The sequence below is a fragment of the Megalops cyprinoides genome, chromosome 1 (genome assembly GCF_013368585.1).
Source record: "Megalops cyprinoides isolate fMegCyp1 chromosome 1, fMegCyp1.pri, whole genome shotgun sequence".
NCBI classification, from domain to species: Eukaryota; Metazoa; Chordata; class Actinopteri; order Elopiformes; family Megalopidae; genus Megalops; species Megalops cyprinoides.
This window is the reverse complement of record NC_050583.1, coordinates 40,040,976-40,112,498: the sequence shown is the minus strand read 5'-3', so window position 1 is coordinate 40,112,498 and position 71,523 is coordinate 40,040,976. Positions and strand designations below refer to the sequence as shown.

Genomic DNA, 71,523 nt, shown 5'->3' with positions numbered 1-71,523 from the left:
GGAAATAGATGCCTCCTATGTAATGACTTCCATCAAAAATGCTGCAGTTTACTGCGAGTGTTCACAACCGAGTGGTGGATTGTTCCAGCCAGGACGCTCCCTCAGTGTGACGCATGTGGTCCTGTGTGACTGGGACAGGTCCTCAGCATTGTAGGAGGTTATAGGAAGCTTCACCTCTGTGACCAGGAGCCTGAAGATGCTGAAGTGGCACCACTGTACAAACCTGATTAACTGGAAGTCTGGCTGTGACTGTGGGTGGAGGCATAAGACCTGCATTCTGTACATTTTCTTCCCCTGTGCATGCCTGCTGTTCAAGGTGCATCAGCATTCACAAGTGACCTCTGAAAACAACCTCATTTCAATGGTGAATTCTTCAAGAGGTTTATTTTCTCAACAGCTGCTGGGTGGGCAAATTAATGCACATTCATCAGGATGGTCAACGCTGGCATTTTAACCCAGCTGCTGTGACCCTTGTGTTAATTCCTCATTTTGGTGTTGACTGAGGGGTGGGACATCTGAAATTGTAGCATTTTCTCCCCCTCCCCTTCTAACCTAGGCTCTTTCCTTGTCTAATTGCAGCTGTCTGAGTTCAGGCCATCTTAACAACCATTAACAACCATGTGCATTTGTGAAAATTCATCTCTTGTGAAACATTAGAGAACAGGCTGATCCTCTAAGACTGAAAGGAGCATTCCTGAGGTTTAAGAGTATCTGACTGATCTTTCAGTCCCTTTTTAATTGAAATAAATGCCAAACAACTTTGTCTGTCCCTGACTCCTTGAGCCATCTTTCATCTACTCCTGCATATCTGTCCTGTTTTATTCAGGGGATTTTGAGGAGTGTTATGTAACCTAGAATACCTTCATCTCCGATTTATATCACCTATTGTTTTTCTTTTTTCTCTCTCCTCTCAGTACACCAAACCGCCACGGAATTTCAGTATCGTGGTTTCACGCACATCACTGAATGACGTAATTAGTCTTTCCCATTTTAGCTGGCAAGATACAGCCTGCAGTTGTGTCCCCAGTCAGAAAATGTGTGCTAAAAAAGCTATTCAGCAACTTACTCTCTCTTATTTGATGTTTATCTAGGATTTTTTTTTTTTAATGAATGATAGACTAAGCTTTTAAGTGTCAAGTGTTATTTGATCTTCAAACCACTGCCCATAGAATTAGAAGTCCATGCTGTTGGGGAAGTATCTAATCAAATACTTTTTTCCCCTCCTTTATCATCTTCTTCAAAAAAACAAAGCAACCCACACTTAGTGGCCTCTCTCTCTCTAGAGCAAAGAAAGAGAGGTTTTTTATAAAAGGCAACTCTCTCCAGGCTCAGTCCACAAGGTTGACAGTTCCCAAGACCAGGATGCAAGTTGTTTTCTCAAGAAATCATCTCGCTCCACTCTCAGCCACATCCCCTGATGGGACAAGAAGGCAAACATCAGTCCACAATTGTGCATCATGTTCCCTTCTCCAGCTCTCATTGGAGAAAATTGGATGCATCTCTGGGACAAGACACTCAAATGAGAAAGCAGCCTGAGGACTGCCATCCAGTCAAGAGTTAGATCTGGGATTAGCAGCTGTCAGTCTGAACTGATATCCCTCCCTAGAATCAACTGCATTGAAGGAGTTGGTGCTTTGTACTTATCTGTGATAGGTTATTGTAGGAGCCCTTAATCCTTAACAAGGTAGGCTGAGAGAGGCAGGTAGGCAGACTGTGCCTGTGCCCCCACTCAGATTCCCTGCTTGTCATTTATGGGGTGTGGTTGATCTTGGGGTGCAGAAGTCCTTTATACACACCTCACTTCCTGTTCTTTAAATACAAAATGGTGTACACAAAGGTGAAAATGGGCTGAAATGACACAGAGTCCTTTTCTCTGGTCAGTGAAACTGCCTGATGTTTGTGAACTTTTTTGTTTTCTGACATGCTAGTTAGCTTGCTTATAGCTATGTTACTTGCAATAACTGAACATACATGACCAGTAAGCAGCAACTATGTCTAAATTGTTTGGTATGTTTTAACTTGTTTGTTAAAATTTTTAATATAGTATGTCCCTATAGTAAGAACTATAATAAGAGCTTTAATAAATATTATAAGAGCTGCCCGTATGGAATAAAACAATCTCTAGAATCCATGTTGCAGTCTTGGAAATGCTTCTACAGATTTTTCAAATTAAATTTATTGAAATGGGCTTCCCATTGGTAATGAACCATATATAAATGCTGTGATTGCACAGTGCAATTATTGTTTTCTCTTTTCATTAGCAGCTCCCTCTGCACAGTCATTTGTTTGTATATTTTATAACTGCTCTCAGTTTTCTTCAACATATCCCCTGAGATTTGTAGTAACCCCCCCACAGTCTTGATCTTTATGTTGTTTGTGGTGGTTGTGTGCGTGTGCGTCCGTGTGTGTGTGTGTGTGCGCGGGCGCGGTGGGGGACTTATACCTGTGTATGGCACCACAGATAAGCATCGTGCATAGGAGGGCATGGAGGTGAAAGGGCCTCAGTGGTGCTCGTAGCCTATTTGGGTTAACCACAGTTAAACACTGCACCACTATAAACTTTCCCTTCCCATTCATAATGCCCATGGGAGGGAGAGTGCAGATATCCACACAAATAAGACCCTTATTTTTACAGTTGGGGGTAAAGAAAGGCTGAGGAGGAAAGGAGTTTTGGGGGTGGTGAGTTGGTGGGGTGAAGTTACGTAACCATTGCATCTGCAGCGCAGCCACAATAACAGATTCCTCATACAGATGAAACCCATCTGTGCACACCAAGTCACACACGGTTCTGGGAAGACTCTCTTTCCAGGCATTTGAATCAGTTGAGATTGAGGCCTGATGTGTTCCTGTGGCATTCCATTCAGTTGCACAAGCAAGAAGGGCATTTCAGTCTTCCTCAGAATTTCCAATTGAGTTAGGCAGTGCGGTTCTTCTTGGAAGAACATTCAGTGATTTACTCTTTCATAATTCCAGAGAGGGGAGAAACTTCCTTTGTTTTGCAGAAGACCTGGACTCTGGCTCTGTGTAACAAACATGGCGTGAGGGTCTTCTGGGGTAACATACAGCAAGAGATGCTGTTTGTTTGCATTGTCTGAAAAACTGAAGAAAAAAAAAAACTGAATGCTCACAATAAGCTTAAATTAAGCTAAGATTAAATTGCGTCTTATTCTGTTTAATGTAACTGAAAATGGACTTCAATGCCTATCAGCCTATGAATAATTTTTTGCTGAATCAATGCATGCCCTCTAAATCCGTGAATTGTCTTTATTATTCCAGTTCCATCTTTATTATCTATGGTTCTGTTTGTCCATGTATGTAGTTTGTGTTACTGAAGCTGCTGTCTTTTTTTCCCCTCCTCTGTCTCTGTAGTGCTGCTGGTGGGGAGATCTTCAACCAATGTGTGGCAGACAACGACGAGGCCTTCACAGAGCAGGATGTGATCCGTCTGGCGAGGCAGATCCTGATGGGCGTGGCCTGTCTGCACCGTAAAAATGTGGTCCACTTGGATTTGAAGGTCAGTAGAGAAGTGTGGCACAGAGTAGGGCAATTCTGACAATTGGGTGGGTGGAGCAAAACGGCACAGTTGGATGTTCTTTTATTTTAGTGATGGTAGCAGGCAAACAACTCTACCAGTAGATATGGCCTCTCTGGTCCATATAAATTTCATTGGATTCTTTGTTAGGATTGTAAGAAGCAGCTCTAGAAATGGTCGTTTGCTTTTGCTTGATGCACTGATTGAAAGTTTCAGCAGCTGTTGCAATAACAACATTTACCACTAGAGACACCACGCAGAGGACTAATAGACTATATCGACAATGTCTGTTTAGCCCCCCCCAAAAAAAAACATTAAAAATTTGTACCTCATTAAATGTCAGCTGGCTTGTTTATTAGTTATGGTTCATTAATCACAGCTACAGATTAAACTTAAAATCACTTGACTTTATTTTTTTACAAGCCTTTTGGATGTCTATAGAGCATGTTATATCACACTGAAATCTGGAAAACTTAGAAAAGCAGAGGGTCTGACCTGCTCTCTCTGTTGTTCCATAACAGGGTGATAATGAAAGCCACATTTTTGGAATGCTTCCGGTTTTAGCTTCTGTGTTGTAGAGCGAATGGAAAGTTTTGTTATGTGCTGGGTTTGGACAGGCAAGGAGGCAGAGCGCCGAGGGGTGGGGGCTGCATCAATTTTTTGGAACTGGATGGCAAAAGCTGCTGCCTCATTCATGAAAACATCTCAGTCATGACTTTACTCACTGCCTGGACCACCAGTCAGTATGTCACAGTATTAAGTTGTTAATACCTTCAAGTCTTTTATAGTCCTTCTCTAATTAGATGAGCCAGACCAGTGAGCATGGCTATGAGATTGATGTAACACGGATTACAGCCTCAGTTGGCTGCTGGGTGTGCTAGGCAGCACTTTTAATGCGAAGGTTGACCTTACCATTGAGATGGCTCAAACAAGCTAAGATCAGATTTAATTCTGCAGACTGTTTGTTTTTCATTTTTGTATACTCATACTTGTGTTCAAACTGACTCCTAGAAGGTCTTTATAACCTGCTAAAACCAGAAAGAAAAACAAGCAAAATGTTCAATACAACATAACCAATGCAACAGATTTATTTGATTTATGTATTTTTGTTATTTGTGAAGAGGAGGTTAATTGCAGGTTACAACGCATAAAATAATGTAGCCACTTACACAAAAGTGTGTGTGATGTCTCCCTCTTCACTATGTGACCCACCAGTCCATGGATTCTTGTCAGTTGCTGTTGAAGACCTTGTAATTTGACCTGATGATGTGCAAATATGTACAGAAATGAGCATTATCTATGCTCCCAACAGCCTCAGAACATACTCCTAACCAGCTCTCGACCACTGGGAGACATCCGCATCGTAGATTTTGGCCTGTCCCGATGCATGGACAACATGAAGGAGGTGCGGGAAATAGTGGGCACCCCAGAGTATGTAGGTAAGTAGGCCCCACCCTGAGTTAATGTTATACGTGTGCCATTAACACTCTGCATTCCTCAATGCTCTGTTTGGCATCAGAGATAATGGAACTTGGTCTTCTTTGTACAGCACCAGAGATCCTGAACTTTGAACCAATCAGCACAGCAACAGACATGTGGTGAGTATGAGCCAACATGACCAAGGTCCTTTTCCATGTGACGTGTGGAAATATGGCAACCTTTGTGACTTTAATCTCTGATGGTTGCCATCCTCTGGTTTTGTTAGAATAGTTTAGGAAATTCTGCTTAACCTCACTAAAACTTAATACTTAAAGTCGGTATGTGGATGGTAACAAAGGCTAAAAAACAAAACAACTATATAAAACAACTATCTTGTTACCAAATATCGACTGCAAATTTCTTGACATAATGGCCAGTGAGCTCACTTGTTAGGACCTCTATTTGCTGAGAAGGATGCTAACGGAATTGCGTGAATTGGGAGAGCAAGTATGTGTAGTGAGGTACCCCATGGCTGACCCTCCTCACCCTCCTCATTCTTCTCTCCCATTTAGGAGCATCGGTGTACTGACCTACGTCATGCTGACCGGGGAGTCCCCCTTCCTAGGTGGCGACAAACAGGAGACCTTCCTCAACATCTCACAGGTCAACGTGGACTATTCCCAGGACGTCTTTGAGGGAGTGTCATCCCTGGCCATCGATTTCATTAAGTTACTGCTGGTCAAGAACCCCAGGTGAGCTCAGCAGCCATATAGCACTCAGATCCCTCTTTGCAAGTCTAAGTCAGCTTGTTCTCAAGAGACAAGGCTTTGTACCCTCAGGGTGATCAAGGGTGTGGAGTAGGACAGGCCTCTGACCTCTCTGCAGGGGTTAAAGTGGGTCAGCTGCAAATGAAGTCCTGTTTCATTCTATGAATCAATATTATCCTATCACCTACCTCTTGCTTTATTTTGCAGTCAATAAACTTACATTTAAAACCTTATCCGCAGGAGTGGCCACTCTACACTAGCTATTGTAGACTGTAATGTGCTGAAGACTGCTGTCCTTATTAAAAGAGGTGAAGCTGTTTGCAGGTGTCAGTTACATGGCTTTTGGTGTTATTTGCAATTTAAACGTAGAATTCCTGTTCCCATGATAGAAAAAACACCTTTAGCACAATTTGTTCATCTTTTTTCAAAATGTGTGTAGCACAGAAAGCTAGGCCAGGTCTGCAGCTGTAGCGTTTCAGTATGAGGCTGTTACCAGCACTGTAAACTCAGGTCTCAGGTCGTAAACACCACAGTTTAATCGCTGCAAAGTATTTGTGGTGAATGATTGCTGTGGAAAATTCTTTATTGTGCGAGTCATTTTTGAGGGTAAAAGGCAAAGAAGGGAGAATTATGCATTCTTGTTTTTTGCCTCTTTGAAAACAAGGTGTCAGTAAGTGCAAGGTGTTGAATGTTAAGGTAGTGGTTAAATTCCCTCTCACCTGTCAGGTGGTGGAATGTTACATAAATGTGGAATAAAGTGGGGCAATGATGCATGTCCCGTCTCTGATTACAAGAGGAACTTTGCTCTCTGCTGTACGTGTGAGAGATGACGGAAGGCAGGACAGTGCGTGCATGTCTACGTGCGGTTTCTAACTCTCGTTCTCAGTCTTTGGCCTCCTCTAACAGGACCTGTAGTTATTGTAGTGTTGACTCAGGGAAGTGAGGGAAAAGAATAGCTTACTGCTGCCTACTGCAGGCACTTCTGATATCAAGGGAGCTGGCAGTAAAAATATAACGCAGCAGAAACAAAATTATCTGAAAAATGCTGAGGTAAAGACCTATTGGGTATCCCAAGAATCATGTAGCATGTCATTTAAGGGCATGTCCATGGGTTCTGTGAAGCTATTGATGGATTTTTCCCCTTAAATCATTCACTGTGACATGATAAATATTGCAAGAAGCTTGGCAATAGTGTAGAAAAGATAGAATGGGTAGAATGTCATCACATGATAACAGCAGGTGCAAGAAACCACAGAATATCATGAAATTCAGACTGAATATAGCTCATTGGTGTGGATGGGATGTAAGCATTAAACAAGGACGTCCCAGTCCTTGAATCCAAAAATGAGGAGAACTCTGTCTAGGTGGTTTGGAGAAACTTATAGCAGTTATAACCACTACTAACAAGGATCTTCTCTTCTCTGTGTCTGCAGGAAGAGAGCCACTGCAGAGGAGTGTCTGAAGCACCCCTGGCTGAGTGGGCATGCTCACCCCCACCTCCTATCTAGCCATCTGCCCTCCCTGGATGAGCCAGAGACCGAACAGTCTGAATCGGAACCCGAGCCAGAGAGTCCAGCCTCATCTCCAGAGCTGCTCATCATGGCCTCTTACACCCTCTGTTCCAGCCACAGTGAAATGAAGTTAGGGAGGGGAGCCTTCGCTTTTGACGAGCCCTTCCCCACCCACCCCAAAATTAAACAGGGGCTCATCTGCTGAGCTGTGTTGATGGTTGCCCCATGTACCATGATGACCCAGTTTATACCAAATAAACATGGCTGAAGCCATTTGGCCTGGCCTAGTGCAGTGCAATGGCTCATGCAGCATGTGTGTACATGTCAGCTTGAGCACTGAATGTAAATGAAGACAGCTTTGTCATGCTCTTTGCTGAAAACAGTTGTAAGGCTCAGAGGACTGAAGGCTGCTCTTGATTTTCCTCCACAAGCTTTGAGCACTGTGGTGGAGTTCGTTGCTTTAAAAAAAAGACAATAACAAACTCGAACAAAAGGATGAAGCATTCTGTTTTCCCCCCTGCTGAATGAGAAGAATCTGGTGAGCAGGTTTTCTGTGGTCTGTTCTTTGTTCTATTTGTACTCCTGAGTGTCCCTCACAGCCCCATGCCACCCTGAAGCAGATGTTGGACTGCTTCCTTCAAAAGGAAGGTCTGTTGCCCGAGAGGCATCACATCAAAGCTTAGCTGTGAGCGAGCTTCACTCTGGATTTTTTGTTCATTTTATTGTGTTGCCAAACATGTCAGCAAAGTCTGTTTGAGAGCTTGTTGATGAGGATTTTCAGACATTTCTGTTGTCCTGACAGGTCAGTGGACAGATTTGCCAGGCTGTGTGCTTGAAGGAACTTGCATTGCAAAGACATGTCAGGTGGTAAACTGATGGTCATGGGATCTACCTCACAAAGGCCATTCAGAATGCAGTTTCACAAGTGTAATATGCTCTTTTTTGTTTTATTTATTTGTTGGTATGCTTGTTTGTTTCACCCTTTATCCCCATCGTGTTCTTTCAAGTCCCATCAAGACAACTTCCTTTGAAACCTAGAGCCAGGATTTTAATAAATGTTCTGTGTCTTCTGTAGTTGATAGACAATCCAGCCTCAAAGCACTTTCAGTGGACCAAGCAACAGATCTTTATGTAGGCAGGCATCAGTCACCAAAGACTTTTTAAAAGGGTATAGTTCAAGGATGCACAAATCTGTATACATGTTCATACACATATGCACACAAATGTCACATTTTGCAAATGTTGTTCATTACATTCCACCAAGTGCCAGACAGTACACCCCACACAGTGTTGTACAGTCACAAACATATTCATGAAAATGTTCTTAATATTCACTGTTTAAATATGTGATGTTTTATTTCTCTGCACTTCCAGCTTCAACAGCTCATCAGGCTGTGTAGATAATGATGTCCAGTAAGAAAGCCTTGAATGCAGCAGTATCACAAAGCAGATGAAAAGATCTGTTTGACATTCTTGTGAATTTGTTATAGGTCTTTCAAAAGTACCATGAAATGTGTTTTGAAATACTTTTTGGAGGAAGGTGATGCATTTTCTGAGACTTGTCTGAATTGCTGATAATGTTAACCAAGAGTTATGTATATTTTTGTCTTTATTTTTAGATGAATGCTCTGTAAAAAATATTTTTCTATTGCCATTTCTGATGTTTTGAGGTTCATGTATCTAAATATAAAGGTTGTTATATAAAATTAAAATTATTGTCTGTATTTCCTTGTTTGTGACTTTCATTAATTCCTTACACAATTTTATTATAGTGGAGGGCTTGATTTACCTGGATTTAAAACCCTCACAGCCTGGTCTTTCTTAGTAATAGGCAGCCCTTAGAAAAATGTTTCCATTTTCAACTTCCAACTTCAACTTTTTTTTGCACAGTTGGCTGTGAGGGCAGTTTGACAGCATGATGGGTTCATCCAAATTTATTTACTGTCAGTAAATTATTTACTGCTTCCTTTGGAAGAAATGGGTCCTCTTTGCAAAGATATATCTGTGTCCCAGAAAGACAGCACAGCTGCCCCTCTCCACTCCCTCTCTGATGTGTCTCCCTTTCTTTAGCCGGCTTCCTTGTTTACCCGCAGCAGGTTGAACCATACCCATGGCTTCCAGGGCTCTGAATTCCTGCTTTAATGTGAGTTTCCTCTTTGTGGCTGCTTGGCCTGGGCTTGCTCCAGGCCAGCCAGCAGCCAGAAGAGTCTCTTCATGGGGCCTTATGCCAGAGGCCAAGTGCAGGAGTATCTACTTCCCTCAAGAATATCCTGCTGCTTTATACATGGCATGAAAGAAGGTTGTTTTTTGTTTTGTTTTTTTAAATCCTCTTCTGGACTTGTTTTCTTAGGGGGAGTGTTTATCTGTGGTTGCTATCCACTCCTTCACCACCCCCCACATGCACACATACATGCTCTGCACCCTCAAGCCTAAAGCCCTGTAATGAGTTTGGAGTTCATAACGGCATCCTTCACTGAGTACATGTAAGCTCTGGTTCTGTGCAAACGCTGAGAAAATAAAGCTTTCCAGATACCAAAATAAACTTTGAGACAATGTGAGGCAGATGGAAATGCTTTGCTGGTGGAGTGCTTTTGTTGGATCATTGTTATTGAATCTTGTCTGATTTGGAAAACACTGACCACTATATTAAAGTGGGTACTTTCTGCATTTTACCACAGAGGAAATGATGAAGGTCTCAACAAAATGTGCCCTATGGTTACTGATGATACAGACAAGGTAAGTGACCAGGCTGGCAGACGTCATAAACATACAGCTCCCACTGGAATGATGGAAGCACTCTAGAGGATACCAGCTGGCTTGGTGCATCCACTTGACCATTGTGACCACCTGTGACCACTTGCAAACTGTGTCACCAGTGACATCACACGAGAGGGTCTGCAGTGGGGAAGAGGTCTCATTCGAATAGTTAAAAACTAAAAAGTTATACAGAACAGTTTGGCACAATTTTTTCTAACATCACAATTGAGATGTAACTATCTTTTAGTACCTAGGAGTTGGTTATGAGCAGTGAGGCTCAACAAAGCTGGCAATGTCCTCACCCTTAGATGCATTATGTCGTATGCAGTTTGGGTGAATTAAAGTTAATGATATGGCTGGCCAGTCATTACTGTCCTACTCTGCCATCTAGCAGGACAGCAGGCTATATCAGAGGAGTAGTGATATGATGGCTTTGAAAAGGGAATTAAGCCGGTTGGCTATTTATGGTTATATGTAATATATGACAAATTCAAGGCACATTTCATTAGCCATCAAGCAACATATACAGCTACAGGTCTAGCAAGATGATTTGCTAACTAAAATTTTGTGGTTAGAAGATGTCATGAGTAACACCCTTCTGGCAAACTTTATCGTTATTCCTCATTACTCAAGGAAACATATTTGAGAGACAGGACTCAGATGGAGCATAAAAATGGTAGGCACTTATGTAGCTATCTAACATTTATGCAGCTATAAATGATCTTAAAAGTTAATGGTCAGTTTGTATTATATTGTATCACCAAATCATTTAGCTATTGTGCTATGTCAGTAATTACTTGTGTTGATGGCTGCCTACAGCTAATATTAAAGACAACTGAGAGTACCGCTTGCTAGCATGCTAGGTATGTTGGTGGCTAGTTCACAACTTATTTTAAACAGCTAAATGCCTGCAATAGTGTCACATGTGTGTATCCTTTTATGATGGCAAGGTTTTTGTAACTTGCAACTGGCTACAATGAATGTAAGGAGAGACCAATGATGAGAAGGGTTAATAAGGCTGGAGGATTTTCAATAATGTAATGCAGCAGAAAAATTAAGATGGAGAAGCAGAAGATGGAAGAGTGCAAATGTCTGGCCATTTATTGGGTAGCGATATGAATTTGTACCTAAATTGTGTGTGTTTAAACATGGTTAGATGGGACATGGTTGTAGAGTCAGATCTCAGGGTCATTTTGGATACTTCTGTAGAAAATCCCCAAAATGGCTCAATTGTCAGTGCTATATAGGTATAGGGGTAAGATAAACAAATCTGTTATTTGGTAGATGACGTAATTACCATTCCAAACTAAGAAACTGGTGTAGGTTTTAAAATTAGTTATACGGTAATGTAATTCTCTGAGAATGTACTTCACTTTCCTTCTGCAGGCATATTTCTGCATACTTTATGTATAGGCTTTCTATTTTGCCGATTGAAAGCCCATATGAAAACTGTTAGGGTGTAAAAATAGCTTTTAACATCATCTTGTGACTAAAACTATCAAACAAATCAGCAAATTCAATTTTCTGATCCCTATCCAAAGGCCACATATTTTTTTCACCTCTTGTCAATCCTCTGATTATTTAGTTATGCACTAATTTGCCTTGAGGTTGAAATTCATTACTGAAAGAAAAAACAAGTGAAAATGGTATGCATAAAGTTCACAGCAGGTCAGAATGTTCTCACCCTCCTCCAGTTTCAGTGAAGCCCACTCATACCTTACATAATGTGGAAATGCCTGCAAACTTATGTTCCTAAAATAGGAGGGAGACCATGCTCTCTCTGAGAAAGGGACTTGATGCGAGAGAACAAGATAATAATCATTCCAAGGGCGCCAAGAAACAGAGGATATGTAAGTGGAGTCATTCTGAGAAAGGTAGCAATGCCACCAAGACTGGCTCTCCTCTCAACTTGTATCCTGGTCCTTTCATAACGGGTCCTTTCACACAGACTCAACAAAGTCACCTGTGCCACCCTTCCAGTTTTCCAGTCGACAGCACTGAGAACTCACTCGCTCTCACTACTGTGTTGTTTTCTCTAGCCCAGTGTTTCTCAGTCCTACTCCTGGAGCCCCCCGGTCCTACATATCTTCTATCTATCCTTACTCCAAACACACCTGATTGAAATTAATGATTAAATCAGCTGTGCTCAGCTAGTCAAAAGTGCCACTGATGAGTTCAGTCAGGTAGGTAGAGCAGGGAAAGATGGAAAACGTGCTCTAGCCATTTCAGCCCTTTCATCAGGTGATTTCTCATTATACTCTGCTCCTATGTTTTTTGCATGTCTTTGTAGTTCTGTAGTGACTGTTTATGTTATCGCAAACAAAATAAAATGCATGTCATGCGACACGTGTGTGGTGGTTTACATCAAAGATCCTTGAAACACTCTTCTGAATGTGGATAAAGCAATACGTCTTCTTGCAAAGGACACAAAGACATGTTTTGCTTTTTCGTTGCTCTTCACATTTGTGGCATATCATATGCTCATTGTTCAAATGCTTCATCATGTCATCATCTGTTTAAAAGACAAGACTGTGCATGGTTCTCTCAAGAACGCATAACAGCATGGTTTCAGCACCAAAGAATGCCAGTGCAAAATCCCGTGAGGCAGTGTTCACTCTACACCATCCATTCCTCCTCCCCTTCCTCCGTAGCAGTCCCCAATCCTGGGCTGCCCCTGACAGCTCTCTGCAAAACTTCTGCTGTCTGCAGCCCAAGACAAAACAAATATGCAAGGTCTATAATGTGCCAGCGTGTCTTTCAACGCTTCCAATCAGCTTCCATTGAAAACACAGCACATGCGGGGTATAAACAGTGAGCATAAACTCAACTCACTTGGTCACTGAGTGAAATGCAGTGCAGCCACAACATCAAAAGAGGGTGTGTGTTTTTGGTTTGCATCTGACTAGTGTGCTGTTAGCAGCTGTTACTATTTCTTGAGGTCTTTATTTTCGTTTTCCCAGTGTATTTCCATGCAAAAGTACCTGTCATTCAAATTTTACAGTAGCCACACAGTAAGCAGGCCGTATGATTAGAGTATGCATGCTTGGGTATCTTTAATATTATAAATGCATTCATGTAGTGTAAATGATTTTGTATGTATATTTTTTGATAAAACTACATTATAGAAAAATATAATACAGGAGAACCAGCTATGTGATTCCATCACCAAAAGATTGGACAGCAGAAGTGTTTTTAAATCCCTTTTTGCTTTAAAAACAGCAATATAGAGAACAAACTGACCACACTGTGTGGATCACTGTTTAGGTTCTGTTTTAGAGAAAGTCATTTTGGGTCAAGTTTGTTTCATCTTGCACTTCTCATTCCGTATCTGGTATATATTGATTCATACACATGCATGCAGTTTTACGCTATTGCTTTTGCCTATTCTGGTTTGACTCCCTGTGGCAGAGCAGAGGCCAGACAGGCCATGGGTTGGAGACTACCACAACACCAATGCTAATTTTTCTTTTTTTGTCATTTGTTATCATGGTTATTGTATCCCCTTCAAGAAATGTATCCCGAGGAGGTGGGGCACATCAGGTGTGAACACTACATCAGTTCTGGTTCAGTACCATCAAACACTAAATCATACAGTGAATGTTAGGGCTCCCAGCCACTGGCTAAATTCACTTTTCTGCCAGACGTCAATGCCAGAGCACCAACCCATGGAAAGGAAGGTCAAACAGTCCAGTTGTGGTCTGGATTGAATCAGTTTGGAAAGCAGACATGTTTTAAAATATTATTCTCCCTCTGTATTCATATTTCTCAGATGTACTCTGAGCACAAGAGGCCACCAGGGGGGAGGCAAGTCTGTCCTTGGATGTCTCTCTCATGGCTCGTAAACTACAGCAATGAACAGACAGGCTTTCAGCCAGGACCATGGGTTTGGAGCAGTGAAGGAACAGAACTGAGACGCCAAGTAGCTTGGGTCTGTGTATGCTCGCTGAACTTTCTAATTGACTTGGATCAGTGTAAAAGGCAGAGATTAAAACAAGTTTGTTAATGCAGCTTTCTGATCTATTTCACATGTAGATGCTGCTGTGTGCGGCATCATCCCTAATGCTAATGGTAACTTAACAGTTATGATATTCCAGCTTTGCTTCCTTATGATCCTCATTGCAATTCAATTGAAGCCTATCTTAAGGAAATGTTTTTTGCAAACATTAAAGATCATGTACTAGATACATTGTCATGGACATCATGGAGCTTTATCCTAGCTTTATGTCAGCTTGTGTGCATGACGTGACCCTACAGTGGTGTACAAAAGCGGGTACATCAATTGTGTTAATGCTGGGTCTGCCATGCAGACTCATGCCTAACAGTGTGTTCTCTTGCATAACTGTATAAATGAGAATAGAAGTAATAATAGTAGGAATCATTGATCATTTTTTTCCATTATAATCAGGCCCAGAAACTTCAATCTCTGCCACTGCAAAGACTATTACTATTGACTTCAGACAGTAACTCTTCACCTGGATAGGTATAGTGCAGACAGTGATGATACAGAGGCATTGCAAAAGAGAGTGAAAAAAATGCTGCACACAAGGAGGAACTGTAGATTAAAAATTGTACATAAATTAGGAATCACCATAGTTAGGAACTGTCTTTCTGAAAAAAAGATCAAAGTTTCAATGTTCCAGACTATCATAGCGTTTTGTACCAAGACTATCAAGACTATCATAGCGTTTTGTACCAAGAGTTGTGTCGATCAGCCAAAGTGGCTATGATAATTTCAGGAAGTGTTTGACAGATAGTTGGTTCCCTGATTGTGATGTAAGAAGCACAGACCTTAGAAAGTTTGGATAGTTGCAAGAATTATGCCTGCTAAATTTTGTGCAAATAATTCCAACAGTTTATGGAGAAGAGTTTGTTTTGGGTAATATGCAAATCCATATAGTAGATGAACTTATTTGTATATACAAATGTATGTAATGGGATTGGGCATATGTGTGAAGGTTCAGGGTTACCTGCCTTGCAGTTGACATTTTGGAATGTTTTGTAATAACCAAACACCTTGGCTCAGTCAGCAGGGCAGTAATATCGGGCACAATCTGAGGCCTATGACCAAGAATATTACTAGCCAAGTGCATGTTTCAGGCTGATTCTCATCAGCAAATGGCTACGAAGTGAACAGAGCTGTATTGTGTTTGCTTTGTTATTCAAAAACTACTCTTAACATTGTGAGGCACTTATTTGGAAGTTGCTCTGGGTAAGAGCATCTGCTAAATGACGTAATGTAGGGTAAAGTCTTGTTCCAACCAGTACACAGAATGTATATATTTTTATTGAGAAATCATTGCAGTAATCTCAAAACACACAATTAAACTAGGATGGCACAGCAGTGGATGTCAGTTTTAATCATACATAATGCTGAGCAGGGGTTTACATGATTGTGATTGACTATGATATAAATATAATCCTGTTGATGGTCTGACCTACTCTTATTTGAAGATTACTGGTGTGGGGTCCCTATCATCTGAGAAACAATAACAAGCCATGCCAATACTATAGAATAGCAAGATACTAACCAACTAAACTAACCAAACCTACTTAACCAACTAACTCACTGGCCATAATTTTAGATTTTTATAATGTAACCTTGGTTATAAAGTTTGGAATATTTTATGATCACAAAAACACATATGACAGAAAGTGTTGCTTCTGCATGTAATTGATTTTTAAATCATTATTGTAATATGCAGAACACATGTAAGGAGAAAATCACCCTTGCAAAAAATGAATAATATACATTAAAAGCATATGATCCAAAATCTAGATCATCTACAGACGATGCAGAATCTACATATATCACATATATATATTAAAATATGTATTATTTTCATCTTTTGGCAAGGGCACAGAAGTAAAGAGACTTTTTTTTTTTACATTAAGCAGCAAAAAGCAGTTAATGACACACTTTACTTACTGAAAGAGACTTTTATAGTTTCTCATAAGACCTGTATACTGTTTAGCCTGGACATTTGCTAATAACAGGCATGTAGCTGGTTCTCTTCTACAAACACATTACTATGCACTGTGTAATTTATTGCCCGCCAGTTGAGAACATTCCCTGGTGTAAATGAGATGTCACTCATATATGAATTGATTTCACAGGGAGTGAGGACATAATTCCACATATGGACATCTGTGAGCTCTCCAAGGAAACATTGTGCCTTGTCAAAGCCCCCACCATAAGTATCCTGCTCTTGACCAAGGATTATGCTGGGAGCTCCTGCTATGACACCATCAGCATAGAGCATTATTCTTACACTACGCATTCCATTCACCCACACCTGAGTAATTCCCGTGCGAGAATCCCAGGTCCAGCAGACAGAGTTCCATTTATTTAGATGGTCTGGCAACCCAAAGAAGTCATATCTCATATCATTGATATGCACTCGATACGCACCTACTTCAGATTGGTACAACAGAAAAGCATTCATGTGTGATGGGGTAGCCAGGGAGAACAGAGTGTTTGCTCTTTTGTTATCAGGAAAGGACCTGAGGCAGACAGTCACAGCTGAAAGGGACCCCTCCATATCAGGTTGGAGCTCCACATAAGAATTAGTGGACACCAATGGGAAGGTGAAAACTTTCCCCTTGAGATCTGCTTTGACAAGACAAAAACACAAGCAATTAAAAAAGATTTCAAATTTAAATTTTCTGTTTCTTAAAAATGTAAATACTCGTACCTTCATATTTAGCAGAACAGCCTGTGAACAGCACCAGGAAAAACACCAGCTTCTCCATCACTGTGGGTGCTGTATAACGTCTGTTTGCAGAGGAATACATTCACTTCATGCCTTTTCCTGCTGCCCATTCACTCAGAAAGAGGTATTCTGATCTGGTGGATAAATATAGCTAAAACGGTTCCTCCATAGAATAAATAAAGCCAATGCAACTTTTATTCTTACTTCCACAGTAATATGGCACTTACTGATTCTTACTGTTTTTTCATTTATCTCCAAAAGAAGCAAAGGCTATCCAAGTCTATATCAGCTTTCAAATGGATTAGTCCTGAGAGTTCCTGAAGCGACCCCAAGAATCGTGTTATCCACACACTTGAAAAAATCTTGACTCACAAAGATCACACTTGAAACAGATTAATAATTATACACAAAAGACCAGTCTCTTTGCATTCAGTCCCTCTTTTTCATAAAATAGAAATTTAAACTGGTAATGAACATTGCAAGAAACATAAAGGAACATGAATATTTTACCAGTCATGGAGATTTGAGTTTTTATCAATCCTGAATGCTTTAAACACCTGACATCACATCATTGATAACTAATAATAGAGACTCACCTAACCACACAGGTTTCTTTCCAGGAGTTTTTCTGAAGAAAAAGTTCTTGTCCAATCTTTTTTCCTCAAGTATTCTGCTCTGCTCTCTGTGCAGACGCTTATATACTTTTGGGGTGTTGACAAATTGCAGGCACTGGACCAACTTTAAACTATTTCTTTATGTCACTTTGCCAGGGATTCAAAATTCTGGATGAGCAAACTATAACATGCACCTCAGACTGACTTCCAGCTGTTAGGACACAGTGTTGCTTTAGATTTCCCATATCATTCATTATTAGGTTTCTAAGTCCACAGAGCTGGGACTTACAGCTGGAACAGAGCTGTTTACATGCTGTGATTTCTCTGTTTTTCTCACAGCCATAAATCAAACACTAAAACCACAAATTTTAATTTTTAAAACATTTTTAAGCTTGTCAGTTATATGATGATGCAATGCACAGAATGGGAGAACAAAGGGGCAGCTACTTAACCAACTAACTCACTGGCCATGAGAATTGCTAGAGATCTAAAAAAAAAAAAAAGAGATCTGCCACGAAAAATATTGATATCAAAATGAAGCCAAGTTATGCTACACAATTTAGCCAACATTACCTCACACAAATTGAAAAATAACTATTTTCAAAGCAAACCTATCAACTGTTTCCTAAAGTCTATCACTTAGCCTTTTGTTGCCAGGTACAGGACAGTACAGGTACATTGGAAATTTTTGTGCGTAGCTCACTGAATCAGCTTTTATAAGAAAACAGGCAAAGAAAGGCAATTTAAAAGAGTAGCATAAGAAATAAGTAATAAAAACACCTGTATAAAAAAATACACACTATGAATAATTACACACTGTACACACTATATAAAGATAAACACTATGAATTATTGCGCAGTAAATTATTGCACTATTGAATTGAAACCTTAATGTCCTTAGCAATCATTCTGACAGTGGCTAGAAAAAGGCTGTTGTGGAAGTTTGCCTTGTGAGTGGTGATGCTCTCTGGCCTGTGGTGTCTCAGGTTGTATCCTGAGTTCTTCCACCTGAGCAGAGAGTGAGCTGGGTGGTGTCAATCACTGAAGCACACTACTCTGTGCTTTTCTCCTACAATGCTGTGTGTAGAGTGTGTCCATGGAGGGGAGGTCAGAGCTGATGATTCTCTGCAGTTTTGATGACTCGTTGAAGAGATTTCCTCTCAGCCTGGGTGACGTTTCCAAACGACACAGTGATGCCGCTGGTGACAACGCTCTCAATGAGTCCTCTGTAGGCCTGGATGAGGGGCTGATATCTGAGTCTGGCCTTCTTCAGCAGCCTGATGAAGTACAGCAGTACAGCCGCTGCTGCACTTTCTTCACTGTTATCACAGTGTTTATGGCCCAGCTCAGGTTTTTTAACATGTGAAGGCCTAGAACTTGTGACTGTCAGCCCGCTCCACCTCAGTCCCCTTGATGGTGAGAGGCTGCAGAGGGGGGGGCTCTCCTCCTGAAGTCCAGAGTGAGTTCTTTGGTTTTCTCTATGTTAAGAACAAGGTCATTGTCCTCTCCATAGACAATGATTTTGTTTCCCTGTTCCCTGTATGATGACTCATCCCTACCCTTGATGAGGCCGAAGATGGTCGTGTCATCTGCATATTTAATAATGATGTTGTTGTTCTGGGTGGAAACACAGTCATAAGTGTACAGGGCATAGAGTTTGGGGCTGAGGTAGCAGCGCTGGGGGGTTCCTGTGCTGACTGTGAGCTCAGCAGAGACCTTATTTCCCATCCTCACCACCTGTGGTCTGTCTGTAAGGAAATCCAAAATCCAGTTATAGGTGGGTGTTGGCACTCCAAGGTCTGCCAACTTCACAGTCAGCTTCATTGGTTGGTTGAAAGCAGAGCTGTAATCCAGAAAGAGCATACACGCTTATATTCTGTTAGTGTCCAAGTGTTCCAGTGTAGAGTGAAGCACCAGGGCCACCACGTTGTCCACTGATCTGTTCGGGCAGTAGGCAAACTGTAGGGGGTCCATCGTGTCTGGAACCACAGAGTTAATGGATTGGAGAACCAGCTTCTCCAGGCACTTCATGGCGACCGGTGTAAGTGCCACCAGCCTAAAGTCATTCACCTGGGATATATTTGGTAAAGTACTTTAAAACTGGTAAAGCCATGATTATATATATGTTACATTTATAGTCAGTCTATATATTTATAGTCAACTAGTCAGATAAGACTTTGAGGCTTGCAAGCTGGTCTCAGTTGCTAGACTTACACTTGTCATTTAATTAAGACAAACTTATTGAGCCAGTGGGAAAGGCTTGCCTTTTCATTTATGGTGTATCTAAGTTTGTCAGTGAATCTAAAAATTATTTGTTATTACTTTATAACCATTATCCAGGCATATTTTATATAATTCTTTCCAATACATCTCCAAAGAGAAATGTTGCCAGTGGTGTCTGCTTTAAATATCATTTGTGTCTATCTGACTTAATCACCACAAACACAAAGGCAATAATCAGGCCTGTCATGGAGATCAGTTTTCAACAGTTTTGATCTTGTGGAACAAATACCAAGATCATAAATTTAATCTGCATTCTTTCTCCACTAACTCCTTCAAATTGCTCAGCAGCAGACACACCTTCATTTTATGAAAGGTGTTTGTCCACGCCAAGTGTTCACATTTTGATTGGAATGAAGGATCTGTCCATCCCGTCCATAAAACCCATTTAAACACAATCTTATGATTTGTTCCCTCACAGACACTCTCTCTTTCACTCCATCACCTGATAGTAAACTTCGCTCTAGGTCACTGGAGAACTGTCAAATAACCACAAGAAATTTAATGTAAAGGAACACATTTCGGAGATTTTATGTGTAATTTAAAATGCAATTGATCAATCAACAGTATCAATCAACACAGGGCATTTTCAAGCCACATTAAAATCTTCTATTGGCTCTACCTGTGGCTCAGGTGAGCATAATAATAAAATGAAATAAAGAAAATCCATGAATATGGTATTGATATTTATCACGTGACCCATTGTTTTAACCTAAATGGGATTTTTCCCCATTTGATCTGAGCAAGGTTCTATTGAAACTGCCTGAATCAAATCAGATACACCTTTTAAAAAGTCATCCTCTCCTGTCTCCTGTGCCTGCGTGTTTTACGTTTTGTGATGTTTGACATGCCAGAGTTCCCGCATTTGGATTGCCCAACCTTATTACTGGTGTAAACAAAAATAGTCTCTGTTTTATTCTTTCTCATAATTTCTCTTATGACCTACATTATGCTTTCTGTCAATAGTTAGCTCTAACATTTGAAAAAGGTATCAGTATATTGTTATTGATATAAAATATATGCTGAAGTCTGTAGTTTCATGTTGGAGGATTGGACAGACTCAGTTAGGCAAATGGTCTGGGTCTAAGAGTCTGCAAATTCCTGTCTCATTGAATTGTATTGAATTGTAAAGAAGAAATCTACTGTATACATTAGTATTGCTGTAAACCTGGAGTATCTAAATATATATATATATGATATGTATGTCATGTATATGCTAATTCTTTTTCGAAACATTTGACTTAATAATTAACATCTAAGCTACTCACTGTAGTCCAGTATGAAATAAACAGAATTGGTTTACTATAGAGATGTAGTGTGTATGCTGTTCTTTCTTCTGAACAAAGACTCTAGCTTAATCGGTCCAGTTAGTCAATCAGCTGTAGTTTATAATTTGCAAAAACTGTGAAAAAAGCCTCAACAAATGCCTGTACTTATTCATTCATTGTAATTAGATGTTAATTATTAAGTCAAATGTTTTGAAAAAGAATTAGCATATACATGACATATATATCATATATATATATATATATATATATATTCAGATTTTGACAGAAAGCATAATGTAGGCCATAAGAGAAATTATGAGAAAGAATAAAACAGAGACTATTTTTGTTTACACCAGTAATAATAAGTGAAAGACAACTTGTTCAAGAGTGCAACAGCAGCCCCTGTGACTCTAAGCCCAACACTGAACACTGTACAGTCCAGTGATCACACGGTTCTCAGGTGCAGTGAAGACGAGAGTCTGTTCAGTCTGTTCTGTGGCCATATACTGTACAATTACAGTGGAGGTATCAATGGTACATATGATGTTTTTTTTTGTTTCTGTGTGAAATCTGTTGTTAAATTAAACATTTATTGATTGGTTTTAAACCTAGCCAAATTGTGACCCCACCCACCAACATATCAGTTTGAGGGGACTTTACTTACTCAACCTACTTGAGGGAAAAAAAAAACACATTTATTTAACATAACTGCATGCAGCTTTTCCATTATGACACCTATGTAAAAATATGTACATTTGTGGTTTACCTTGGTGTTGGAGACCAAGAAAGGCCATCTTTGTATTTTTACTGCTTTCATATTTCGATGTGATTTTCTTGATGCTGAAAATAGACACTATTCTTTCAACTTGACAGGGAAAATAAAAAATGAAGTTGTGTAACGTAATAAGGTGTTATAATGGAGACACAGAAAATGATGGTTGGTACTGTATTGCTATTCTCATCCAAGAAGGCAATAAAGAAGATTAGGACAGATTTTGTACCCAGATGGAAATATTTTGATGGAACTGACTGTGGAATCATGGTGGTTATTGACCCTTATTAAAAGAAAATACATGCAGTCATACTTTTGCTGGAGCTGGCACCAACACTGCTAGGGATGCCCTCATCAGACTTCAAGCTAATCACGACAGCAATACTTACATTTCTTATTGTATTAAAATTCATATCTACTGAACTGACAAAACTGAACTACAAATCCTACAGCACCACATTGTGGATTGCAGAAAAAAAGTTTAAAACACAAGTCTAACAGTCACAACACCACTATGACAACAGAGTTGTACATTGCTGTGTTGATCGAAAATGTATGCAAAATATATGAAATAATATGTATGGCCAAATATTGGTTATTTTAGAAAATGTAAAACGTATTTCCACTTTTGGTTATGTAATTTTGTGACTATGATTTTAATTACAAATATAGAAGAACAATCAATAATATGTGCATACAATTAGACACAATAAAATTAAAATACATTTTCTCCTTTATGCAAAATTCTATATATTCCATTCAATTTTTATGTATAATAGAATATTTATTGCTTGACCTTTTGACAAGGGCACAGAAGTAAGGAGACTTTTTTTACATTAAGCAGCAAAAAGCAGTAAAAGATGCAGCTTACTTATTGAAAGAGACTTTTATAGTTTCTCATAAGACTTGTATACTGTTTAGCCTGGACATTTGCTAATAACAGCCATATGGCTGGTTCTCTTCTACAAACACATTACTATGCACTGTGTAATTTAATGCCTGCCAGTTGAGAACATTCCCAGGTGTAAATGAGAAGTCACTCATATATGAATTGATTTCACAGGGAGTGAGGACATAATTCCACATATGGACATCTGTGAGCTCTCCAAGGAAACATTGTGCCTTGTCAAAGCCCCCACCATAAGTATCCTGCTCTTGACCAAGGATTATGCTGGGAGCTCCTGCTATGACACCATTAGCGTAGAGCATTATTCTTACACTACGCATTCCATTCACCCACACCTGAGTAATTCCCGTGCGAGAATCCCAGGTCCAGCAGACAGAGTTCCATTTATTTAGATGGTCTGGCAACCCAAAGAAGTCATAACTGATATCATTGATGTGCACTCGATACACACCTCTTTCAGGTTGGTACAACAGAAAAGCATTCATGTGTGATGGGGTAGCCAGGGAGAACAGAGTGTTTGCTCTTTTGTTATCAGGAAAGGACCTGAGGCAGACAGTCACAGCTGAAAGGGACCCCTCCACATCAGGTTGGAGCTCCACATAAGAATTAGTGGACACCAATGGGAAGGTGAAAACTTTCCCCTTGAGATCTGCTTTGGTGCCAGAAAGACAAAAACACAAGCAATTAAAAAAGATTTCAAATTTAAATTTTCTGTTTCTTAAAAATGTAAATACTCGTACCTTCATATTTAGCAGAACAGCCTGTGAACAGCACCAGCAAAAACACCAGCTTCTCCATCACTGTGGGTGCTGTATAACGTCTGTTTGCAGAGGAATACATTCACTTCATGCCTTTTCCTGCTGCCCATTCACTCAGAAAGAGGTATTCTGATCTGGTGGATAAATATAGTTAAAACGGTTCAGCCATAGAATAAATAAAGCCAATGCAACTTTTATTCTTACTTCCACAGTAATATGGCGCTTACTGTTTTTTTTTTCCATCTATCTACAAAAGAACGATCAGCCCTGAGATTTCCTGCAGCAACCCTATTTGAAAAACTGAAACGGATTAATGTTATATACAAAAAAGACCAGTCTGTTTGCCTTTAGTCAGCCCCTCTTTTTCATAAAACTGAGGAAACATGGGTAGTTTTCTTCTTTATCAATCAATAGTAATGTCACATTTCAAATCTTGGATTCTTTAAGCACCTGCAATCATATTATGACAGCATTGTACACTAAGAATAATTGGAGACTCACCTATCCGCACAAGATCTTTTTATTTCTGGGAGTTAATCTGAAGAAAAGGTACTAGCTCAATCTTCTAATCTTTTCTGAACTCCTCTGTCTCTGCGAGCACTTACATGACATTGAAAGTTTGAGGTATTTATCGACGAAACTGGGGAAATTTCGTAATGTTTGCTCGTAACTGCACCATTGATTCGTTTTCCGGCAAAAAAAATTCCCTTTACCTCGGGCTCACCTTCATCTACATGTTAGATCCCAGTTTAACAGAAAAAGTTACCGCAATTTTGTGATGTAGTTTAAGGCTTTGATTTGCTTACGTCGAACCAAACGTTGTGATAACTTTGTAGCAGGTTTTTTCCTACTGTAACTTTGTATACTGGTTTAAGACAAGGTTGTGGTTTATTTATTAAAAACATTTTATAACATTGTAGCTTGTGCTTGAGGTCCATCACTTGAAAACACTATTCTTTTAAAAGAGGAGCCATTTAGAAAAATTCACAAGGAATCCATTTAACAAGTTACCTTGTTACTGATAATAAACAACACCAGCAATGATGACGACCATGATATTACAGAAATAATAGTTATACTGATACAGTAAACTTCTTTTTCCTTTCTACTGTTTGTATTATCATATCAATTTAAAATTATGTTACTCGCACTAACATCAGTTTTTTTTTTTTTTTTTTTTTTTACTTTTTCTGCCGCTGTTCACCTTGCGTTACACGGTCAAGTTTCTTTCTTTGATCTTTTTGTATGTATTACCTATTATTGCATTGTAACGCCGGAACTGGAGCGTGTCCTTGAGCAAATGAAAGGAAATGAAAACAGAGTGCTCACTTATTTTACCTGATCTTATACAGCACTACAAATCCAACAGCGCCACGCTGTGGATCGCAGAAAACGCAGCTTTACGTCAGTCACCACGCCACTATGACAACGGACCACTACTTCGCTATGACCAGGAGGGAGGCGGCCTTGCGTCGCAGCATAGGATAATATTGGTAAAATTGGGGCGAAACCGCGAAATCCCAAATATTTGAACTGGTATGTCTCCTGAACTGAATGAGTATGCTGGTATAAATTGTATAATCAGAAAAAAAGACTGGGGGGAAGTTTTAGTTACTTGACTTTCAAAGAAAATGACAGTTGCTGCCTCTGTGAAACCAGGAGAATCAGTTAAATTAAGAAGAGAAATCAAATTACAGTTAAAATGCCTTTGCATGAGCGAATATCACTTTCAAGGCAATGGCCGTAATGGTTGAAACCCTATTGTGCTGGAACTGTTCCATCTTCTTCTTCTTCTTCTTCTTCTTCTTTTTTAAAGGTAAACCTGTTAGTAGTAAATGCTGTAGATATATGCTTACAAGATGACATTTTTTGTCAATAGCTGACTAATTTCACTATAACTTAAAACCACTGCCCATGAAGAATCCTATGGTTGTGTTAGGCTGACATATATCTTCCATGTGACCACAACACTACTCCCCCAATCCAGGAAGACAGAAAACAGAAACATTCCAGGATCTGGAACAGAAACATTCCAGAAGAGGGGCTATTTGAAGCATTTTTTAGAATGGAAATTACAAATACAGATGAGAGCTAATGATATTTTTGATGACTTACATTATGTACCCTGAATTTCACACACATCCTGCTTACAACATCCTCCACTGATCATTCAAAATGCGTGCAACAGAATACTTCCTATGCTTTATGTTACCAGCTTTCACCTAAGAGTTTGATTGTAGCTGTGTACCAAACTATTTTGCTTTCATGTTCATTGTAGGTATATATATATATAGTGTATTAACTTGTCAACGTTGTTGCTGTTGACTAATTATTTGAAAGCTCTCTTTCCTGTTCTGGGTGAACGTCCATTGATGATATGCACTCAGTGTGTCTTGTAAACCCATACAACCAGTATGAAATGTGATAAAGACAAAATAAATAAAACATTAAACATTATAAAAGTAAATAAAACATTCATTCATGTATTCATATTCCTCTAACCAGTAATCCAACAGAAAATGAGATGTCAAGTACACACCTTGTACATGATTTGCCCCCACATAACAAGGTCATGTGCTGTGTACAGATGTTAAATGTACAGACTCCTGTTGATGATAAGATCTAGAATCACCAAACCATATTTTCACAAGGCATCAAAGTCTGAGTATGCTCAAGATTGCTGACATTGCTTTTGCAAAGATGCATCATGGCATAATAATGGAGGAAGCATTATCTAAAGTGGAATGGTGAACTGGTAACCACAGGGGTTTGCAAGGACAGCAAACAGTATCATACCTAGCCTCACAAAAGAAAGTGACAACAGGGAGTGATAGAAAATTCCCAGCACAGACTAAAACTGACATGTAACTGAAAATGATCTTAAAACCTTTATTTATTTATTTATATTTTATTTATTTATTTATTTTTTAATTATTTTTCCAATTGTGTATCCTGGAAATCAGTGGCTTAGCACAAAAGAAACTCACTTCTCGAAATAAAATATATTTCATTTTATATTTTTTGAATGGACTAAAGGGGCTGTGTGAGAAAAACTATTCAGCCCATTTTTACAAGTATTTTAGGTTGTATTAAAATGAACATGTTTACTTTGAACTTTGACTGCTCTCAAGAGAACGTAAAGCAATTTTCCTCTTTGCAAAAGGTGGTCTACAAAACTGGGATAGTTTTGGTCAGGAGAAAAGACAGGGAGCCCATGTTCTTGTAATAAATTGAGTGATAATGTGAGCTGCATTGTATTTGTTATGTTGCATGAGAAAAAGAAATTATATCAGTTTCTTTTTTATTTCTTTTAATATATAAAATCAACTTCAGCCTCCAGACATCATATCAGCCTGCATTATGAATTGTGAACATTACCTGAATAGAAAATAGATGGTCACCCATCTCTTGGGTCCCCCTAGCCCCTTTTCCCTCTAGCTCTAATTGAGTGACTATCTTCCTGTTTACATTCTAGATTCTTATTTGACTTCATGCCTTTTATGCTCCAGGGGAAAAAATATCATAGAAACCAGTGATCAGACTTGTTTCATGTATATAAATCAATGAAAGGAAAAAAAAAAAGTATACTTCATGGGTACCTCAGCCCAAAAGCAATGCCATAACGAAGTTGAGAATTATATATGCAAGCACACTTTTGGCGTCAGAAGTGATATGAAGGTGACGCAAGCAGGATGCATTCTGTGTTCCCACTGCTTCCCTTTTGGCTCTCAACCATGAATTACTTTAAATGATCCACAAATAGCACTGGTGGTTTAAAGCTTTAGAGTTTAGACCATAATGCATGATCTCTCTAACACAATCTAAGTACAGGTGCAGATGCTAGCATGCTGTAGGTGACAGAGCAACACTAAAATGGGTGTCTCACAGGCTGTGGCTTCCAGGCAGGGGAGCAGCTTTGTAGAATCTCCAAGATTCTTCAGCAAGTGCACAAACAATACACAAAGGAAAACCTCTCCACTGCTATTTGTATTTACTTTTCCACATGGTATTTTGGAGATCTTCCCATGAAAACTGTATCTGGCTTTAATAAAAATTTCCATGTAGGAAAGAGCTGGGGCCTTGTACTAGCCAGCGCAGGAATTCCTGTTGTGTTTAAAGTTGTGGGGTGGGAGGGGGTGGCTGGTCAGTCCTGCCCGTGCCAAGCTCCTGGAGAGGGGAGATCCCTCATTCCAGAAAAGGTGAGGTAATCCCAGTACTCTCTTGTGGCCCTGAGTCCTCGGTTTGCCCCCCGAAGAGATGCCGCCTTTCTCTTATGTAAACCTGGCCCCTGGCTGCATTCCACAACGAAATTATTAAACAGGGGCGCCTGGTGCCTGGAACATGAGGCAGTACCCCGGGCTCACTTGCTGGTGTTTTCTTTTTTTTTTCCTGAGCGGAAATGCGCCTCAAGGCCATGAGCACGGCCTGTGATTCCACTCGAAGGGAAACTGTGTGTCGGGGGAAACGAAGGAAGCACGTCGTTAATTGGCGTTTTGTTGGCGGCTGATTGTTTTGCAAGGCCTGCGTGCACTCCTTAGGAAACTCTGAGCCTGGAGTATTCAGTGATCAGGAAGAGGGAAAATTTTACTGCATGTTTTTGCGCTGGGGCTGAGGCTCACTGGCATTTAACTGAGGACTGGGGGGGTGCTTCATGGCCATTTCATTATGTATTTTTGTGACAACAAGGCCACAGGACTTCAGGGTAAAGTAAAGAAGGTAAGCATTCAATGAAGGCAATTACTGTGATACAAGGCTTGTTGGTGTTGTGGAGGAGAATGTTGGAAATCAATTGATTGACTTCTTATATGATTACAAAATCCTTTTGTTTAGCAGGTACCTTGTGCTATAGCGCAGTTAGGAAGCCATCAGAACAGGTACAAAAACATGTCATAGTCCTTCGTGCTAATGGGGTTCTTCACCTTTCCTTGTTTGTGAAGGTTGTAAGCTCTGATGCATGTTTTCAAAGTGCACAGGAAACCTGGAGAAACTTGAGGTCTGCCTTTCTCATTAAGTGCTGCATTGTTCTTCCAGGTCATTCTGCAGTGTCTCCAGGAGCCAGATGGGAGGCTGAGATTGGGAACAGGGTGGGATGCTTTGGCAGTGGAGTGCCTTTAATATAAAGGTCCTGCTGGTCACTTAATACAATGGGGACCGGCTTCCCCAGAGTTACCGCTGCCAGAAGTAGTCAATCTTCACTTAAGAACTGCGACTGCCTGAATCAGAGAATGGTTAAATGAATAAATAAATAAAATAGTACAACAGTCCTCAGTATTGTTGGTCTGCAATGTCTTTTGCCCCAGAGGATCACAGCAGTTAAAGTGCGATACAGTGGGCAGCACTAAATGTGGTTAGAGGCTTGTGGATCGGTATAGCTAGTAGTGTATTCTATACAAGCTATGTATAACACTCTGTCTAAGGGTGGATATGCAGTAAATAAAATATGCAGTGTTTGTCTTGAAACTGTGGCCTGATCCCCTAGCCTCATTTAAAAGGCACTTGTGGTGTTCATAAGCTCTCAAATGCATGAAACTGCACATACACTTTCTCATATAAACTAACACTATATTGTGTGAAGATCACCTGTCAAAAACAAAATAGCTGTAAAAAAGAAGCAAAACAAAGCCTTTCCCAGCTTCTCCTTTAATACTTAAATACACATACGTATCAGCCACAATTCAAAATGTACACTTTGCAGATTAAATCTCACACAACACAGTAAATTCCACTGATACCTCAAGAACAGAGTCTGATAAAAACAGAAGCTCACAGTCCCCTTCATCCTCCCACACTGTAAACATTCACAGAAAATCAAGGTGCTATTAGTAAACATGAAAGGGAGGTGATGGTAACACCAAACACTTGGATGGTCAGAGAACACACCACAAACAGAAAGCAGCTCTGACAAACCCGAAGACAGGCTCTACCTAGTTTACCTAAATAGATATGTTTCATTACAGAGCAGCCCAAGACTGACACCAAACACCCAGAGGCTGGTTGTAAAAATACTAGATCCTCCAGAAAAATCAACACTGTGGGAAAGAAGCCAGTCAGATAATGCAGCTTAGTTTTTGGTGATTTCCAAAGCAGATCTTAGCTCATAATCTGTAATGATCTGAGTAAGAAAGCATGCATGTGCTGTGGTTGCTACCTTATATCTAAATGTAAATCAATCTAAACACCCTCTCAAGACTCACATTGTTCCAAAGTGTTTCCAATGCCTGCTTTAGCAGTGACGTTGAACAGTGCAAAACTAGGGAATGCATTTAATATGTTTCATTTGCATAGAAAAATGAAATGAATTTGGAAAGCTACCTTAGACAGGTTGAAGGTCTATTCTCCCTAGAAGTGAATGTTTATTCTGAGGTGGAGCCATGGGTCTGATAACATAGCTGTTCAAATGCATGAAGACCTGAACATCATTCAGCTCCTCCTCATATACTTATCTATAATGATTATCCTCACTATACCAATATTTCCTGCAATAAAGAAAAAAAATATATATATAACAACAATTTCCACAGTAAGGTTTGAGTCAATGAACTCCAGTGCCATCTGACAATTTTACTGACAATATTCAACACTGACACATGCATGGCCCCCTACTGGCTCAACTAAAAGAGGGAAAGTGACTAACAGAAGCTGTGTGGAGCAACTGGGTGCACTGTTGGATAGCTGTGGGTATTGTTGGATGAAAGGCTTTGGCAGAAGACTGCACTTTCTTCAGTGTGTACGGTACACCTGAGGAACCCATAGCCATTGCTTTAGAATGATTGAGTCCCGGGGTTCTAAATGAGAGAACAAGGGAACTAACTGATGCAGTTTAAGAAGCCTCTTTTAATTGTGGTATGAAAAGAGCTGAAATTCTTTTGACTTTATGAATACAGTTCAGAATTCAGAATTCAAAGAATTGAATTCAGAATACAAAGAGAAGAGCTGGTCAGAATACAAAGAGAAGAGCTGATTTACCACAGCAGTGCATACTCTTTTTAACTAGGTACAACAGCACAGATTTTTATGAAATAACAACCGATAAATAAATTATCATAAAATATCAACACCAGCAATAACAAGTAGTCAGTGCAGTGGCAGACTAGGGCATTAGTTGGATCAATCTAGGTCAGTTATTTCTGTTTTTATTATTTCTAATAATTTTTAGATGATATCATTTCAAACAAGGTCAAACATTGCACTTAACAGTTTGTTTCTCTGGTAAAGCTCTGAGGATTTGTAATAAATGAACTGGTTGATAATTACAGGATTCATTTATGAACACATTTAAAAAAACAGACAAAATCAGATCAGTGGATCTGGGGCTCAGGAAAGATGCATTCAAAATGAACACCAAGACCATGGGCCAGTCACACAGCTTCTACAACACCACACAACAACTGGGAATAGAGACTACAGCACAGCTCATTATATAGGTCACTACATTATGCAATACCACAGTGGCTCCAAGGAGAAGGACATGCCTTGCAGGAGGACCTGGGCACTGAAGGGGCATCTAGATACGTTTATTCATCAAATCTCCCCTCCAGGATGCTGTCGAAGGAGAATGGTATGAACTTGAATCCCTGTCCCGTGTAGAACTTGTTCTGGAACTCCACCCTAGAGAAGGAACACAAGGGACATGCTTGAATAAAATGTGAAAGTGGCCTGTTGACATACCACATGTTCCCACAGAAGAAGTAATGTAATTCAGCACATGCAATACAGTTTACAACTATGTGGACCAAAATAAGGGATATTTTCTTCTTTATTATATACAATATATTTCCACAACATGGAATGACCTTTATTATACAATATGAAAACCATTTCAATAAAAACAATAAATCACCAATAAATCTGAAGAGTCTCTAACGGAAAGCCAGGTTGAATGATTTCATTGCAGTTTTAGGGCTGGATCCCGATTTTAGACATTTCTGTTTTTTGTGAGCAGCAGATCCTGCAGTTCTGAGCCCAAATTCTTGACTGCACTGAGGTGCACTCAGAATATACTCAAAGCATCTGATCTTTGATGTTCACCTGAAGAGTAAATCTTGGTCACTAAATGGGTAACAGCCCTGTGAAAGCATCGTCATGAACTATCTGAAACTGTGAGACAGAGCGAAGTCAGTGTGTCCTCCAGCCCCCCTCATGGTATGTAAATTGCCACTGCTGCTAAACTCCAACCTCTATTATTCCTCTCTGATACTGTTTTTACAGCCCAGCTGTGGTCTCCACTGATCAGCCAGCAAGCATGCTAGGAGAAAGTGGAGTGTGGACTCCTGCCAAAGGCAAGTGTCTTGGAGCAGGAGAACCAAATAAGGAGCGAAAAGCTGAATAACCCCCTGTGAAAACAGCTCCTTCATCTCACTTCTCTTCTGATTCAACTCAGTGGGAACGTTTCTCTACCACTGCCAGCACCGTTGAAGAAAAGCTCACTGCAAGACCAACACAAGTTTTCACACAAAATCAAAAGGAATCAAGGCTACACAGCGCCTGTTCAGGTGGAGCTGAAATGAAAACAGCCTCCTTTGGTTAAAGCCCAAGTGATGGAGACCATCTACAGGCCTGCTCTAATGCCCATTCCACATCCCAACCCCTTTTCTCTGTGAAAACAGCTTTTCTGGCCTCTCTATTACACCTCCCGTCCTTTCAGTTCTGGCCTTGCATTCTCTGGAATCCACATTCCCCTGGGAAACACAATTGCTCCCTGTTTTTACATTTGTTTATATGGTATCTACGCGCAAACTGAGTGCTTGGTGTCCTTGCGCCAAGGAAATGCAAATAGTTGCCATTCCAGCTCCCATCTCAGAGAATAAGCAAAATATTTTCACTCAAAAGGGCTGGGCGCTTCCTCACAAACAGTGCAGGACCTTGCAGATTTACACCTCAGCTCACCCTAAGACTGCACAGAAATATTTGAAATCTTCTACGAACTGTATGTGTTTTGTTCATCCTGCTGACGATTTCAACATCACCCACAATATGGCAAGTGAATGGCTTTCCAGGGACATCCCTGACACTCCTAAAAACACACAGCAAAGTGAAGCCACGGCCTGCATGCAACCACACAGACATGTCAGCCAAGAAGATAGGAAGATGGACTATCCAATGAACACACTGCAGTACTTCACTGCACAACCCTATGCAGACCCTTTATTTTTGCCTGACAGCACTGTGCTGCAGATAAAGGAAACCTGGGAGGCCATCACATGATGCAGATTCCCCTTTTCCCCAGAGAACACTCTTTGGTTAAGAGTGGTACAGCCTAGCAAGGCAACCACTGTTGATCCCCACAGAGTGAGAGGTTAGGAAAGAGGTATTGAAGTCTGTTATAAACAAGATCACACACTAGATTATTTCATATGTGAGTGTGTGTGAGAGAGGGAGAGAAGGAGAGAGAGGAAACCCTGCAGCTTCATCTTTCATTTGGCTGTGTTTGCACAGGGTGCGGATTCTAACACTTCCCCTCAAAAACTAACAGCACATCTGAGGTTCTCACAGCAACCAGTACCTGGTACGGGGGTCAGGGCTCTCTTCAGATAAGTTCAGGAATTCATATGAATACATTTGGAAAACCTTCACACAAATTGAAATGTTCTGTTCCTCATATTACATAATACATTGCCCTCCTGGCTTGGAGAAGTATGAGAAGTATGCAGTTCTCCCCAGTTGTAGCATACACTACTACATTTTACAGCAGATTATAATCCTATAACTAATCAGCCCCCAGTCAGATGCAGTCTGCCACATAACTCATCATTTGAGGTATGAAAAAAAAAAACTGCAAAAATGTTTATTTTACTACCAGTCATCCCCAGATCCCATTGTTTTAAATGGATGATAAAGAGCAAGAGGTTAATTGCGGCTCAGACAATATTAGAGAAACAAGAATCAAAAGAACTAAGTGAGGAAAACAAGAAGAGAAAATTACTTAGAATGTTTTTCAGGTTAAAAGAAGCCTCAGTAGTCTCCATGTGCTTATTACCCTGCCTCTCTCCAACTGTCAGCTAGCTTCAAGACTGCAGCAGAATTAGACCAACAGAGGACAAATAAACCCTAAAGGGCTAGCAGTAGCAAAAAGTCAGACTTGCCTTTAACTGTGCTTTAATCTGCCATTTCAATGTCATGTTTTTGTGTTGTTTTCAAAAAAAGCTGCAGGGTATGTTTATGGGTTTAGTTAAAATGAGAGATCTTGAGCACTTTGGTTTGGAAATGAGTCATGTTCCAGCTATTCAGGCTGATCCCACTGATTGTACTGCGCTGTTGGTTTAGGCAGCAGTGCACAGAGAAGCTTAGTCTCGCCAGTTTGTTCTTAAGCTTCCTCAGTGGTGTCTTAATCCGCAATAAAAAGGCTGAGAAATGGTTCAGGTGATTTTCTGACCCATCATTTGTCAAGAATGTGTTGAACATTTGAATGGTTTGGTGCAGTAGCAGCTTGAGAAATGTGGTTCACTTCACATTTATCTCTCCATTAAAAACCCAATCTTAACATAATATGTACACGTAAGAGACATTTGAGATTAAGGTGAATGATTTTAGGTGCATTACCTGTCTGATAATTTCTCAAGGAGGCCCAAAGGATACATTTAAAACATATTGGTCTTCTTCTGTGATTAACAAAATGTACATTTTTCCACTGAAAACAGATTCTGGTCAAATGTTTATGAACATGAGAGAACTACAGAAAAAAGGTCTATCTCCTCAAGGCATGCTGTGAGAAAATTCCAGGCACCCAGCCAGGAAAAACAGTGATGTCCATCTGCACTTTCCAACTTTATCAATCTGCTAAATACCTCTCCACCCCTCCCCTGCCCACACAGCGACACACCCTGGATTCAATGACCACACATGAGGTCAGACCGGACCTCCTCGCCCATGGGGAAACCTCCATCCCCACCTGTTTACATTGCACAGCTCTGGCCATTGGGGGAGCTACAGAGCCAGTCTTTATTCCTGACCTTAACAGGTGTTTACATTACAGCACATGTACTTTCTCTGAATCCACACCCCAGGTTTTATGATTCCATAATAAAAGTTTTCCCATCAGTTTAGCATTCCATTACTTTATGTAACGTTTATCAACGCTTAAACATTTTTAGTAGCGTCTTCTGAGACTTATTTAAAGGTTTAATTTTATTCAGCCAGATAAGGCAACTCAAGCTGGTCGACTTAATTTGATTTGATCTGAAAGGGTTTAGAGGGCAGTGCTAGTAACTCAACACATTACATAAAATGTTTACGATAAAGTACTATTACTACTACTGAAAGTGAGAGAAGGGCAAGATTAATTCTTTTTGCACAATTCTGATTGATTTAAGTTGATTTAAACCACACTTTGCCAAAAAGACATTGCAATAAAGTAATAAATTCTATTCCCCAGGACTACCAAAATCAGTTTCAAAATTCAGGAATCTAACATTCTGTTTTAACGGAATTGCTTTCATATCCCTACTCCAAGACTTCAACATGGATTTCTATGTAATATATAGATGGAGAAACTCCCTTTGAAAGAGTATGTATTTCTCTGCCGTATCCCTTTCATTCTCAGAACATGGTCTTGATGGAGCCCTATTGTTTCAAACAGTTTCTTTCAACTCTGCTTGGGACATAAATCACCCCAGGCACAGATAGTTATCTCTTGGCTCCAGCGCACAGCAATTCTGTGCCAACTGCTGACAGGAGTTTTCAAGAATGAAAACATACTGCCCTGCACAGACACACACACAGACACACACACACATACACACACACACACAATCACACACACACACACACTCATACACATATGAATAACCCAAGAGCCGGTTAACGGTAATAACTGTATTTGTATAGCTTTGGCTGGTAAAAAAACAGGTCTGCATAACACAGTAAGTCCCTGACTGATGTTACATTACATTATTGGCATTTTAGCAGACGCTCTTATTCTGAGCGACTTACATCGGTTACAGTTTTTTTACAATGTTATCCATTTATACAGCTGGATATTTACTGAGGCAATTGTGAATTAAGTACTTTTCCCAAGGGTACAGCAGCAGTGCCCAAGCGGGGAATCGAACCGAGTCCTCCTCCTTAACCACTATCATACACTGCCGTCCATACACTGACACACTGACGTTCCTTCCTCCATTAGGAAATATATTTTGTGGACCAGAAATCACAAAACTTAAACTAAGGGAGCAGTCTGGTCTGTGATATCTGGGAAAGAGACAGGATCTGGTCCAAAAAAGGACCACTGCTCTCGCACAGTGTTCCTCTACAGCCTGCCACCATGTGATCGATCAGAAGGAGGGGACTTCAAGCAGAAACGCACACACTGATGAACACTCGCCACCATTCTGACCCTCCATCCTGTTGGTGCAGCAACCATGGCCAACAACCTGAGTCAGAGCGGAGCACGGAAAGAACACGGGAATGTCTTGCAGCGATGGCAAATATTTTTGTGAGGGAGTTGAGAGAGAGAGCAGATTAAACAAGAGGAGGAGAGGCCATGGAAAATGTGCTCCCTGTCAAGGGCTCTCATCAATTTCGTGCAGGGTTAGGGAGACTGAGAGGTGGAAAGAACGAGACACACACCACTAACCCTGTATCTGCACATGTGTGCATTTCCACACTCAAACCTATTTGCCTTCACACCTGTGTGAGTGAGAAGATCTGCAACCAAGTTTATGTTTTACCAACTTATTTGCTCACTACCCTTCTTTTGGGTGGACTTTTTGTCATCTTCTAAAATCGTAATTTGCTGGATAATGTTACAAATGGATTGGAACCACAAAGAACCTGAGGTGTGTAACAAATGTCACTTTCTGTTTTTCAGCTGGAGGAGTGCTGTTGGATATTTTTCCTAATCAACAACCAAAAAGTAAAACAAACACCATAAGGAATTTATAACAGTTATCTTCATAACTCTGTGTTCATTCCTAGAAACAGTCTATTTCCCAAAAGATTGCTGAGAACCCTAGAGTGATGTTAAGGAGTGCTTCAGGAAGCAGTTCATTTGAACATCTGAACAGTGATGTCACTGATGTGCCATACGGACTTAGAAAAACAAGCAAAAACATTAGGTCTCTAGTCTGTTCCAACACAAATATGCTTTCTGAAGTTCAATTCAAAACCATGAGGTAAGGCGTTCATTAGCTCCTAATAGCTTGTAGCAGACAAAGAAGGTTTAAAAAAATAAACCTGGTTCTTTGGAATCCCACATTCCAGTGGCCCATGCTAAAAAGGGAGAACACAGATAACTTTTCTGATGTGGAATTTTGTTTCTGATCAAGGTTTTTTTGCAACACTGCAGTCTTCATAGTTTGCCCCTTGGCTATCTGTACACTTTTTCTGTATTACACTCAACTGTTACTGGCACTGTGAAAAATAAAGACTTAGAAATGTTTCACTGTCTACTTTATATGTATATATATATTCTTGAAGCCCTTCAAGAGAGGTCTAACAGAAGCAAATATAGGTGCATTAAAACAATGGGCAATGAAGACTTTTCTAGCTGTGCACATCATTTCTAACCGACACTGTTGCATCATCTCAACTGAGTTTATACAGGACATCCTCACACATACTGTTCTCTGTGCTCTCATGGGTTCAAATGCCCATTGCACCATTGAATAAAGCATTTCACTTCAATTCATCGAGGACAATGGGGGGAATGTGACACTGGAGGTCTTCCGGGGCACCATGAATGATTATTAATAGTTACTATACTTAGAGACTGATGCAAACCAAAACTCTTAGACAGTTGATGGTTTGTATACATTAGCATTATCAGCTTGTATCTGCTAAAGCTCTAAGTAGCTCAGTATGCTCTGAAACAGAGGCCTAGATTCCAGCCCTGGTGGTCAGGACATTCATCACCGATGATGCTGAGCTTACCAGTGCAGACGGAGGGCATGCAAGAAGGCCGACAGGCCCTCCATGATCAGCAGGATGCACACGGTGAGCGTGGCAAAGGCTGAGAAGATGATTGACAGGCCAAAGAAGCCACCATAACTCCTGGATGACAGGCCGATGTGCATCACCATGGTCCACAGCACCTCGGAAAGCTCTGTGACAGGAAGAGAGACAGGGCTCCAGTTCCCTTTCATCTCAAACCAAGAGTAGCTAGTGCACTCTGACATCTAGTTCTTTAACAGTTGAAGCCCTCACTGTGCTCTGAATACTCACCTCTAGGTAATTTGAGGAATTCCTTATGGTCAACTATAGACACAGTACTTGCAGAACAATTGAGAAGCAGGCAAAGGCACAACTGTCATAGAGAAGGGCCAATTCCACCATCACTCCAAACCAACAGATTTGAAAATGAAACTGTAAATCAGTACTGTCTTCAGAAAAGGCAATCATCACCCCACCAAACTGTGATGCAGGTGGACTTTAAATCCAGAGCTATGAGGAGGAGGCAACAGGAGAGGCCTGGGGTCTCAGGGGTGTGAGCCCAGACAATGGTGACACTCACGTGCATGGGCAAGGCTCAGTGCCCAGAGCCGCAGGTAGGAGGCAGTGTTGGAGATGCAACCCAGGCAGTACTCTATGGTATGGATGGCCTGGTGGACCGCAACATCTCCAAAGTTAAACTGAAGGGAGAGGAGAGAACAGGTCAGTGTTGGGCCAGTGGCCACAGTGATGCCACTGCTCTAGGGGGGCACAATCAGTGACATTATCAAAATGAGCCACTTTGCTGGTACTGTTGGTCTGTCTAATGAACCACTAATGCCAGAGTTCTTCTTATGGTGTGCTAAGATAATGGTAATTATCATTAAGATATATTAAAATTGCGTCAGTTTTACAACAGGATACATAATTTAACATGTAGCCTGATACCACAGTAAACATTTTCCCATTTTTCCTAATGTACACAGCCCTCCAGAGTTTGAAATATGAAGTATAAAAAAATGTAACTAGCAAGTGACAGTGCATTCAATTCTTCATAAAAATCATAGGCCATCACTACAATATGCCCTGTACAGTATTTATTTAACATTACAAAACATGAATAATGTAAATTGATGTACACTGACTCCCCCACTGGAGTCAGAGCTGTGCTCGGGCATTTGTTTCTTGTTACATTTAATCTTTCTGTTCAAAATGTCATGTACACAGAGGCTGTTTCCTCATGGGCAGTGGAACTGTGAATGATGAACACAGGAGTAAATTCCTTGTCATATTCTTACAGTTGGCTTGGATTGGACTGAGGTTCCAATTTCCATCTTGTGCAATTACTCTAAACCCAATGCAGATAACATAAGACATTCCGCAATAACGTAGCGCTCGTTGAAAACAGCACAGTGGATATGATCTTGTCATGGTATATGATGGTTGAGTTCTAATCACAACATTTTTTTCTTCCACAGCAGGTCTGGACACATTCTTCTGAGTAATGGAGAACCACCAGTATCTGCTGCAGCCTCAGGGCATGACTGTTGATGAGGGAAGTGGAAATGTAGCTGGCAGTTGGTGGAAATGGAACATGACTGTTAGTGACATCATTCCGTGAGCTGGCAGGACATGGGACGTGTGAACAGGGGCATCACAAATATCAGAACACAGTGCAGTGATGCATCTTAACCCTAGAATAAATAATGTAGCCCTGAAAAGGTCACTCATTCATTATACTGACAGTGTACAAAATAAGACTGCCCCGAATCAGAATTACTAATTTACAGGCATAAGGTTTTTAATCCTGTGCCTGTAAGGTCCTGAATCCTAACCTTCAGCAATAGCCTTCTGACAGAGGAGCACCATAAAGTCAGACTGCATTTATTATATTGCCACTGCACTGAAGGTAAACTCCTCACCCGCACACCACTCAGAGAACCAGCACCACAGACACACTGGCCTCCCTCTCTCACCACAGCGTGAAGAGAGAGGGCAGAATCACCTGACAGGCCACACAAGACACACAGGTGGTCAAAATGGACAGGAACAGAAAAGAGACAGACAGACAGGCAGCGCATGCCGCAGGAGCATGCAGTCGTATCTTACCACTTCCTCCTCTGCGGGCTTGAAAATAATCACAGGTTGGGGTTTAGTTGCAGAGTCCAGGAATCAATGGCTTAGTCATGAGGAAAACAAAGTGGGGGCTGAAACACCGATGCAAAATGACATGGAGCATGTGCAGCAGTGTGCTTGTTCTAGATACAAGAAGTGCTGCAGCCATCGGCATGAGCTCTGTGTTTGGCTGCTGGACTGAACGCAACCTTGTGTTCCATTCAGTGCTGCGGGCAGAACTTCCTGCAGCTCATTTAGTCAGTCAAGTTATCCGAAGCCATTGAGCACGTCCTCTTTGTGGTGTTATTTCAGACAATGGGAGAGGGCATGTGGTCAAACCAGCATCCAGTGACACAGATTAGAGTGCGAGGCCCAAACCTGAGGTGCAAACCGGGGGCCGAGACCAAGTGGTCTGGTGCCATTGAGATGATGCTCTGTTACTGAATGTGATGCTTAGTTAATGAACTCTCCATCCTGTCTGAAGCACTTAGCTGTTTTAGAGAGTGTATTCCCAAATCAAATTGAGCTTATGAATGTGAGGGCTTTATGAGCATGTGGGTCTGAAAAAAGTCAGCCTCTACATGAGGGAGAGCTGATCAGACAGAGGGCTGGGACAGAGCGCACGATACATGATCAGGGCATGGCTGCTGTGCACATTCCTTTGCTTATCGATCTTTGTGGTCGATGCACTGTACTGACCAGTGAGCAGTGCAGTCAAGACACACCTATTAGTTCTGTCCCTCAAAGTTATGCCTGAGACATAAATAAGATTAACAGCCTCGAAATAACTCAGTCCAGTCGGCCAAAGGAGAGGCAGGAGGGGTGTGTGGTTGGTGCAATAAACCACTCTTAAGGAGTGAGGCTATTGCAGCATAACTCCTGTAGATGACTCTACAGGTACCTTCCCTTTTTACTGTATGGATTTTCACTGACACACTGCCCCACCCAGGTTCAAGTGAATTATTAACATTTTGAAGGATCACACACTGCTCTAAAGATCTTGGGAGGCTTGATATCTAAGGAGACTCTAAGCTCTAAGAATTAATACAGCACATCCTTGCTATTTTTTGTTTTGACTTGAACAAACTTGGTCCCCAGATGCCTGATAAACTGTGTATACATAACCCTGAATAAAGAGGCCACCTCAAATAGGAGGACAACAAGGTCATAATGGTGAGAAGGTACTATGTTTCTAATAATGAATGCTGAGATGAGGTTTATGGAAAACTCCTTTGAAGTGCTTTCAAAGCTGACATATAAAAACAAAAGGTCCTCCATTAAACCAACAGACCTGAATTTAGCCTCTGCAAGTTCCATTGTAGTTTTTTCCTGTTTGAGAAAGTAAGATCCCATAAAAAATAAAGAAAAAAGAAACAAAAACAGCCACTGGTTTGGTCTGGCAGAGGGAGGGTAGGCTGCATTGTTTTATGTACTTCAGAAACTAGGCAAAGGCTGGAGAGGGAAATGCAGAATACTCCCTCGAAAAACTGAACAGCAGTAACTCTACTCTTCCCCAGGCAGTACATCTGAGGATTGAGCACTCAAGTTTACCATGAGCTGGCTTGGATGACATGCCTGTCCTGTTAACTGGCTTCACTGGTTTTGTCTGCCACCACTGTGAAATGGAAAAGCGGTTCTTTGTCTCTTCCACAAACCCCACCACATCTCTATTCAATAACACTGTTTTTTAAGGTCTGTGGAAACTCAATTTATTTAGCATGCAGGGTTTCCACATTACGAGGCATAGCGGATTCCTGAATGATTCAAGCTGATTCAACTCTAGCTGACATCATGGCATCCTACTTTTTCTTTGACGCTGCAAGTCAAGCCAAAAACAGCTGCTTGGGTGTTGACATACATACCACTATAGCTGCTTGCACACAGAGGAATTTTGATTGTTCATCAACATCATTGCCATGTTCACCTTAAGTGGTTAGCCTGAATTAAGGCTTATAACTAAGCACACTACTGAAATGTACAAATGAAATTCACGATGTAACTAAAAAGGGAAAGACGGGTTTAGAGGACCTTCTATAGAGATCACAGAAGATAAAAGGGTGCAGGGGAATTTCAAGAGGGATGCACCATTTGGGAAAATGGGATGCAAGTCTAGGACTGCTCAGCAGGGGGCACAGGCGAGCTGGTGACTGAAAGTAAAAGGGGTGCGGTTCAGCGTGGCCATTTGCTCACCTCGTTCTCATCCTCGGAATGCTGAGAGAGCTGGTCGTGCTGGATGATCTCAGCCTCATCTTCCGTGGGCCCGTTACCAACCCGGATCCCACCAAATTTCTGTGTGCCCTGTTGAGTGAGTCCCGTGCATGATGAGGACACATCTGTCTGCTCTAAAGTTTCTAGATTCTCAGCAGGCCTTTCTTCTATCTTCTGCGACTAGATACAAAACCCACAAGTCTTCTTTTGGCTTAAAGCACACCTTGGGTTTATTTTACTGAAGCAACTGCCAAGCAGTCATGATTTATACGTAAATACTTGGCAGTTGCATTTATTGAGCAACCATAAGCTAACCTTGGATTTTTGACAAGAATTTTCTCTAGACATACACCTAAATTGCTCAATCTGAGCAACATTTCTTTCAACAGGTCTTTCAATTAAAACTCATGGCAAACTTGTTTTCTACATTCAAATCCAACCCAAGGTATGCCTTAAGTGTTTCATTTTAAGAGACAAACCAAGGTACATGATTAAAGACATACTTTGAAGAGTCCTACCAGAGCCTTTTAAAAGTCAGAGAAGTCATAGCCATGTGTACAGTGCAGATAGACATACCAGGTGCTTCCTCCACAGGTACTGACGCCGAAGCACCATTGTTTTCACTATCAGCATACAGGGAACACATGCAAGGGCAATCACCACCAACAAAGACTGGATCCCCATCTACAGAGTCAAACAGAGAGAGGTTAGATTACAGATACATAGCAAAGTTTAAGATTGTCGCCTTTCCCTATACCTCATGCCACTGGGCAGATAGACAGGTGGGGCTGTCACCTGTCCTCTGTAGAGGGGCTTGTTTGTGGGGTCACTGTAGTTGAAGAGGCACATGTTGATGAAGGCGATGAGAAGGCTGGGGGCATCCTTGGAGGTGACCGCGTCGTACGCTCCCCACTTGTAGAAGACGAGGAGGATCAAGTAGCCGAACAGACTGCTCATAAAGACGATTTCGGGAATGAAGCCCAGGAAGATGTTCAGGGGCTTTTTGAAGTAACTGCAAGAAACCAAGGAGAGTTTATCAGTTGCTTGCTGATAGCTCAAATGCAACAGATTTAATGAAATTGAGGACAGAAAGACAACAGGCCTGGCCTGGTACCTACAGGTGGTTGAACAAGCTGAGGGTGACACCAAACAGCATGTGTATAACCCCCAGGATGACAGACATCTTCATCTTGAAGGAGTTCAAGAAGGTCAGCTTGTTAGTGGCGATGTTCCAGATCTGCAACATAATACAAACAGAGACATAGGGGTTAAATGGAAAAAATCTGACTTCCCCATTAACGGTTTTACAAATACACGGCGCACTATTTCAGAAGGAACTAAATGATGATGGATTTGGGGATGGTCACTGTATCTGACAATCCCTGTGAATCTGTGGGTTAAGAACTAAACACTTACCGGGTCAATACCTAATGGATAAGGTCCATTGAAGACTCCCGGTACGGCTGGATCCAGCTGTAACACTGCATTACCGTCAAGTGTTTCAAATCTGCAGAGAGAATTTCATTCCAGTGGTTACCATTTCATTCCAGTTGACCACAATGGTAACCAGCCCAACACACAGACAGAAGACACTCTCTGAACTGATGACTCACGACCAGTTAGCTCCCTTGGGCCCAAACATGGGCCTCACGCTCCAGCCAGAGCCAAACATGTTGAGCGACTTGGAGAAGCAGTCGTTGTAGATGATCCCAGTGTAGACGGAGAAGATTCCCATCAGCAGGATGATGTAGCGTCCAGCAAAGACCATGTTGAACATCTACACAGGGAGCAAAACCTGATGTTGGAAACCCCATAAAACTGTAGCACACCCACTGCCAAAGATAATGCAGAGGAGGCCTCTTTGTTAAATCAAATGGCAGACTATGGATTCTCTCTCATAACATCAAGAGCTTTGTTCCTGGGCTAAATTTCCTTGAGCTGCAAAGTCCTGCTTTTACTCTGTAAAGCTTTCCAGGCCTTCCAATAAAGCTTTCCAAGTCTAAAACACAATTGTCCGTGAAAATCCTCAAACATATTTATTTTAGGGCCCTGTCAAACAATGGCACATCCAAACCAATGGTGTCTCTTGAAATCTTAAGTAAATACCTGGATAGTCTGGAGTGGAGAGAGGCCCCTTGAAGCCTCCTTTCATTAATGTCACAAAAAGAACAAAACAGAACGTCAAACTACCTCTCGCTCTTTCAGCTGTGCTAAAACAGCACACTGCGGTCGTTCCCTACCTCGTTATCACTCTTCTGAGAAAGGAGCCGACTCTCCCTTAGGACCAGATAGAGGGCAGCACAGGTCATGAGCACCCCGTGCCCCATGTCCCCAAACATGACCGCGAACAGGAAAGGGAAGGTGATGATGGTATAGGGGGCTGCAAGAGGGAAAATGGGGAAAGACACAAAATTACAGGTGTTCTAGATGAATAAATTATCCTCTGATTGCATAGCAGGCTAAGTCATCTAAGGCCTTATGCTGGGGGCTAATTTACACAACCCATCACCAGAACTTGTTAGAACTTGTTACCATTGTGCATTTGCAGATATGGAATGACACCAATACTTGGATTTGCCCCAGATGTTCCAACTGTAAAAACTGAGATGCATTATGACCAGTGATGGAGACTTCAGAGATAAAACTGAGACATGCAGGCGAAGCGTCTTAACAGATAACTGGTAAGTGTTCAGACTACTCAGCAACCCCAAAATACCTAATTTACAGTGAGGAATAGCAAATAATACAGGAAGGAACTTTATCAATTTATTCAATGGATCAAAATTTTGTACAACTCACCCACAGCATCAGTAATCATAAATGGTATAATTTCACATTTTACACTTCACAGGGGTACAAGACAAGGATGTCCACTCTCACCCCTACTATTTGCCCTGTTTATTGAACCCCTAGCAGCTGCCATCCTCCAAGACACCAAAATCACTGGTATCATCACCATGAACACTACCCATAAGGTCTGTCTATATGCAGATGACCTACTACAATATACACAAAATCCTCTAACATCACTTCCAGCTATTTTCAATCTGATTGGGACATTTTCCACCATCTCAGAATATTCAATCGACTGGTCAAAATCCATTCTCCCAGTCAACCAGGACCAGTGGAATGCTGTCCCCCCCAATCTCTCACTTAATATCCCTACAGGTAGCATTCAATATCTCAGCATTGATATTTCCTCCAACCTTTCAGAGTTGTTTGAACTGAACTTCATGCCAATTCTTAAAACCACTGGGAATCAGTTAAACTGATGGAATAACTTACCACTCTCACTCTCTAGCCGCATAGCTGCAGTAGAAATGTCAATCCTACCAAGAATCTTTTTTTCAATGACTCCCGTCTTTCCAACATTCAATTGGTTTTCTACTCTAAACTCAATAATCACAAAATTTACTGGAAAAATAAACAATCAAGAATTACTATTAATCTATTAATTAATCAAGAATTGTTATTATTACTATCATCATGTATGATTATTTACTGTTACAACTAGTATTATTGTTATTATTATTACTGCTATTGTTATCATTATTATTATTATTATTATTATTATTGCTGTTATCATTTATCATTATTATCATTAATATTATGACTGATGACTGAAGATTATTAGATCCAGTGATGCTTTGTGTTGTATGTTATGTTTGCTGTGTTTGTATGTTTATTAGGGCTGTCATCGTTAACGCGTTAAGGCTCGTTCGCGATTAATCGTGAAACTTTAACGTGTTAATGTTTAAACGCAAATGAATCATATTATCAAGTTTGACCGCAACTTCCTTCCATAATTCCAGCGCCGACATTTCCCTGGCTGAATTACTGAAAGGCGTGGCAAACGCAGCCGGGTAAAAATCCGCACTGGTTTTACGGAAATAAGTTGTGGTCAAACTTGATAATACGATTAATTTGCGTTAAAACATTAACTCGTTAAAGTTTCGCGATTAATCGCGAACGAGCATTAATGCGTTAACGTTGACAGCCCTAATGTTTATCAATGATTTTGTGTTATACATGTTTATCTATCAATAAAAAAAATAAATAAAAATTAATTAATTAATTAATTAATAAAGGAAGGAACTTTCTCAACATCCTTCATCACTAAAACACTTCCACCTCCAGAATAGAACATAGGCTTCAATGCTTACATGGCATGCGAGTGAACACATTGATTATGAATAGCATCCCAAACTGGCAGCAGGCGGCAGTGTAGCACAGTGGTAAGGAGCTGGAAACCAAAAGGTTGCTGGTTCGATTCCCCACTGGGGCACTGCTGTACCCTTGGGCAAGGTACTTAAACCAGAACTGCTCCAGTAACCATGCAGTTGTATAAATGGATAACAATTACAATAATGTAGTGTAACTGCACTGACAGATGTGGCAACATGGTTGCTGGTGGTCAAAATGTGTTACCTGGGTTGATTTCCCGGTACGTTCCGATTCCATAAGCATCCACGATGTTTTGGAAGCCAGAGGTGAACTTGTTGGTTTTGTTGTAAGTGGGAGGCGTCTGTTTGGTCTGCATCCTGTTGAGGATGGAGGGCACCGTTGAGCCGCTTCTCTCCTGCCAAGACAGAGAACACATTCACACCAGCGTCACATGACACACCCAGGAAGCTACTACTACTTTCTCGCCACGCACACTCCTCACAAATTGCGGAATATACACACCTAAGCAATATTCTGACTATTTATTCGTTATCTTAAATGAAAACATGGTCATCATGTCAGTTGTAAAAACACATTCCAACAGAACAGAAAAATTGCATGCACATCTCTGCTTAAGCATAACTTTGACTAAACTGTGATGTTTACTTGAGAAGTGTGATTAAGTATTTTTTTTACTTAGTATGCTGCTTTCCATAACTATTAATATATTTTATTACACACACACACAAAATCAACTATCTCTGATATGATTTACAGAAAATCAGCATAATTCTCATATCAACTACTGCCCAAACCCTATCCATTCTGGTAGGAAATTTTAGAAAGAAATTTCAGTGTAGCACAGAAAACTCTGGATTATTCTTTTACAAACAGCAGGAATTTTATTCGGTCTTTCCACTTAAGTGACTCATATCCCAGAATTCATCTCGCGTCCTGCACTGCATTCCAAGTAAAAAGGGTAATTATGCATAGTGCCTTCAGGAAACGCCAATTTCCATTGTCTCCCTTTCACCTACCTTTCTGCTGGATACATGACTGCAGTATTTCATAGACACGGGGCAAGAGACAAAACCCAATCAACCCAACACACAGCAGCCCTTCTGAAGTCTAACATCTCAGATGTTTTCACCTCCCTGGCAAAGTCCACCATACAAACAAGCGGGGATAAATTTAAAAACAAGCTAACTTATATTGATGGATGTTAGTGGGAAAAGGGGATGAGGCCAAGTGTGACAGGGCTAAAACCACACTCTGTGCAGGCCCTGCCACTGAATCAGGACCTTTTTTCCCATTTCATCAATTCACTCACACACCCCCTATGCTGCAAAACCCATATACTTCTCTCTCTGCTGCAGGGAGTCAAATACATCGCATGCAGAGAGAGACGGGGGAGTGAATTCCTCACAGCTCCATGAAAGTTGGAGCAGACATTCCGAATACCCTCTCCGAATATGACCCTTGACCTTGAGGAATTCCACCACGGAGGCCCGCTTTCCCCGAGTGCCACTGGAGTACAGTAACCATGAGGGTGCGATACGTCACTGTGCCACAGGTGACACACACCCTGTCAGCAGCCATGGGGTCTGGCACATCTAACCACACTACCTCTCAGGGTGGGGAGGGGCTCAGTGATGCAAAGGCAAGCTGGTCGGACCAGTTGTTTTCCAGCGTTCCCTGAAGAAAGGTCCCAATTTTATAAAACATAGTACAGAACTCTTTGTCCTTGATTTGGTAAGTATACAAACATGTAATGCTCTTCAGCTGTGCACGGCTGTTAGTACAGCTGTGGGTGTGTCTTTAAAATAACAAGGCACACAGAGTTTAAACATGAAAATAGCCCCTGTTAGTATGTAAAAGTAATGCTAGTGTACGCGAATGCCAAAACACCCGGGCATCCCATTCACCTGGAGTTCTGGCAAGTACTGCCCTGAAAGTGAAGTTAAATATTTTCAGAGAACCATCAAATTCAACAATAAACAACTGGGTGAATCTGGTGGCAGAGCATCTGCATATAGAAACAGCTCGTATTTCATGTAAACTGCATGTAGCACAAGATTATCAAACTAAAAAGAAATAAGACACACATATTTACTATGTCTTCCACATGTGGCAGAGGCGCCACTGAAAAAAGCCACCCAGAGGCCACGAACCTTCCTTGTTTTTCACAAGGCCTCGCTTGGCAGGATTAGTTATTATGAGACTACGGCTGGATTAAAATCCAGTAGCCATCTCAGAGCACGGTAGAATATGTTGCAGATTGTGTTTTTACCCAATCCCTTCCAAAACAGCTTTGTATTACAACAATGCAATGTTACATGACAACCATTTATGTCTCTGAATACTCTATTTGCTCTATTATGCACTATCACTGTAAATCTTAATTGTACTGTATCAATTTCCAGCAATGGGCAAGAACTGCATTTGCTTTCAGATGAGTGAAAAATACCTATAATATTTAAATCCTTGTAAATAAAATATGTCTCTGAAACAACTCATTTATATTATATTAAGTGCTACCTAAAAACCCGGCGAGTTACGCGAGAGTTTTCCACTCCTACATTACAACTGGCATTGAAGAAAAAACACGGGGGTCAGACATCTGACACACCCCAGACAGAGTGTGTGAAGAAACAGCCCTGACCCGTCCTATTTGGAAGACAGCGGTGGGGTGTTGCACCAGACATCTGTTCCATGGATTAGACTCTGCCTGCCTGTGACAGCCCTCCAAAACATGGCATGGGTGACTCGGTAGCACCATGATGCCAACTGCTTCCCTGCCCAAACAAGCCCCCCAGTCAGGGTCAGGAATCCTCCTTCCCTCTATATGAGTCACCAGGACTGAGGAAAGACTGAATTTTTTCATGTATTCAGCATGGGGCCTCGTGACTGGACTGCCTTGCTGTTTAACTGTCTTCTGAAAAAATGAATTCTGTAACCTGAATCAACCTGAGGTATATATTGCTATAGTGTGAGATTGTATAGGCCAGTAGCTACAACTGGGCTCTGTGCCCCCTTGGTTTGGGTGGGTCCCGGTGGGGACTGCACCTTAAAATATTGAATGCTGTCCTTATATATGTAATAATTTAAGTATTTAACAAGGACGGCAGGGCGGCAGTGTAGCATAGTGGTTAAGGGGCAGGACTCGTAACCGAAAGGTTGCAGGTTCGATCCCCGCTAGGTCGCTGCTGCTGTACCCTTGGGCAAGGTACTTAACCCACAATTGCCTCAGTAAATATCCAGCTGTATAAATGGATAACATTGTAAAACAACTGTAACCTATGTAAGTCGCTTTGGATAAAAGCGTCTGCTAAATGAATAAATGTAAATGTAAATGTACAATTTATATATGCCTAAAGCATGTACCTATAATCAAAACAGCATGTACATGTAATCACCACAAAATGTAAATGATCAGCACTAAAAGTAATCCAAATGAAAAAAGTGTTGACTAAAGATATAGTATAACAATTACTCATCTTGGTACAGTAATTAGATCTTAGCTTAACCTAACTTATATCTTTAAGTTATTTGTCTTTAAGTTATTTCATGGCTGACATTTATATATCTGCCCTTCCAAGGTTTTGGCACCCCTGTTAAAGCATGTTTATATCAGATCATACTTAGCATTAGTATCTTACAATTTAAATGTTTTCTGGCTATGCTGTCATAAGGTAACAGAAACATTAGCATAAAGGAGAATATTGAATTCAAAAGATTAATAAAAAGGATATTCATGTGATGATAAGGAAATGACATGCTCAATATCCTTGTAGTTCCTAAATAGAAAGCTAAAGCCATCTGACATACAGCAATCTTAGCAGAGAAGGTATTTCACAGCATCTGATGTTTCACAAATAATTGAGAAAGCACCATTCCACATACCTAGTGAATCTATAAACACTTTAAACCTGTGGCATTTCACAGCCCACACCAGATGGAGAAATTATCTCAGGCTGAACTATAGTGATGACAAAAATGTGTAAATACTGCAAAGAGTACTACAATAATTTCTGAGAAGTTTAGGGAGATGGATTATGAGAAAAGGTAGCAGCGACAGCAGGCCTGAATGTTTACGTACTGAATGGAACACTGGAGTTCTGCCATTCAACAAGGTTCTGTACACCTAGCCCTGCCTTGTGAGAATGATCAGTGCTACACTGTTCAAGTATACTGACATACACGAAACTGGAGGGTTTCTGCCAAAAATAAGCATTCAAAAATTACCCTCAAGGAGACTGTTCAGTTGGACGTGGCAAGAACAGATCAGGTAAATGACCGTTAGACGGCTAAACAATGAATGTTTTAAGTTAAACTCCAGAGAAAGTTTGCTTTATTTCCTCACAAAACCACCATAGCTGCCTGCAAACTTCTGCAGAGCAAACAGGGTTGGATAAATAGGCTGCTCAGTTTGAGAGAGAACTTGGACTTCAACCATATAAATGACTAATAGGCATAATAACAACAGGAAGTGACATCAAACTGGTACCACAATCACACAATGGACTTTCACAGACCTGGCAGAAACTCTATTGTGTTTGGCCACCTGCTCTGGGATTATTTCACAGGACGCCTGTTCCTGATCTACAGCTTACTTGTAAGTGGATCATATCAGGATGGACAAGGCAAGATGTTTACATTTTCTACTGTAACTTGCACAACCTTCAGCTGTTTTGCTTCATTCAGATTTAATGATTGCACATAGAGGCTTGTGTCTGGTCATATATCTTTCAGCAGAAACCATGGATTCTCACTTATACATGGCACAATCCCCCTGCAATATACTGTTGGTATACTAACGAAAAAAGCTTTAATGAAAAAGGAGTGATGTGAAGGCGGGGCTTCATGAACCACCTTATGGGTGGAGCTTCAATGCAATGTCAATCACTGACTGATGAGACCAGATGAAAAAAGACTGCAATCACTGAAAGCAAATGGCAGCGGAAAGCAAATGATATTGATGCATCATTCATCTCTGATACGTAATAGCATTATTGAAAGCATCAAAAGTAACCTGGAGAGCTGCTTGATGATCTTGTCCGACTACTCTAACTCACCGTGCCTCTACGCAGGGCGAACTGGATGGAGTCGAGGTCCGAGACAGGGCACCACACCTCAGCAATCAGACACTTCTGGGTTACATCGATGTTGCAGAGGTTGAGGGTATGGTAGATGGCCTTCATCTTCCTCACTTTGATGAACCACACTCTCATCGTCTTGGCAGCAGCCTGCAGGACCCTCTGACGGTGGTCCTCCGTCTGGTTCAGCACCTAAAATCACCAAGAAAAGCATGGGATCAGAGCAAACAAGGACAAACACAAAAGAAGAAGTGGCAGTCAGCCAATAAGATGACACTTACATGCCACAGCCTTTCGGGCTTTTCCCCAAGCCACATCTATTGTGAGCCCCTCTTTGTGTAGGCCAGGATTTACGTATTTATCACCTGTATCCAAGCAGCAGTGAAGCAATATTAATTTTTATCAACTGGCTGGAGAGCAGTCGGATTTAATTTAACAGAGGGATTTACTGTACTGTGGTGTTTGACAAAATGGTTTAGATCTTGCTGTATCTTCAGGGAGACGGGGGGCATACCCATGCATCAGAGTGCAGGGATACTGACTCAGTGAGGGTCTATGCCGTGAGATCAGCACATGCCATTGTGACACCCTCTCCTCACCTGCCCGCCCACACATCCACGCCCACACGTGACTAACACGATGAGAATGTGCACCCTTGGGCACTAGGGGGAGCCTGACTTGTAAATTATTTTGGCATTTGATCCCCTGCCAGAGTCGGCAGTAACTGATCCAGTGTTTTAAGTGTTTGAAGGCACACAGCTGGCTCTGTGAAGGACTCCAGAGAGGGAGGCAGGGACCGTTACAGAGTCACTGGAGTGGGACAGTGGGTAAGTTTGGAGGGGACAAGCATGGTCACTATGCTGGAGTGGGCGTGCAGGGGTGGACAGAGGTAGCTGTGCTGAGTCTGATCAACCCCCTTTTGGGGTGAAGAGTGGAATGAGAGACGATTGCCTTTTTTCCTATCCTAATATGGAAAGGGTTTTATGAGCCCGAAACAAACGACAATCTATGGCAAGGCATCCAAGGGCACAGCCCCATCTCTGTGATCTGTTAATCTTATTACTGTTTAGGGGATACTACTTCACTTCCATTCACATCCTGTTGTGCTCTGTTGTGACATTTCAGCCTGATGTTACATACAATCTGTTATTCAATAAATGGTTAGCTGCATGCAGTGCATTCATAACTGTGAATGGTGACTGTACTATATTGGCAGTAGGAATATGGGAATTAAACAGGCCTAAAATAGGTTTACACAGAAAATAAGGGGGTAGCCTTCATCTCAGAGGCAGCGGAGCATTAACAATAGCCCCTGAGTCAGTGACCAGGACCGCCACCCTCCCTGGCCCAGGCTGGGCCAGATGTAGCGGGTAGATAGAGTTATCTGTGTTCCCACACCCTCTTCAATGAGCGTATGGCAGGGGCTGGCAGAGAAACAAGTCTCCTAACACTGAAGGCCAGCAACAGGTGCCAACAACTAACTCCCTGCTTTGAAACCCCACCTCCTCCACTTCCTCCGCCCCCCTGCTCCAGCACACAGGGAACTGGGAGCGGAGACTAAGTGAGACATAAATACTGTATATAATTCAAAAAAACAACGCAGAGACTAAGAGATATGCTAACTTTAACAAGAAATGACTCAACTGTGCTTTTATTAAAGCATCACGGTGTTCCAGCACTGTCCTCTGTGACAAGATACACTGTGTTCTTCCTCTGGTTCAGTGCATCAATTCTAGCAGAGAGTGGGCAGAAACTGAGGCTGTGAGCTTCTATCTGCAACTCCAGAAAGAGGATAGTGCTCGGTGTGTTGTACAAATAAAGCAGAACTAGCTGCAACACAACAGCGAAACTGCACATTCGCTGCTTCACATAACTGCAGCAGCAGTATGAATCACAGGGAAAGTGTTCCATCACACATACAGTACCCACCACAAGCCAAGGCAAAAGCCCCACTGAGACATTACAGTTTGATGTGTCAGTCAGCTTCATACCATCTGGAGATCATCAATGCGTGTGTTGACTCCAGCTGCCATCTCCTTCCTCTCTTGGGGCGTCTCAGGGCAGGGGTACAGCGACGCACGGAATCTGACAGACACGGGGGGTAACAGTGAGCAAAGATCTGTGACCCCATTGCATTGCCTCTGCTAGGAGCGCAGCGTTAACACATTGTTCTCCCACATATCAGCTGCTCTGCAAGCACCCAGCTTAATGTGCTCTCCTCCAATCAGAGTCTCAGGAACCCAGCGCTGAGTCTGTTGTTCGGCACCGGACAGTGGGGAAATGCAAATGAGGAAAATAAAACCGCATGTTTGTAAGAGTACTACATTCAAAGCTTAAACAGGCCAGTCAATAACCAGATGCTGTGACCTTCGATTGTACCACCTCATGCAAAACAAACAAAAACAGATCATCTGAGAACCAGAAACGCATTCCTGTTCTACTCCCACAGAGGGTTCACCTCTCACTCCCCACTGAGCCTTACCCCTCGCATATCTTCTTCACCCTGTTTTTCAGCTGGTCACCTTGGAAGAAGATGATGAAGACTGACTTATGAACTTGGTCTCCCTGCAGACACAGATGAGAGAACATGTTCCCCTTTACACCTTCACTTAAAATCTACATTTGAAGCTGACTTCTGTGACACCTACCATTGGCTTTACACAGCTTGGGCATAGAGCGTAAAAAAGAAAGCTATTGAATTGCTAAGTTACAACCAGAACAGCATCAATATGGTTGTGTGTTTGCATGTTTGTACAGCCACAAACATTCCACCTTAGACTATACATTTTTCAAATGCACATGAGAATATGGTAGCAGAGAATCAAATTTGTGACAAATTTTTTGCTAATTGTTGAATCAAATAGAAAGATAAGTGTGTATCCAGGTTTTGCATTACAAAGACTGATGAAACCCAAACTGCCATAGATAGATATAAGAGGGCCTTGTTTAGCATTCAATGACAGACCTCTAAGACTGGAAATTGCTTACAACAGGGTTACACAAAAATGAGCAATCTCTTCATAAATCATGGGTAAACTACAACATCACTACCATCTTCAGCTTTTTAAGGTGGCACTGACCGTGGTGGGGTCTTCCAGTGGGTCCTCGATCATCGCCTGTCGCAGAAAGACGTTCCCACGACACACCCTCCACAGCATCCTCTCGAAGGTGGGGATTCGCTCCCTGCTGATCACACCGGCTACAAACCTGCGCAGCCACCAACACAGCTCTTACAACGCAGCAGCCCTCCACATCACAGTCCTGCACATTCACATTCTCTGAAGTGAGGATCAAATCTCTGATGTGCCTGGAACTATCAAAAGCCCAAGGCGCCAAAATCGCCTCATTCAATACCTAACACATACTAGGCTGAAATCCTAAGTGCAGTCAAATGGGAACAAGGGCCATTATATTTGTTCCAGCAAAGATGAGGCTGTTTGAAAACAATATGGCTTTTTGCCACTATCCCCGGGACCATTCATAGTGAGGTCTTCTATACCTCATTGATCAAATCACATAACTGCCCATGTATTGGTATGGTCAGAATGGCAGTCTGGTGGTTATGTCCATAGAGAGGTAGTGCAGCATTTGCTTTCAGGAAGTCGATGAGTAATTGAATCAGTGTCCACTGGCTTTGCACGTTTACAGTTAAAAGAGTGAGGTATGAGTGACACCCACCAGCCAAATGCTGTGCTTTACAGCTGACTTCAAAGTGAGGGTAGCCCAAACCAAAGCGGCACTTCCCCAGGCCTTGGGGTCCAGGCTGCACACGCTACCATTGATCCGCTGCTGAGCTGACAGTTAGCCATCAATCCTGAGCTTACAGTGTAGTAAACAGGAACCGTAAGGCATGTAATCTTTGATATCTGAACACTGTGGCTGCTGGCTTCACTCACTGTTATTGTTAATAGCCTGCTTGTGCCCATAGGGCAGGTGGCATTGACTAGGGCTGCCGTGTCCCCACTGAAATGTCACACGGCAGTCTGGGTCAGACTTTGCCTGCCGTCCAGTGCCTGACACATCATCGCTGGGGGGAGGGGTGGAGAGGTGCTGAACAGGGAGTACACGTCTGTCTGTTTGTTTGCACTCAAATAAAAACCGTCCTTCCTTCATAAATGATTCAGATCGAATGAATGAATAACCGGAGAATGAATAACCAGAGGATTTCAAGGGTAAAGTCAGAGAAGTATGAGGCTTTTATGAGCAAGAGGTAAAACAACACACACAACAGAACCTAAAAAGGAGTTGAGGTTATTGATCATACTGACAGCACTGTATGAATATGTTTTATGTGGGGTGCGTATGTCCTGCTACCACGATTAAGGACCTGGACATTTACAAGTTACTTGCACTTATGGACTACTTAAGACAGAGTACTACATAAGCAGGTAACTGTGCAAGAAAAACAAGCAGAACAAAGACCACAGCAGAGTGGACTGAACTCACCCTAGCCTCAGCGGTGCCCCCCGTCCCGCCTCGCTGGGGTCCAGCAGGGAGGATGACTCCTCCAAAAGATTTGGGTCCTCCATCTGCTGACAACAACGCAAGTGAGTCAGAGTTCGCAAGGCATTCACACTGCTTATCACTCCCCTCAGTGACACGCAGCAGGGAGCACAAGGGGGGATACATGAGAGGGAGAGCAGGATTTGGGGGAGAGGTCTGCAGGGAAAAACACTAATTGGGGGTGAGGGGGGCAGTTAGTGCACAGAGCACAGAGCATAAGAAATAATTCAAAAATGTATTTGAACATATAGTGGCAAAAATCATACAGGGCACAGGAGAGAGGACATGATTTCAGTAACAGTATATTGTACAGAGTCAGCTTTGAAGAGCTGTGGCTGTAAGCAGAAGGCTGTGCGGGTAGGACAGTGATCTTAGAGCTATGGGGCTCAGCAGCAAAGACTGCTGCAATAAACACACACTCCTTTCTCCTCTCCACACCACACAGGACCACACACAAAGCCCTATCTCTTCCATTAATTGATATAAACACATTTCAGACGGGCAGACACTGTTCACTGGCAGAGTTCACTGGAGACATCTACTTGTACCGCATCTAACAAAGAAGGGTACATTTGAACAGTGGTAGTACAGTGAAAACTATAAATACAGCAGAAGGGTGAAAAGTATTCCAAACACACAGCAAGTGGCCCATATTTATCTTTGAGCTTCACACAGTTTTACACCACACCTAACCTCAATGAAGGACAGCATGGTGATGAAGCGCATTGAAAAAAAGGAGGAAGGCTGTAGGGCTGGGCTTGGGAGAAAAAGTGTGGAATGGAGAGAGTCCGAAGAGGGCCGACCCAGAAGAGGACGGAACAGAGGATGGAGAGAGGGAGTGGGGAAGGATGGGGGGGGGGGGGGGGGAGGGAGGAGCGGCATGCCAGTAACAGCTACTTTCCCAGACTTCAGCTGAGAGGCTGAGCCGAAGGACACGCAACGCCCTCAACTAAACTTATCTCCCTCTGACCTTCACAGAACAGAACTAGGAAAAGGACAAATATCATGAGGACTTCTGCCAGCACTGCTGTATGGTCCTCCCACCCACATCCCCAAAAAAGAACAGGAGATGCTAAAAGACTGAAATTAATATATAGCAGCTAATAATAATCGAATCAAATCCTTAAGTACTTCGTAACCAAAGCCTTGGAAACCCCAATCATTATTTGTCTTAGGAATTAGTTCAAGTATGGACTGAGACTGTATCAGAAGAATTTGAAACATCTGATGTATGACTCATTGCCAAAAAATAATTCTTACACAACTACAGAGAGTTCAACAGCATTAACAATGCTGGGCCCAATGAATGTGGATGCAGACAGGAAATGTCAGTTCATTTTTTAACTTCTACTGCAATTGTAAGTCTTTTTTAGTGTTTATGTATTTATGATAGTTGAGTTATCACAGCACAGTGTGATGGGTGGATGTAGTCTGTTGGGTTCAGTATGTACTGTTGTTCCTGCAGCTTGATTAGGTGCACTTTTGTGTTGCTTTGCAAGTCTTGCTGGATAAGAGCATCTGTTAAATGACTAAATGGATATGTAAATGTAAACTTGGTCATCTTATGTGGGTAATTATGCTAGCAATTATTAAAGAAGCAACACTGCCGGCTGATTGAGTTACCTTAATTTGACCATTTAGGAGGCTGTAAAGTGAACAATACAGCCCTAAAGTGGAAACACAATCTTAAACACTAAACTGAGGAGAAACTGCCATGTGAAACATAACGATGAAAAATTCAGACATGGATCAGAAATAACCTGATTGTGATGCTGTTACTGACAACGAGAAAAGCCACTTAACAGCCCTCATCGACCAGGGCTGCAAGGATGAGCACAGCCGCTGCCAATGGAGCGTGGGGTAAGGGAGGCCAGCCAGCTGAGCGATCAGACAAACAGGGATCTGAGGTTAGAAACATTTAGCCAGCAGGAAGCCGAATTGGCCAAACTGATTTGAGGGGATACTCGACCTCGTCAAAGAACTGCTGCGTGCGCCGCAAGATGTGCTTCAGCTCGGTCAGCTCCAGGAAGTTCTTCTTCAGAGCCTCCTGGTTGGTGTTGATCTCCTTCAGCTCGTTCTCCAACTTCTCGAAGGTGGCCTACGCACAGACAGTGATACAGCAGAAATCATCAGGGAGTGGTCTGGTGCATCACGTGGCCGAGGCTGAACCTTTGTGCCGTAGCGGAGTTTGCACCCCACCTCCAGATCGATCATGTCCCGTGGGAATGGCACCTCCGGATTCTCCCCCGTATCCACAATTGGGATGTTGGCTTTCTTTATCTCCTTCTCCACAAACCCTATTATAGAAATCAGAAAATCATACAGAGAAAACAGAATCTCTGCATTGTCTATAGGTCAGCCCTATTCAGATGCTTTTGAGCTCTGCTTGCAAAAATTATGTTAATCTAACAGCAAGAATGAAAACTTCAGCACTTTGAGGAAAGGCATGTGTTAAATAGGGTCTAGAAGTCAATTAAAAGTTTTATTTGATTATTTTTTAAAATAAGTCTTCCTTTTTAATATATTAGAATAATAAAAATGATAAAGAAATAACAGTTTTATAATGGTTCTACACTGTACAGTTTATATACTGACATTGTATTCCTGTTGTATTCCCTACATCAATACATATAATATGCATATAATACATATGTAATGTAATGTAATGTACACCGGCATGTGTTTATCATGGTATCTGAAATACCTAACCAAACCTTATTAGTTAAACAATAATTTCAGCAGCAGCTTTTTTAGATTAATCTATTAACCACCAAAAGATATACTCATTGCCACATAACCCTGACACTTATTTGTTCAAATTCACAGTGATTGTGTCCCAGTCAAGTCTTCACAACCTTATCATCTTATGACAATAAAGAACTGGTTGCTGGGGCTACCTCACATGCACAAGATTCTGAACTGAAAGTACCCCATGCGGTATCTCCAAAGAATGCCTATGCTGTGAGTGTTTGAAAAGGGTATCATTGCGGGCAAGCCCTTCTGATACTTACTCAGCTTGCGGTCCATCTCCTCACAGCGCCTCACTTCATTGACAAACTTGCGCTGGAACACGTTCACGTCTGGATTCAGCTACAGACAGAAACAACCCAAATACATTCTTATAAACAATCTATACATCGCAACAACATTGAGCTTCTGCAGCAGCCATAAGAGGAGATCACAGAGCCAATTTGGCAGCAATTATCTTGTTAAGCTAGAATAATTGCTCCCTTTATAAAAAGTCATGGTTCTCCACAGTTACTCTACAGTACTTTAAATTTTCATACGCATGCTCAGTGATATTTTTGTTACAGCCAGCTACTTTGTTACAGTCAACATATGGCCTGCATGCACAGTTACTTGAGTAAACATAATAGATAAGCAGGTAAGATGGGTGCACCTGCCGAGAGAATTCAAGGGAGCTCAGAGTGTGGAGCTGCACTTGCAGTACTAATTAAACACAGGCAATGCGGAGCATTTGATGCCAAACAGGTACTCACATCACGGAACTGGACCATTCCCAGCTCTCCCAGCTCACTGACGCAGCAGTACGCAGCCTCTGACTGGAGGAAGAGCTGAGCAAGGGTCATCTCCTCGCTTCTGAAGAGTTCACCCATGGTGGCAGTGTATGCACTGACACAGCACTGTGCTCCAATGTAACTCAATCACCTTTCTACTCCTCTGGAGACAGGAAAACAGAAATGAAACTAAGAAAATGTAGCCGTAGTTTTAGGGGAGCCATCTTTACACCATATCTTGAATGTTCACCTTTTGTACCTTGTGATTTTCCTGAAACCCCTCACGTCAGTTCTAATGTGCATTACCTGAATGTATCTTGTGAGGTTATGAATATTCTGCTTCATATTTAATGACCCTTATTTGGCTACATAAGGGCTAAACTAATAACCATGACAGGATCCTTCACCACACTCTGTGTAAATAATGTTGGAAAATTTGCTGATACTAAATTGTCCAGTGGGAATGTTAATGTCAGAAAATGGCAACAAATATCTGTACGCCATAATGATAAGGACTGCTGCACGACTCCTGTAGGTTGCCATTTAATCGCTTTAAAAGCCTTTCAGGCAAAAACGATAGCATAATTCAATCAGATGTGTTGATCTATGGTAAAAATGTTTGTGCTCAGTTTGAGAAAATCCTATGACAGAATTGGAATATATGCATTCAAGGCAAAAAAATACATTGCATTATAGTTAACTTATAATTTATCTGTTATGGTCGGTGTGCTCTTTTACTTCAGTTTTCCACAACCTGTATGCAATTCTGTGTTTACAGCTGTTACCATTTTTTCATAATGATAAACCATTCCAAGTTCCAACTCTGTAGTACATCTGAATGTCAGCAATATGACACAGAAACTGTGTCCAAGACAATGCAATAGCAAACCACGAGAGGAATACCTGCATAAAAATACTTAAGTACACACGTTTTGAATACACAATATAGTATAAATTCAGTATAAAAGCCCTATCATGCAAGCCAATGTCGGCAATGCAATGCTTTGGTTTCGGGATTATACACTGTACCATATGAGGGTTCAGGTACTAGTGGAAAGATGAAGCCAGATCGAATCTAATCCCGCCTTTATTGTAATATCCATCCAAAAAATAAATAAATAAATAAATAAATATATATACAGCACAAGAGTAATCTCTTCGTATACATATAACGATTACGTAATTTCATAAGACTACATCAGATGGATAGTCGCTATCGTGACTTCCGGTCTTGAATGGTGCATAGGCCTACAAAAAGGACAGGTAGGCCGACAAGGAAGATTTGCTTACTAATTTGATGATGAATACATTCACATGAACGAACTTACCGATAGCACCACATTCAACTAACAAACCTTTAACTATTTGCTAAAATGTGCACATTCAATTCAAATTGCTTATCAGTAACCAAAGAGCACTGGCTCCGTGGTACGAGAAATAAGCCGCAGCATCATCAGCATCTTTGCCGCACTGAATTTAACCTTTCAAGGACGCCATTGATATTTTTCCATTCCGTACCGCGCACTAAAGATCATTGACTCTACAGACTGTTTACACGACAAATGAACAGAGTAAAATGTTAGTTGCAGACGGACTAATGCATAGTACAAAAGAAAACATTTAGTATTCATTTTTGCGTAAACCGATTTACAATCGTTTCACAACGTCAGACAAGCCTGAAATCCACCCAGAAATGATGATTGGGTCTCTATCGTGATCTGTTTTTAATTGCGATCATGAAAATAAATACAAATAAGTAAAATAACGCAATCCAACTGATTCACTGGCTACCTACATTTAATCGATGCCTACCTGTATATTTAAGTAATATTGTAATAAACCTACCTAACAAGCTTGAAACATCATCTGAGTATGTGAAAGCCCCATCGCAATAAAACATCTAGCTATAAGTGCTCCTGTTTTCAAGAAGAGCACAATCATGGCAACTCTGCGCCTAATATCATCCAATGGGAAAATGAAATTTTCCATTTGTATGGGAAAATCAACGGCTGAATAATTAATACTTCAGACTGTCGACCCCATCAGCCAGACCAGCCTTGAATGCACACGCAAGGTGCATTTGTATCGCCATCAGTCACTAAGACCGAGGTATGCACTGTCATTAATTACACCAAAAGGTACATTTTTATAGCAGATTGAAAGAGACTGATGCCTTGGCTATCGATGGTGATGATACCCACATTGCTAACATGCTACGACGAAAATCGGGACAAAATAAGACAATATCCATAATTATATCTTTTCCACTGAAAATAGTCCTAAAGGTCAAATTCTCCTTTTGGAATCGAAATATAGGTAAGTCAGTTCGTTACCTTGCAGCAGTGATTTAAGCCTTCCGACCTTCCCAGGAAACATCAGCTGGACATCCCTTGCCAACAAGAACGTGACGTCACAACACTGATCACATGACGGGGTTATTGAAAGTGGGGTAGTATAATATTGCAGCTCACTAGTCAAACAACTGACACATAATTGAGGGAACACAACTTGCATTACAAAATTGGAAAACATACAAATAATAATAACCAAAGCTGGCTCTGTGATGATGATGTTGGTGACGATGGTTGCTTATTTTTTTATTTATGATAATTCTGGGTGACTAACTCCATGCAGTCACATTTTCGTTTACGGTGGGATATTTACTGAAGAATTTTAGGTTGACTACCTTTTTTGATGTGTGCTGTAGCTCTCAGTGTAGGAATTCAAAATTTCGTCATTTAATAATAAAATTATACAATTCCACCAAAATTGATATGAAGTAATTCCACATAAGATTTGTCATTGTAAATGTCTGAATTGTCCAAGTATAGTATAGCAAAATCATTAAATCTCTGGAAATGACGTAAAGTTGAACAAGCACATTTCTTCTTTCTCTTCTCCAAAATGAGCTAAGCAGTAAATGGGTCATATCAATTGTTTTTCAGACCTAGTGCCAGTTGGACTGAAAATGAATAAGATAATATTTTTCTATAAGAAGGAAACGAACATAAAATAACATAAATAACTGATGTCATGTAATGCTGTGATTTTTACATGAAAATTTGAAATATTTTATTGTGGATTTAAAATATTTTAGAAATGTCTGGTAATACATGTCAGTGTAGAATAATACATGCTCCATTTGTCCTAAACAGAGAAAATGAGTATTACATTCAAGCCACCACTGACAGTAATTATTATGATGGGATTCAGTATAAATGCCATTTCAAGTCATTCAGTGTTATTGTTAATCCACTGGTAACTTCTTATTAATCATTTAATAGATGTTTGAGCAAAAGCAAACAAACAAAAAAATGTTCAATACCTGACCATAATAACAAGCAGGCAACCACAAACTCCACCTTACTTTTTGGCCTGCTAGTGGGAGCTGGGTCTGAGATTGCTTAAAGTATTCCATGTCAAATTCCAAAATCACAAGAAAACCTATATATAAAGACTCTGCAAAAAATTGTGAAATCTTCCAAATATGGCCAATATGAAGATGCAATAATTTAGCAAGAAATATTTTAGCACTATCATCATGTGAAATAAATGAATCCAAGACAACCATTCCAGGAGTTTTTTTTTCTTGTTACAGGTATGTTTTCATGTATGTGTTAACGCTGATGTAAATAGATTATAGGACTGCTGAATATCCTGTAATAAGCTGACCTGTCCAGTCATCTTTGCAAAGGAATGCCCTGCTCCATAATTGTTTACTTTGCAAGGACTGTAAACTGTTTCACTCAGAGCTTTTTCATTGTGTGCCAGACTTTCCCTTTTCTCTGTTGTTTTGGATGATGTTTTTCATAACTAGCCACAGTGTCCAAGCATTATCCCAAACATCACCAATTTATGTGCGATACCCCCAGCTGGGGACAGTTCTACTTCAAATCAGTCAATTTCAGTAAGCAAATGAATTTCTATTCTTTAATTGTAAAGTCTTCACAGGAAATGATGGACACTTTTCAAGTCATGAATTAAATCTTGCAATTAAATTCCCTGAATTGACTGAATTGGAAAGGAAATGACCCCAACTCTGATGATAGCCCATGATAACTTCTACAGTCTGTATCTATTGTTAACAGAGTGGAGAGTGGAGAACATAAAGAGATTATAATTTGATGTTAATATTTACATATTTACTCAAATAAATAATAAAAATGACAACAGTATATTTCATGGGTACTATGTTTACACATTCAAATGATTGATTCCTGCTTTTCCCTTCAGGAAATTCCACTTCTCTTTGGTAGAAATATACTCTTTGCAAAAAGGTCATCGGACAGAATCATTGGACTAGAAACATTGGACTCACAGAGCACAGGAGTATTTGCATCTCTGCATAAGTAACTGATTAGAATATGTGCAGTGAGTAACTGAGTTAATGAGATAACTGTATGTGCTGGTGGCTGTTGTAATAGGCTTCAATTGGCAGGAGTCTTGTATGAAAAGTGCGATGAAAACAGGACCAACGGAATGCAGTGCAATATCATTGATTATGTAGTTATGCAGCTATAAGGAATTGACTGTACTGGAATTGATCTGAGACATTGAAAAACATGTGCCTACTATTGTAAAGGTATGGAACATCATATGATATAATTTTTTTTTTTGATTCTGTGTTCCTTTAAAGATGCCGAGCCAGCCATACTATGGCTGTTACATTATAACGATTACAGTATGATTTAGAGATGTTAACACTGGTATTCCACTTTTGTATGCACTGGGTTAAAACCCAAATTGAGACACTGATTTGCCCCAGTGAAAATACTTATGTAATTGCGGGTCATAACAGTAGGCTAGGAATATAACTCACTGGAGACATAGGTAGCTACCTGCTTGGCATACAAATGATGTAGAAAGCCGTCTTTCTCTAAAATTCTGATGAAGGAATCAGTGAGAATACTCTTTGTCTGTGATATTGCAGGATATAGTGCCATCATTCACATGGCTGCAGTGGTACTGTAATTTATAGGACCCTGCGGGCTCATTTATTTCTTACACCTGAGGTGAGATCATTGGCAGGGAAGTGGGCAACTGAGCAAAGAATTTGACACTGATGCCGTAATTAACTGGAGGTATATTTAGTGTCAGTCTGTGCCTGAAGACTAAGGTGGCCAGCACACAAGAACACTGAACTTGCGAGAGTGTGTTGCCCTCTAGTAATGAGGGTCAGGTCACATAAAACAATGCATGCATGGCATTGCAGGGGACAGAACAGCATTAGAAAATGTGCCATCTAGTGGAGGCCTGGAAAGCAGCTGAAACAAGGCTCTGCTGCCTTCTGTCAGCAAATGATGGGCTTCATATATTGTTGTTCGAGAGAGATGAATAGGCTGGGGAGTGTGGCTGACACAATAACACATAACACATTCAAAAACATGTTCAAGTGATACTACCAACTCTGCATTGATGGTGTGGCTTAGTTAATTCAGAAGAAAATTTATTAAGAGTTTGTGTTTTAAATGCAATAAAAAGTCATTGTATGAGGATACTGACTTTTCTGACCTTAATTAGATATCTCTTACTGCATGTAGTTGTAATTCTCTGCTACTCAGTCCTGGTTTATATCAGTTTAACTTCAGTTATTCATGGGCTTTCCTGAACGTTTGAGAGCATGTACTGGGGTGGGTCACCCAGGAAAAGCCTTTATTAATCTGTCCTTGTTGAGTAGAGGCCAGGGGACCTCTGCAAATAATCCTTTCCTTTGTTCTTGCAAAACAATGGAGATGGGGGTGGGGGGGGGGGGGGGGGGGGATAACATCCAAAGCTGCCGAAATCAGAGCCATCTGATTCAGCTCTACCTACTCTCTCTTTGTCTCTGCTTTCCTCTCTTGCTCCCTGTAATGTTACAGAGCTGATTGGCTGTGATTAAACACATTTGTCTTTAGTCAGATTCCAAAACAATCCTCTCTGTACTGTGTCTATCTACACCTCTGTCAGTCTCCAATTCTGCACTTCAGCCAACACTCTGTCAGGTCTACAGTTTAAATGGTTAATGCTACACAGCTTCTCTCTCAGTTTAATTTAAAATGTCCTGGAAGCATGGGGCAAAAAAACTTTGGAAAAAATGATTGGAGCTCTGGCTTCACATTCCTCTTCTAGCTGTGCCTGTGCTTGCATGTGAAGAGCGATCTGCAACTCCTCTCTAACTATTCCAACCATTCTGCTGAGGGGTTGGGTCTCTGGGTCCAAGAGGGGTGGCAGCTAGGGCCAGGGTCCTTTATACTAATGGGCGGAGTCACGCTTCAGCCAGGGAGGGGTAAGGGGAGGGGCAGAGTGAGTGGGGGTGGAAAGGAAAAGTTGCAGGCTAGCTTGACTGGATGGTTTCACAGGGAGCTGTGGCATTTGAGTCCAGGCGTGCACGCTGTAGCTGTGAGACCTGTCCACTCCCGTCTGCTGGCCAGCTTCCCAGGGAAGAAGAACAAGAACAAGAGAGGGAGAGAGGGGGAGAGAGCAGGGAGGAGTAAAGCAAGGAAGGCTAGAAGGGAGAAAAAACATAGAGGGAGTTAGGTGAGAAGGCAGAGGTGAACTTACAATAAAATAAAAAGAATTTGGATTTGGGCACCCTTTAGCGTTGTTGCTTTTTTCCTGTGCCTTTGTGGTGTGTGATTCTTTTATTTTTCATTTTTGGAGAAGCTGTTGACAACCATGACAGAATCAAGTGCACAGCTCGAGCAGGTGGCCCTGGCGGAGGTGTCTGAAGATGAGGAGGTGGCCCTGGCCCCATCGGACGACGAGGACGAGGGCGCGGGGACAGGGGCAGAGAAGGAAGAGAAGAGCGACGCGCAGGTGAACGGGGTGATGGTGCTGGCCCTGCTGGACAAGATCATCGGGGCGGTGGACCAGATCCAGCAGACCCAGACTGGGCTGGAGGCACGGCAGCAGGACATGGAGCGCTCAGTGACGGGCATCCAGAGCGAGCTGACCAAGCTCTCCAAGAGCCACACCACCACCTCCAACACCGTCAACAAGATGCTGGAGAAGGTGCGCAAGGTCAGCATCAACGTCAAGACGGTGCGCACCAACCTGGAGAAGCAGGCTGGACAGATCAAACGATTGGAGAGCAACGAGAACGAGCTGCTGAAGAGGCGCAACTTCAAAGTCATGATCTACCAGGTAAGGGGCACAGTCTTCTCAATATGTGTGTGTGTGTGTGTGTGTGTGTGTGTGTGTGTATGGGGGGGGGGGGGGGGGTGGTCGGGATTCTGGGATTGGGGTGTGCACGGCTGGCAGTTTAGAAATACACCCTGATCAATGTGGCATTGCCACATGCTCTCTCCCACAATGCATTAGAGATTGAACATCTTGATGCACATGAACTGTGCTCAGGCCACGGTGCGCTACAGAAGCAGATGTGGGGGTTGGGACTGAAATGTGTAGTAGTGTAGTCGTCCCTGTAGGTCCTCATTGAGCTACAGTGTCGAAGTAAAGTGTGTATGCTCAAGCCTCTCGAGTGATTAACTTACACACCCCATTGTTCATTTGCATGTTGAAGGGAAAGTTCAGCTGCATATGAAAATGCTGTTGGAAATGTGAAAAGGCAGCAATGGAGAGTGAGGTGTTTCCCATGGGGAGGGGTCACATGGATGGTTGTCAAAAGGTCTTCTTCTGTGTAGGTGGATAAGTAGGAGGAATAGGGATTCTGACCTCGGTGAACCATAACGCTCTGTAAAAAAACAATGGATTGAATTTAACGCAGCTCTGTAGCTGATCATTAAATGTAATGATAGTTACATGATATATACTTCTACTATATCACATGTAATGGAGTGAGCAACAAATAATGTCAATGATAGTAATCAGGCTCACAAGATGGGGCTGCTGAAGAATGTCTGCTGCAAGAAGTCCCGGAGGGCCCATCCATCCATCAATTGCAGTTAATGTTCATGCCTAACTCCATGGGAGAGATACGATGGCTTATGATTGCCTTATAAGTGTATTGTGAAATCAAAAACTTAATTGTCAGCAGGGATACCAGAAGTGCATTACAAAAGAAGATTTTCCAATGTAAGCAATTTATTCTTAATTAACTTCATCATTGTGCAAGCTATTGCTTAATCTCAATTTTTTGTGTCTATCTTTATGCGTTGCAAGAATTATTTCCATTTAGGGCTAAGATTTTACGAGCATGCCCCTTAAGCCCCTAGAATTTTGTCCCTTTTTAGGTGACATGTACATCTTCAGAGAGGGGCATGAATCACATCCCATTGGGGACAGTGTCAAAAGTCGAAGTCAAGGTCCCATTGAGGAATTAACATTCCGGGGTGCCCACATGTGGGTTGCTCATTGGGCTAAATTAGACGATGGCCGATTTAGGCTTCTGTGGTGAATAATCTGACACAGTATACTAGGACTCTGTGCATGTGGCGTAGTTCATATATCATAAGGAATTCATTTGTGAATAAGCCTTTATAAAGATGGAAAATACCACGAGTGCAGCAGATCTCTCCTTAAAAGTGGGAGCAGGTGGGCAGGGGGGACGGGGGGGGTTCAAGAAAGACTGAACGGCAGACTCTTGGTTTGAAAAGACGCTCTGTAGTTATGCTCCAGAGCCTGGTCTTTTTTTAGCCCTGCATGCTGTAATGTCTAATAGCTTGCAGCTTTGCGCGGTGGCGGGAGACATTCAGAGTTTCCACCCTGGCTCAGGGGTGGCTCTCAGCAGCCCTCTCGCCCTCATTGAGCTGCACAGCTGCAGCCAGGATAGGGGCTCCAGCATGAGCTGCGCAGCCAGGCTTGCCTCCCAGCTCTGCACTCACACACTCCTCTCCCTCCCTATAATACATGACAGATAAGCTAGCAGCCCTCGCTGCGTCTAATTCTGCACAGATAAGACCTTTCAGAGGGCTAGTAAGAATGCAGTGTTATTGCACTTCCTCCAATAATCACATTTTCTGTCATTTCACTTAAAATCAATCAAACAGTAGTGTGAATCAACAGTACCCTCTGCTCTGAGAGAGAACACCTATGGAGAACTTGGCAGGACCCTGAATCAAAGTTTAGAGCCTGTCTCGGTGTGCGAGCTCTGGGACAGTCAAGCTTATACAGGCTCATATGCGGAGCCTCACTGGAACGCATAACAAGGCTCACAGATTACACCAACGCATTTCTCAGAAATCCAGTCAGCGACTCTCAGGTCCTCGCAGTGTGTTTAGTAGTTAAACTACCCAGATTGAATTAGGTTGAAGGAGGTTGTGGGTTACGGTCATTTCCACAAGAAATCCTCTTTATAGAACAGTGCCACAATGCCACTTTGTACCGTGTGTTCTGGCAATCCAAGGTCAAGTTTTGACAAATCTACTAACGATGAGCAGTGAATTCCACTCACAGTGTGTGGACTGTGTTGCTGTTTTTCTCAGGGCCGCCTAGGTTACTCATCTTTCATACAGCACTGGTATGGAATGGGTGATGTTTTTTAGTAGCTTGGAGGCTTTTCAGCCTTCCTACCCACGTGTTGTTTAGCCGCAGCCTCTGTCTTAATGTCAATTGACAAGGGAACAATGAGCAGCACAGCCCTTATTCAAAGAGGATGTGGTGATACAGTATGTAAAAATAGGCCCACTCACTGTTAGCTCCTGTATGCTTATTATTATTATTATTTTTGAAAGGGTGGTGGTTCAATCCAAGTTGGATCCTCATCAGCCAAATCTTGGATTTGGAATTTTTCAGGCCTGTCTTCCTCCTTCATCCATAGGATCACTTGCTAGGGTCCCCAGCAGTATAGGATATGTGTGCACTCCCCTTTGGCATCCGCACAGCATGCGAGCCCAGGAGAAGCTGCATCTGGGAAAGAGGACTGTCTCAGCAGGACTCACTAAACTATCACCATCATGTGCCAGGCCCACACAGTCACTCTATTTTTGTCCCAGGCCTGCATGGTGTCAGGTTAAATGACACTGGAGGAGTGAGCGTTAATCAACACTGGCTCAGCCAGGTTTCTATTGTCTCTTTGGCACAGTGGTGCTGCTGCTTTGGAGACAGGGGGATTTCTCTGTAGGTCGAGAAGTTTTGACATGGGTCAGAGGAATGAAGTTATATGCTCAGTGTGGGTTGCAATCGATGACAGCAGGGGGATTAAGATGAGCAACTGTGTATGTGGGTGTGCTTGTCACAGGCGGTTCTGCTTTGTTGTTTATGTAACCCATCAGAATATGCACACGTTTTCTAATCATTTGCAGAAAGGAGGGGCTATGATGTTTTATGACTGAACCTGGATGACCAGGAGGGATACCACGGTGAACAAGTGAGGGTCTTTAATCTAGGTAACCAAACAAAGTTCTCTGGAGGCCAGCTGAAATGCCCTGGCCAGATCAGAAGTGTGACTCACGGAGGAGAATCACATGTGTTTTCTGAGCCCCACCGTCCCTGTGAGGCCAAAAGCGTGACTCACTGCAGTGCATCACTTTTTGTTTCCACATTGTGCCCTTCACTGCGTATGGCTCCCTCAGACGTAGGGGAGGCCTTTCGGGATGCTCCAGCCACAGCTGGTGGGCTTTGTAATGAGCAAGCGCAGGCTATTAGTCTTCACCCCTGCAAGTGGCTGTTGACCCAGCCGTCACTGCTACCACCCGCCGCGGGGCCCCAGGCTTCAACAGGTGTGGTCCTGACCCCACTCCCTCTCCTCCTCAGGGAGCGTGAAACTCTCCCTTTCACCAGCCCAGCTGCGTTTCTCGCCACTGTGGAGCAGTGTTGAAATAGGAGCGAGGTGCGTCTCCTCCCTCCAGCAACGTGTAGACGTTTCACGGTCTTCCCTTACACAAACGTTGCCCACTGGCACGATGTCACAGGGAAATAGAGTGACGCCCTCTGACCGTCTCATGTGGGACTCTAGCCCTCTTGGTTATAGCCATCAGTCTAGCCTGGGCTGCAACTCTGACCTACACACTGTTCATGCGTGTCCACGTAGCATTCCAGTAAGCCTTTCCTTTCAGTCACCCGTCTCTCCATTCAGCCAGTTCAGGAATGACCATGTGCTGCCGGGAAGCTTGGGAAGAGATGAGGCACGGTTTCATGGTCTCGGAGCCAGAATGCGATGGCCCTAGCTGGAACAGCACAGGGCGATCCCCCTTGCACCAGGGGTACCAGGGTGGTTTGAAGAACGGCAGCCCAGTTAGCAGACTGATTCATCCCTTTGGCATCTCTACCCTTGGCTCCCCCTCTGCCACCACCCCGCCTCCCTCCCCCTTGGACCTCCCACACTTGGACCAGTCAGTGATGTCTGACAGGTTAAACATTTCAACACTACATGTCAGGGTCTGTGCAGTGCACTGCTCGAGGGATTCAAATGCCTAGGGGCCTAAGATAACTGCTTTTACCTTATCATCTCAAGTCAAACACTTTATAAGTGAAAATGGCCTGAGTGTATTCAAGTGAATTGCTTGGATGAGATTAAGCCCATAACCAACCAGAGAACGCATCTTAAATGCAAAGGCACAGCTATCATTTCAGAGGTTTCTGCATGGGTCTGGGGCTTGAAACATTCTCCAAATAAGGGCATTTTCTCAGAATAAGGTGGGGAGGGGGGAGACTTAACATCAAGTCATTTTTTCCACCAAAATATGTGGACATAAGGTCTCTCTCCCAAATTATTCTTATTCTTATTCTGAGTCTCATTCTCTCTCATCGTTCATCATAGCCAGATGTGCTTTTCAGTCATTTTCTTCAACATCTGTTACACCAGCCATCCACTTTCTGCAATACCATATAGGGCAGAGTTACAGAAACACTCTTTTTCCCAAATATCCTTTTTATAGCTGATTTGTGTAACCCCTATTACTCAAGCTGCTCCAGTGAACATGTCAGGGGTTTCTCTCTTGGCAAGCATGTGAGAATCAGTGCATCCTGGGACAGCATGTCAGAGAAATGGGAGGAAAAGCAAAAAAGACAGCTGGGCTCACGGAGGAAGGGAAAAGGGAGGCTGAGCTCTATAAATAGGAAATCCCAAATACTTGTTTGATTGTGCAAAGGAAAAGCTCTGGGATTGGTTTTTTCCCTGAGTGGTTCCTCTCATTTGATGAGGGCCCTCCTAAAATGAGACTCGCAGGGCTTTGAGACTCTGAGCGTGTGGCGGTTGTGTTTTTCTGTGTGGCGGCTGTGTTTGGAGCCAGTCACCATAACAAGCACTATCTTTTGGCGTCAGTTGCTGCTGTAATGTACCAGTCAGACAATCCCAACTTGTTTCATTTCTTGGCTTATTCATGAGCAACAAATGCTAGAGTTTAACTGAATAACTTTTTATGTAGTTTTCAATCCCTTTTGCCTGCTCAAAAGGACTCAAAATACACAGTGACACAGTGAATCATCCGTGTGGATACAGTGTTACAGCACACCTGAAGAGAATTTCACCTTCATTAGCACTCACAGTCTGAGTGATATCAGTCTTCTTGAATTTTACCTCACAAACTCATGAGGGTATACGAGGATGAGGAGAGCATGTCTGATTCACCTGAGCTGCTATTTTTAGGGGTGGATTAGGTAGATGTTTCCCCATTAGACCATACACTGTCCCATCAACACAAACACAGTCATCAATGTGTGTGTGTGTGTGTGTGAACGGAAGTGTGTACATGTGTATGTGTGTATGTATACGTGCATTTGCATATGTGTGTGCATGTGTGTGTGTATGTGTGTCTTTGTAAGTGTGTGCATTCGCTTGTGTTTGTGTGTGTGCGTGTGAAGTGAGTGTGTGCATGCATGTGTACAATATGTGTATGTATATGTGTGAGGTGAGTGCGTGTGAGCATGTACATACAGTATGC

General features: G+C 41.7%; 5 protein-coding genes across 9 annotated transcripts in view; 2 read left to right on the top strand and 3 right to left on the bottom strand.

Annotated features, from left to right (window-relative positions):
* The window catches only part of LOC118781112 (serine/threonine-protein kinase 17A-like), an 18,215-nt gene extending 9,446 nt beyond the window's left edge, over positions 1-8,769 (top strand). Inside the window, exons 3-7 of the mRNA XM_036534003.1 lie at positions 3,370-3,514; positions 4,845-4,971; positions 5,082-5,130; positions 5,524-5,703; positions 7,152-8,769. Of these exons, the coding sequence (XP_036389896.1) occupies positions 3,370-3,514; positions 4,845-4,971; positions 5,082-5,130; positions 5,524-5,703; positions 7,152-7,434 (784 nt within the window). The 3' untranslated portion in view covers positions 7,435-8,769. The remainder of the gene's footprint in view (positions 1-3,369; positions 3,515-4,844; positions 4,972-5,081; positions 5,131-5,523; positions 5,704-7,151) is intronic.
* A 6,548-nt stretch (positions 8,770-15,317) lies between these two features.
* On the bottom strand, positions 15,318-17,347 carry LOC118791038 (serum amyloid P-component-like). 3 transcript variants are annotated; one of them, XM_036548275.1, is made up of 3 exons: positions 17,293-17,347; positions 16,679-16,758; positions 15,318-16,596 (listed from the first exon to the last, which is right to left on the bottom strand). In XM_036548275.1, exons 2-3 carry the CDS (start codon positions 16,734-16,736, stop codon positions 15,971-15,973), a joined length of 684 nt encoding a protein of 227 aa, XP_036404168.1. In that variant the 5' UTR covers positions 16,737-16,758; positions 17,293-17,347; the 3' UTR covers positions 15,318-15,970. The 3 variants fall into 3 exon arrangements, with proteins under 3 accessions (XP_036404168.1, XP_036404150.1, XP_036404158.1); XM_036548257.1 differs by lacking the exon at positions 17,293-17,347 and having other exon boundaries at positions 16,679-16,826; XM_036548265.1 differs by lacking the exon at positions 17,293-17,347 and having other exon boundaries at positions 15,318-16,593; positions 16,679-16,826.
* A 5,127-nt stretch (positions 17,348-22,474) lies between these two features.
* Positions 22,475-23,907, bottom strand: LOC118790817 (C-reactive protein-like). 2 transcript variants are annotated; one of them, XM_036547894.1, is made up of 3 exons: positions 23,797-23,907; positions 23,278-23,429; positions 22,475-23,189 (listed from the first exon to the last, which is right to left on the bottom strand). In XM_036547894.1, exons 2-3 carry the CDS (start codon positions 23,375-23,377, stop codon positions 22,564-22,566), a joined length of 726 nt encoding a protein of 241 aa, XP_036403787.1. In that variant the 5' UTR covers positions 23,378-23,429; positions 23,797-23,907; the 3' UTR covers positions 22,475-22,563. The 2 variants fall into 2 exon arrangements, with proteins under 2 accessions (XP_036403787.1, XP_036403795.1); XM_036547902.1 differs by having other exon boundaries at positions 22,475-23,186.
* Positions 23,908-30,136: 6,229 nt separating this feature from the next.
* atp6v0a1b (ATPase H+ transporting V0 subunit a1b) lies at positions 30,137-61,167 on the bottom strand. 2 transcript variants are annotated; one of them, XM_036522322.1, is made up of 22 exons: positions 61,096-61,167; positions 58,745-58,925; positions 58,256-58,334; positions 57,444-57,541; positions 57,214-57,342; positions 55,188-55,270; positions 53,822-53,948; positions 53,224-53,306; positions 52,733-52,826; positions 50,721-50,933; positions 45,910-46,060; positions 43,722-43,861; positions 43,095-43,258; positions 42,898-42,988; positions 42,600-42,718; positions 42,277-42,493; positions 42,058-42,165; positions 41,464-41,661; positions 39,268-39,285; positions 37,742-37,859; positions 37,162-37,333; positions 30,137-30,903 (listed from the first exon to the last, which is right to left on the bottom strand). In XM_036522322.1, exons 2-22 carry the CDS (start codon positions 58,859-58,861, stop codon positions 30,810-30,812), a joined length of 2,613 nt encoding a protein of 870 aa, XP_036378215.1. In that variant the 5' UTR covers positions 58,862-58,925; positions 61,096-61,167; the 3' UTR covers positions 30,137-30,809. The 2 variants fall into 2 exon arrangements, with proteins under 2 accessions (XP_036378215.1, XP_036378223.1); XM_036522330.1 differs by having other exon boundaries at positions 41,464-41,571.
* Positions 61,168-65,240: 4,073 nt separating this feature from the next.
* Positions 65,241-71,523, top strand: part of LOC118786193 (caveolae-associated protein 1-like) — a 23,520-nt gene continuing 17,237 nt past the window's right edge. The window contains exons 1-2 of the mRNA XM_036541286.1: positions 65,241-65,278; positions 65,405-65,884. Coding sequence (XP_036397179.1) covers positions 65,417-65,884 — 468 coding nt within the window. The 5' untranslated portion in view covers positions 65,241-65,278; positions 65,405-65,416. The remainder of the gene's footprint in view (positions 65,279-65,404; positions 65,885-71,523) is intronic.

Coding starts and splice junctions, on each gene's coding strand:
- LOC118791038 (XM_036548257.1), bottom strand. CDS start 16,778: ATGTATTCCTCTGCAAACAGACGTTATACAGCACCCACAGTGATGGAG. Junction 16,597..16,678: donor CTGTTCTGCTAAATATGAAG/GTACGAGTATTT, acceptor GTCTTGTCAAAG/CAGATCTCAAGGGGAAAGTT.
- LOC118790817 (XM_036547894.1), bottom strand. CDS start 23,377: ATGTATTCCTCTGCAAACAGACGTTATACAGCACCCACAGTGATGGAG. Junction 23,190..23,277: donor CTGTTCTGCTAAATATGAAG/GTACGAGTATTT, acceptor CTGGCACCAAAG/CAGATCTCAAGGGGAAAGTT.
- atp6v0a1b (XM_036522322.1), bottom strand. CDS start 58,861: ATGGGTGAACTCTTCAGAAGCGAGGAGATGACCCTTGCTCAGCTCTTC. Junction 43,259..43,721: donor CTCAGAAGAGTGATAACGAG/GTAGGGAACGAC, acceptor CTCCCTGTGTAG/ATGTTCAACATGGTCTTTGC. Junction 41,662..42,057: donor ACCTGTGGAGGAAGCACCTG/GTATGTCTATCT, acceptor TTTTGTATCTAG/TCGCAGAAGATAGAAGAAAG.